This window comes from Balaenoptera borealis (genome assembly GCF_965194805.1).
Source record: "Balaenoptera borealis genome assembly, chromosome: 10".
In the NCBI taxonomy this organism is placed as follows: Eukaryota; Metazoa; Chordata; class Mammalia; order Artiodactyla; family Balaenopteridae; genus Balaenoptera; species Balaenoptera borealis.
Genome location: NC_138874.1, coordinates 111,431,365 through 111,503,015, shown reverse-complemented (window position 1 = coordinate 111,503,015; position 71,651 = coordinate 111,431,365). Strand labels below are relative to the sequence as shown.

Genomic DNA, 71,651 nt, shown 5'->3' with positions numbered 1-71,651 from the left:
TCTGAACTTTCTTCTTTTTTAGGTTCATCCAATTGGAAAAGTTCTGAAAGCATGTAATTGGCTGAAGCAATAATCTTACAAAAAGAAAAAAAATATAAGTAACTCATCAAAATTGAGCATTCTAAAGTGGAATGAATTTTACTACTGTACTAACAAATTTTAGGAGACCTACAGACAGGCTGTTTCCACCACAGACTGTTAATACACACTGAAATGTTCCTGATTCAAAGTACCAATACTCTGAACGTACTCTGTAAAATCCTCATGGGTTGATATGTTTATTTCCTAAAATTATTCCATTCCCAGCCCTCTCTCTTAAGAAAAAGTGGCAAATGTATTTCACGGGAGACAAGTTTTCATGTGTAAAGTGTCATAACTAAAATGTTAGCAACACATCACTCCTCATCAACCAAGAAACCAGAATTTTTCTTTACAAGCTATGAACTAATTAGTTTATCTCTTTACAAGCTATGAACTAATTAGTTTAACTAATTAGTTTATCTTTAATAGGCAACTAATATGGTTCCAGGGGGAAAACCTCCACTAGCTTAATGAGGAAAAAGTCCAGAAAATCTGGTTTCTCTTAAAATTAGCATTTATTCTACTCTACTGTTTAAGTAATTCTTAGTCTCAGACATGCAATAGTCTTAACACTATTTTTAACTTATTAACCACCATCACCTTAATCAGCAATTAGATATTTAAGCCAGAAATTGCTTTGCCATTTTTCTTCAAAAACAGTTTATCTTGGTTTGGTCTCTAGGATAATCTTTATCTCCAAACTGCATGTGGCCACAATTAAAATGAACTTGGATCTTTAAAAAAAAAAATCACAGATACTACGTATCTCTTCTGATTTAAACAGGACACAACAACTATCCTTACACTGAAACATACAGTTGTCAAATTCAGACACCTGAGGGTAATAAGGGTGGTGTAAAACCATGGGCACAGAACTGAGGTTGTTTTAAGAGATGCTTTTACATACTGAGGTACAGGATGTGGACCTTATTCATACTGACATTCATGTAAATGGATCTTTCAAGAGACCATAGTTTCCCACCTTCTAACAGTGATAATACAAAGGAAAAACAGCAGTACTTTATTAAAATCATGTGAATTCTAAACTTATAGAACAGTGCTATCCAAGAGAAATGTGAGCCAGACACAAAATTTAAAATTTTCTAGTGGCTACATTAAAAAAAGTAAAATCTGGTAAAATCAATTTTTAATATTACCTTTGATTCAATAAACAAAATATTTCATCATGTAATGTGTACACACATGCGCGCACACACACTCTTCAAGATTCAGTGTGTATTTTACATTGAAAGCACATCTCGATTCAGATGAAGCACATTTTAAGTGCTCAAGAGCCACACGCGGTACCTGGCTACCAAACTGGATCCACTGGGCAGTTACAGACTATGAATTAGGCAGCTTTAATGTCCAGGCAACAATTCGCTATCGGAATGCCAGAATTCTTTTAGAGAGCATACGTTAATCTTACTTGAGGATGCCTGCTTTTGTCCAGCAATTTAACACAATTCAGAAGCAGGGTTCTAACAGTCCCATAGTGTTTCTTATTTTGATTCTTCTTCATCATCATGTTGCAAGCAACCCTAAAAGAAGTTCATATCAACTTTACTCCCCATTCATCATTCTCTACAATACTCAAGTCTAGGCACGCTCTTCTTTCCTTCCAGTGGAATAAGGGCCATAAGAAACAACTAAATATTGTGTTTTATACACCTGCCCTCCCCCCTTCCCCATTTATTTTGGAACAGTATATAGGTGTATATATACATACATACATACACTTTTTTTAAACTATGAAAATCTAAAAGGTATTTAAAACCTTGGCGTAGATAATGTGGCTATACACTTAAAAATTGTAAGTAAGGCTAATTCTTCATCTTAACTTCTTAAAGCACTCACTTATATAAGAGAATAGCCACTGGCATTGTGAATGGATTTTGGTATTTGTCTTCAGTTTCTTCACAAAGAGTAGTGAGATCATAGAGCTTCACTATATCACTGCCACTTGCTGGGAAAAAACAAAAAAACCAAAAAAACCAGATAAACCTCACTTTACAGTTGTCACTCAAATCAATTACTATTCATTCAAGAATTAGCTTACCTTTAAATAGCCAATAGGTATGTCCTTCTTTGGTACAATTAGATTTCAAAAATGATAAAATATTCTGTGCAATATCTTTTATGACTTTAGTAGAAAAATTAGAGTTTTCCAAATTGGGAATCTCTTCTGTCTTTATCATTTCATACTTCTGTAAAACAGAGAGAAGATAGTTTAAGAGAAAACCTACACAGCAACACTTCTCTTATTAAAAAGTGACCAAATATACAAATCCCACAGCTAGAGACCTACGCAGCATGAGAGTTTAAGGCACTGGTTTTTGGTCTTTTTTCTGCCCTGATACTCCAAAGAAATCTGACCCATCCCTGCCAGCAATGTGGTGGTTTACCACAGGAATAATTCTCAAGGGGGAGTCATCACCAGATTTTGAAGCACACACTTAGGCAGGATCTCACTTCTGTCCTAACCATGGAACAAGTCACGCTGTACACTTTCTTCTATTCTACCCTAATGGTTTTCAACTGGGAAGGTGGTAAATGAAGGCAGACTTCGCCCAGTAAGCTTTCTCAAAATATGTATTTCTGGCTTTTTCTTTCCCCTGACACTATAGTCATCTGGGCGGTGTCTCCAGTATATCCTCTTTTCCCCTTGAGCTATGGACTCTATTCCTTTACAGAAATGGAGCATGGAGTGTGGAGGCAACAGTAAGAGTAAAGGCTGCAAGGCTATTACTATCACGATTTTTAAAGCGCCTCTGTAGCTTTAGCTTGTCTTCTGCTTACACTTCCCTAAAGGCCTCTTACCATATTTTCTGAAGTACTCTAAGACTAGAAACTACAAATTAGTTGGAAAACAGACCAGATCAAAACAGAAGTGATCTCACCGTTCTCCGATCATCCAGACTGCTGTGTGCACTACACTTTGAATCCTTCACCCACTGTCTCCAATTTTTCTCTTTGCGCATTCTTATTTCCCATTAGGTTAAACTGTTCTGAGTAGTGACCAAACCTTATTGTTTTTCCTCCAACATTTCTTTTTTTTTTTTTTTTAATTTTATTTATTTATTTATTTTTGGCTGTGTTGGGTCTTCGTTTCTGTGCGAGGGCTTTTTCTCTAGTTGTGGTAAGCGGGGCCCACTCTTCATCGCAGTGCACGGGCCTCTCACTATCGCAGCCTCTCTTGTTGCGGAGCACAGGCTCCAGACGCGCAGGCTCAGTAGTTGTGGCTCACGGGCCTAGTTGCTCCGCGGCATATGGGATCTTCCCAGACAAGGGCGCAAACCCGTGTGCCCTGCATTGGCAGGCAGATTCTCAACCACTGCGCCACCAGGGAAGCCTCCTCCAACATTTCTGATGGGGACAAAGTCCCTCATAAATAGAATATGCTCAATAACAATTTGCTATATAAACTATTTACTTTTATGCAATGCTGGGGCCTTTCCTTAAAACTTTGCATAAACTGAGTAGGTATTTGTATACTGACTAAACACCTCCACTGTTTAGACACTTTCAGGTAATTACTATGGGTGCCTGGCATTAAAATTACAGTTCTCTGGCTACAAATATAGCTTTTAGTACTGTATTATGACCTGCCCACAAATTACCTGTAAAATTAGACTCCTATAACATCTAGAATTCTGATATCACCAACTCAAACGTGAAAACACTCAAATTTGAGTTTATCCATAGCTATCTTCCTTGCCAAAATACACCTTAGTATTTAAGAGCCTTAAAAACTTTAGTGAGGTACTTTCTGCTCCAATCTGTATTTGAGACATTATTTCAAAAGTCACACTGTATCTATCTTACCTGTACAATTCCATTTACATGAAAACACATGACAAGCTCTGGTACATTGCATATCAAGTTGTCCAACCAATAGTCGATTCCAGTTAGCACATTAATTGGTTTGTTGTTATCCCTAAAAATACACATTTCTAGCGTTATTTGATTTAATTAAGCTGTTCCATAATCAATCATCTGAGACTTATCTCCCCCATTAAAATATTTTAATCTATTCTCCCTAGTTGGAGAATGCCATTTATGCTTTCTCTTCTGATGAGACACGCACATGTAGCTTATGTGGTGTGTTGTACTTAACATCCTTGCACAAGCTTTTCTTGGACTTCTAATGGGTGTCCGTAAGAGTTTTCAGCAAGAATAGGAGGAACTATGAGAGCGGATGACCGGGAGCCTACTGCACGCTCTTCACACAACCTGAAGTGAAAGACTGACCAGCGTGCACCACAGTGCCCAAGTCAGAATTCACATGGACTAGTACGAACACATACACCTGGAACATTAAACAAATGCTCACAATTAGTTAACAGAAAGCTGGGAGACCATCTCCTTGACTAGTTAAATAAACTACATTATATTCTCACAAGCTGTAGATTCAGACTTAAGACTAGGTCAGCACAGCAGATCTCTGACTCCACTCACTGAGGACTAGAATGAAAAGCCAGCCAGAGGGCTTTCAGCATTTGCCAAAACACTCCTTCCTTACTGCAGCCATTTCAACTGGTGGGGCAAGGAGGGAAGTGAAAAAAAACTAGAAAAGGAAACGATGCTGGAATGGAGAGGTGAAAGCAGATGGAAGGCTGATTCTAAAGGGACACAAGCCTGGTTACCTGAGACGTAGGCTGACTGCTGGATATCTGCCTCCTCCAAATATAGGCATGTTGGAGCCAACTAGCATATGTATGTCTTCAAACGTCCATAAAATATTCCGAGCAAAATCATTTTTAAGACCCTGTGATTTAAAATCAAATAGAAAGATTATATAATAAACAGGAGATCAGTAGTCTCCCCCCATGATCCACAGAAAGACTAGAAAAAGGAAAAGACAAGGGAGACAAGGTAAATTAAAGCCACAGAGCTATAAGATCACAGAGATGCTTAGAAAGAGATTCAGGATCAAGTGGATTTCTTCCCCTATGAATCCAATTTAGACTAGTTTTTAAGTGACGAAGTAGACTGGGGATTAGGTGTCTCACCTTGGACACCACGAAAAGCGTACCTGACTGTTCTCCCCGTCATTGAATAAAGTAGTCAGGGTTTGTTCTTTAGGTGCTGAGGCCACATGCCCCACTATGTATGAGGGTTCAAGAGGCTCACCTCCCTGTGAAAAGTGCAAGGATAAGGAGTGATTCTGCTGCCGTAATTACTTTAAAATGGCCTACTGTTACAGAGTATCACCTAAACATTCAAAGTGTACACCTCAAATCTACTCTTGTAAATCAGGGCTAATACAAATCATTAACTCTCATCACTGGGTGACATACTTCAGCTCCTAATTATCGGTTACTATAATAAGCTAATCACATTTAGATCTTATTCAAGTAACAATGAAAGATTATTTTAAGCTTTCCAAGCTTTTTTTCCTCTTTTTTTGGGTGAATCAGAATAGCACTGCTCTTTCAGCATACCCCATCCCTACTGGATTAAAAAATTCCTAAGAAACCTCAGCCATATTTTTGAGACACTGGTCATCAGAACAGCCTCCAGTTTCACATTTCCTAGTGTGTGTTTCACAGAAGTCTAGTCGCTGGGTGAAAAATTTCTAGAGTCAGGTTTGAAAAACACTGCTTACCAAGGATTTGCTTTTGGAGAGTAACAATTCTTATTACCATTAAAAAGCCCCTAAGAGGTCCTGCACTGGAAAACCTACTTCGCCTCTGTATAATCCAATGTCCTCACATTTATTTGATCTCATAACACTTTCTTATTCTTATTAGATTCTGTGGAATATATTTTGAAAACACATAGGAAGAGGAATCTTTGACATGGGTAAACGCAGTCCACCACTCAACTTTCCAACCATAGGGCAGTTGCCATTAAAAAACATTACTTTAAACCAAGATGAGCATGCATATGTGCATGCACACGTGAGCACGTGTGTGCGTTGCTTATTCCTATGTGTGTGCTAACAGGCCTAGCACCCGCCAGCAAAGTACGTATAACTGCAAGCATGGGGGGGAATCTCCAGTGCTTCTGCTATGTCTTGTCTTCCTCTCAAAGGGTCCTTAAAGGATTTCAAAGATTTATTATACTGTTTATTTACACAGACAAGTTATCAACCCCCAAAACTGTATTTGCCAGGCAGCTGCTTTAGTGGGAGTTCGGGCTCTAGGTTATAATGTCCTCGATAAAGGTCTGGCTCCACGGCAATACCCCAGAGACCTGCTTAAACTCTGTTACTGCCTAACACAGGCCTCAAACTAGCCGTTTCAGTGTTGGGAGCAAGAATTCGTGAGGTGATAGCTTACGAACAAAAATAAATCTCTAAATGTTGAAATTTAAAGTTTAAATATGTTATAAAAAGTATTCTGTAAAAGATTATTTTTAGGCAGGGTAGCTCTACTTAGGAATACACCATTGCTAAGACAACCCGACTGCTTACAGGGCCCTTCTAAATGTGTGGAATACATGGGCACACTGGAGTAATGCTGTGAGAACAGGCCTCTGAAGTCAGAAATATCAGGGTTCAAACCCTAGCTGGAACTTCATCAGCTCTGTGGCCACAAACAAACATCTACTTTTCATGAGCTTTATTTACTTATTTGTAAAATGATACCATCAACACAATACATATGCAGCTCCAAGGATGAAACAAATTTATACGCCACACGTGGAGTAAAGTACATGGCCTAAGAGGCATTAAGTAGATTCCAGTTCACTTCCTCCACATGCAGGCCTGCAGATTCTCAAAAGCCTCCAAGGTTTTTCATAGTAACCCTTAAAGGACAGATGATAAGGCTCATAAAGGAGGAAATGGGTGGTAGAACACTAGTATTTCTATTATGTGGTCTTTTTATAATGTGTGTGTTTTGAAGTCAAGGAATACTAAGTAATTTTTTAGAAACTCCTTTAGTGACGTACAATCACATATAGGAAAGTACATAAAACAAATAATACAGAATATAGTATAATGACTAATTAGAAAGCAAATTACCTATGTAACCACTACCCAAGTCATGACATGGGACCCTCCTAGCACCCAGCACCCACATCCCTTCTCATTTAGGTGACATACCCACCTCCTACAGTTATCACTATATGGACGTGCATGGTAATTACTCCCTTCCTTTTCCTTACAGTTTTCCCAACTTTGGAAAAAAATTAAGGTCACTACATAGTTTAATGACGCATCTCTATCTGAAAACCTACTAAAACTAAAATCAAGTTAAAGCTATTTGTCCCCTATAACCTTATAAGGTGTGACGATAGATAGTACCTGGACAAATGCTGAATGTTCAACGTGTGAGAATACACAGCAAGAGGAAAAACACAATTTACCAAGTTAAAGATCTTATTTTTACCTTCCTCAAGCTTGTCAATATATTTTCCTAAAAATAAACATGCACAATTTACATCTATGGAGTTATTTTATTCTTTGATAGACACAATAAGGACAAAAACAAATGAACAATAAGAACCAAGAATATAAGAGACAAAAGAGATAACAGTCTACTCTCTCTTCCTTTCTAAAAGCTTTATAACATTAATGTAGCTTAAGTCTTAACAACTTCATCTAGAAAATCTGCAGGGCTATTTCAGGCCTAACAATCTGACTAAAAGTTAAGGCAGAAGATCAGTATTTAAATTACAAACAGGCCTGTGAGTCTCAATATCTGATAGGCATTTAATATTTCTACAGTTTAAATATACCGTTATCTCCTTATGACTTTAAGGAGATAATCAGTATCGATAAACATATTGATAAGCTATCTTAAATGTGGTAAAAACTTTTAAATGCTTTTGAATTATTTCTTAAAAAACATCACATCTAGCCATTCACGACAGCCCTTGTAAACTCCATATTGAAAAACTAAAAAAAGTACTTTTTGTAACTGTGAAGACATAAATTGATGGAATATTTTTCACTCTGGTTCGTCTATTTTTATTAACAGAATAACTGATTTTGTCTCCTTAGATGAGCTTGCTGAATTAGCATCTAGGTACTAACTAACCTGGCTGGAAGCACCGGGGTCTTCAGAGACTGAAGAAGGCATTTCAAAGGGGGCGGGCCAAGAAGCCCCATCCGAATCGTTTGTCTGATCTGCGCTGGACGATTCCTGCTGTTCTGCGGCAGATGGGACAGGCTGAGCAGCTCCATCACCATTGATACTGGCCAAATCAGAAAGAAAAAATACCACACTGCTACTGAAGTTAACTTTATGTAACAGGCCACCGGTTTTTAAAAACCAGATTCTATAATCAAGCACAAATCTCGTTAAAAAAGCAATATAGGGCAAATGTCAACAATAATAGCGGCAAAACTTAAATTACTTTTGCTGGCTTCAAATTACGTTTTAGATCAGAATTTCATTTTTCCTCTTAAGATAAAAATAAACAAGTAGCCAAGTACCTGTAATATAAAAACTTCGAAAGAATAGCCTTCTGATACCAGTGTTCTTTGCTTTTTTTCTTCCTCTGCCACTTCTGATCAATAAGTCTTTGATAAAACTCTTTTAACCATGTCCAATCACCAGTCTGAATAACACAAGAAATTGATAAATAGAACAAACATAAGAAACTGATAAATTAACCAAGCTTGCAGTCAAAACAATTCGTTACCTATTGCCCTCTTATAGGAAATACCTTTTTTTAAATACCGCTTCATAAACCTACACTCGTAAAACATTTACCTTTCTAGACTCAGTCGCTATCACCTCTTTTTGGAAATCTCCCTGTCTTCCTCCTCTCCTTAAGCCAGACAAGGAGAGGTGACTCTTCTCTATAACATGTTCTTCAGTGCCTGGAATCAGTCCCACTATGCACACTGCATTAAAATTATCTGTGTGTTTGTAACCCCCAAATTATAAGCCGTTAGGAAGCAAGTACTGTGATTCTCAAGATCCTGCCCAGGGGCTAACATATACAGACTGAACTGATCTGTGGTCTTTTCAAATGGAAAAACATTTATTTAAAACGTCAATTTAAATCACTGTAACTTATTTTCCTCTATCAAAGCACTGCAGGAATATTCTTTAAAGAGTAGACTATGGGAGTGGCAAGACCATGAACTATTTGCAACCATGAACTATTGGTAATGACAAGGTAAATACAGAAGTACCGAGTAAGCTTTCAGAAATTGCAATATTATTACATTATTATACTTTACAAAATAACGGGGGTAATAGTCATTCACCACATACAGTTTGAGAAGCTCTACTTGAAGAGAACCAATTAATTCTAATATAACTATATATTCATAGGAATAATTTTTTAAACATTTTTCACATTTCCTGGCAGCCATGTTTCATGAAAATGTCTTTAATGGAGACATCAAAGGATTTTTCAAAAATTTAACCAGTCCCTTAAATTTCAGATTTTTCACAGCTTTCTTCATTCACTTCACCCTTTTCCTTGCAAGAATCCTGGCTGTTGGTTTCAATGAAGTAAGTTTCTTCACCGTTCTCTTTTCTATTTTTTCTTTATTAAAGCTTTTTTATCTTCAGCGAAACTTTTCACTTCTTGGTTGAAGTACTCAACCACGTTTCCACTTTGGCCTTTCTTTGAAACAAAATCACATTTCTAGTTCCCTTAAGTTGTTAAAATAGTGCTTTTCTTGTTATTTTTCAAGTATTACCTGAGATGATCTCATAAAGAGTTCTTGAATATCTAACTCGTCTAATAAGAGAGTCCTTCCTATGCGGTGCACTGCCATGCTCACGTGCGATTTGCTGTAGGGAATCTTCAGGAGCTTTTTTATGTTCTTGAAAAAAATCAAGAGGAAAAAACAATTTAGAAAGACCTTTGTAGTGTGATCTGGAATCTTGCAAATTTTAACTTCACTCAACTTTAAAGCATAATAAACCTTATTTCCTTAAGGTCATACAAACTGTATTTTACACAAAGAGCTACCTATAAACACATAGAAGACAGAGCTTTAGAACCAGAATCACCTACACTTTACTAGTCACCCTGTGTTAATGTAAATGACAGTCAAAGATTTATTTGTACACGATGGAATTTCATAAAGTATGTACAGGTCACACTCTTGCACTGACCCAGGCTTTTAGCATCTCAGATAAAATTGGCCAACTAAGGATCAATAGATTTTACCAGAAGTATCACATCTAATTCCCAACTAGTAACATTACATAACCCAGCGTTATAATTGCTATCATCAAAACTGCTATCATTAAAACACAACCATCAATACTAATATTAATTACCACTGCCACTATTTGGGGGGTTGTTCCCTCCTCTTTGAGGAAAGATGCAGTGAACAGTGTCACTTTAATAAAAAAGGTATTCAATAATCAGATAGTTGTAGCTTATTTCATCACTAATTTTCCAAGACTGCAGACAAAGCAGGCTATAAATCCCAAGCACAAACATCCCAACTACATTTGCAATAAGGACACTTACTTCAGAGTCAGAGACAACATCCACATCGTTTCCCACTGAATCAATAAAGTCGTATGCCATCCCAAAGCTGAAGGAGAAAACAAAGGCCACAAAAATCACGTTCGTGGTGGTGCAGGTATTGTTTATAATAGAATACTATATTTCATCTCTTCTTGGATACACATTTTTCACATTCTAACACCTCCGAAATCAGTATGCCTATCACCATTACAGTTGGCTAGTTTTTCCTTCTTAATGGTACATAAAATAATGGGGTCACTTAACAGACATAGAAAACAGACTTGTGGTTCCCATGGGGGAGGGGGGTGGGGGAGGAATAGATTGGGAGTTTGGGATTAGCAGATGCAAACTATTATATATAGAATGGATAAACAACAAGGTCCTACTGTAGAGCACAGGAACTATATTCAATATCCTGTGATAAACCACAATGAAAAAGAATATGTACATATGTGTGTGTATGTGTGTGTGTGTGTATATATATATATATAAAACTGAATCACTCTCCTGTACACCAGAAACTAACACAACATTGTAAATCAACTATAGTTCAAGAAAAAATAAATTAAAAAAAATTAAAATAATGGGGTGACTTAAAAATCAATGGCATCTTGGATTTTATAAAAGATAGTAATAACAGAATAGTAATAGAAGCAATTAATAGTAAATATTTAGAATAAAAACAATTAACAATTATTTTTATTTTTGTAGTCATGAAGTCTAAAAAATATCCAATAGAAAACAGTCAGTTCGAGTTAGTATTCTTTTTAGGTGGGGAGATGAGAAAAATAGCAACAGAAACATTTATCAGAATTTTAGTCTCTAGGATTATGTTCCCAGTGATAAACACTACTACCCTTTTAAAAAATATATGAGAAAAAAATGCACATGAAACCAATTCAACCAGAAAGAGAAAAAACAGCTAACCGAGCACCCAACTTGTGCCAGGTACCACATGAGGCACATCTATAATCTGCAAGCCTGAAAGGCAGCTGATGTCACCATTTTTCAGTTAGTAGGTGGCAGAGAGTCAAGATACTTAGGACTGCCTCACTTCAAAGCATGCTGATGATTTACCATGTGGTCTAGGCAAGTTACTTAACCTTTCCAAGCTTCAGTTTTCCGCAGGAAAGTTAGTTAACAGTACCAAACTCAAAGGGTTGTTGTGAGAATGAAATGAGATAAACATATAAAGTACTCAGCACAGTGTCTGTACACAATTATCATTTAAATCACTTTATAACATTTAATTCTCTTGCCCTATAATTTATTAAGCCATTTTTCTAAAAGAAGATATGCAGACTATTTCCAATTTTTTTTTGCTAGTATAAATAATGCTACAAACAAGCAACATTTTACAAATATAACTTTTACCTTCTGAGTCATTAGGATAATTTCCAAACTACTGGCACATAAGGTACTAATGTATTTATGGCTCTTGCTATATGTTATGCAGAAATATTTTAGGTTCAATCGCTGAGAGGAAAAAAGAGAACCCCATACATTAAACGGTCTACAAGAATATGGACATCAGTACATTTTTCTCTGTAAGACCCAGGCCACTCTCTCAACTTTAAATACCACCAGCAAGTGTCAAAGTCAAGGGTGTACATCACTGGACATGCTGTGTTTTTACATCACTGCTTTTTCAGCCCAGACAATCCACCATCATTTAATGAAAAATTCCACAGGACAGGTTAGGCAGTGTTAAGGGTTTTCCTCATCATGTGCCACCCTGATTCTCTGCATTCACATATTCAAAAGGTATGTAAATTGGCTAAAATTAAAACAGCTGATGGACTTTTAGTGGTCAAAACTCATCTTTGTTAATAACATGATGCAGACTTGAAAGAAGCATATGCGATTGATATCTTCATATTTTAACAGAGTCCTATTATCAGGGGGAAAAAGGACATTGAAAGTCAAATATAATCTTTTACCAAAGCGAAATCTTGGCACATTGATGAGCATTACAAATTAAACTGAACAGCAAGTATTAAGAGTTTTAAGGTGGAGGGTTGAGGGTCAGGTAAAAATGCCATCATTTAATATTTACCTTGAAAATGGCTTGCTTTTCCTACTGTTGCCAAGAATGGTAGTTCCTGCTGGTCCTAGTTTGGCACTCTCTCGTAACCAGTTGGCAGGTGGGAGTTTCAAGTCTGTTTTCTCTTGGAGGCGTGCAAATGCTGTCCGAGGAGGGGCAGAAGAGTATTTCACCACAGCGCGGCTCTTCACTTCATTGCCTCCAAGAAATAAAGCTGATCCCTGATTAAAATATTAAATGAAATTTTAACGTACACTACTAGGAATAAAAAAACCCCACCTTAATAATAATAATAAAAACCCTACCACATCAGGCTTACAAGAACATATACTACATGTTACTAACAGCAGTTAATAAATGTGAGCGTAAATGTGTACCATTTACTTAGCTCTTTTTCACATAATTTCAAAGAAAAAAAGGTGAGTCAAGGAGTGTGATGGGTACGGTTATTAGCTAGGAAACAGGCCAACCGAACTATCTTTTAAAACATTCATAAGAAAGTGTAGAAGCAGAAACCAAGGAGTCAAGAGTAGCACGTTAACTAAGTGCAAAATTTAATAAAACCTCTGTTCAATATTAAAGATGTAGTTCAATTTCAATAACACACGTTATTTAGAAAGTTTGTGGTGAGATATCTGGGCCTTTTTTGTTTTTAAGTAAGCGTTTAGAAACTGATTAGTCAGTTTACGACACACATACTCTGAATGTCTAACTTCATTGCAAGTCCCCGGGGGGTGCGCACAGATTTCACTTGCACACCCCCAAGAAAGCTCAGGGTCCAAGTTAACTCTTCCAACCTTCCTTCACGCAGCCCCGCTTCGGCCTGGCAAACACTTTGCGCCCTTCTAACATTAATTAGCTCAGTGCCATCTCGGTGAGCTCGCTCTCTTCTCCCTTCAGCTCTGCAAGGCAGTGCCGACTTGGGAACCACATATTTACACGTACGCTCCTTGAGAGCGGAGGTCGTGTCTAACTCACCTGTCGGTTATCATCGACTGGGAAGCCAGGACTGCTTTTGATACGAATGACCTGCAAGTACATGCCTGAGTACTCACCGACAGGCACACGGACTTCCACTCCGTTTGGGGGGCCGTCGGGTAGGCGTGGAGAAGGCGCCAGAAGCCGCCAGGAACCGTGACATCCCTCACGGGCCAAGCGGGCCCGCAGCCCACGGAGCCCTGCAGGTCCCGCCCCACCGCGGACTCACCTGTGCTGAAGGTTCCTCGGACTCTCCTTGGGACAAGAGGCTGAGCCCTCCCCGAGCAGCGGTCCCGGCCGGCGGAGCCTCGGTCCCGGCCTCCTTAGAGTCCCCCATCACCTCGGTCCAGGTGAGGCGAGGCGAGGCCAGGCGAGGCTCGACCCGAGAAGCCGTCGCAAATTGCCGGGCCCAGAGACGTCGCTGCCCAGCAGAGCAGGCGCCAGATACGCCCCGCACTTCCGGCCTCTGACAGGAAGAACTGGCGCGGACGCGTTCAAATCTCGCGACGTTTGCTCCAGAGGCCCGGCCCCGCCTCCCCCGGTAGAGACCAGCTTCGCGGCGGGGGCGGGAACTGTCGTGCGCCGATGAAAGAGGGAAACTACCTCTCGCGTTATCTGACTCCCAGGCTCCACCCCTTGCACGCCGGTCTTTGTTGGCCAACAGTCCTCGGGACTTGGGCTTTGGGCGGAGTCAAAGCCTTAGAGGTCCTCTCTGCGTGGGCGGGGAAGAGAGGCTGTAGGTGTAACCAGCGGCTCCCGGCACGTAAAGTAGTGAAGTGTCAGCACTCTTCCCGCCCCAGCTTTCAGTGCCCCCTCGGTTTGCAGTCGGGCTCACAGGCCCAGGAAGGGAAAGACATGCCCAGGTGAGGGGCCGTCCAGACTCAAGCCAGCCGGGCCTCGGCGTCCTGTCCGCTCATCGCAGTGCGTGCATGGGCCTCGCGGTCCCGAGTGTAGGAGCGGCGGGGCTCCGCGGGGAGAGGAGGCCCTCCGCCTTTGCTGAAGGGATGGATTTCAGAGGAGACGGCACCCCCAGAGGTGCAGAGTTTGCTGCTTAGTGACGCCTGGAGCATCTACGGAGAGCCCCGTATTTGTCGGGCCCCAGGGAACTAGCAGGGGGCATTCCGGTGGTCCAGGGACTTCTCGAGCGTTAAAGGGCTCAGGAAACACCTGGGGATCTAGTTGACATGCAGATTTTGATTCAGTTGGTCTGAGAGGGGCCTGAGATTCTGCATCTCTACCAGACCCCCAGGAGATGATGCCAGTGCTTTGAGTAGCAAAGAGGTAGCGAAATAGCCAAGGCCGCTTTAAAGCTTCGAAGGTGCTAGGCTCTCTTATCCTCTGAGCCGAAACCCAGTATCGTATCGTTCGACGCAGCCACAGCCTTCATAAAACTGTTTCGTTATGCAGTAAAATATTGAAAGTTTCTTGAAAAATTAGTTTTGCCTTTGCAATTATTTGGCTGTCTCAATTTGTAATTTACATCAGGTGCTGATAATACACTAATTATCTGCAGATTTAGAAGTCCTTGTAACTTAGCAAACTCAATTTACAAATTGTTTTCAATTGTAACAAAACATTTTTATGATTTATATTTAACAGTGAATTTAATACCATAGTATATTTTGTAGCACTTAAATCAACATGTATTGGTTTTGATATCTATAATTTAGTAGCAGTATGTCACATGTGACATTTGGGACAGACTTTCACTGGTCCAGGTAATTTTTACTCCAGAACCAGGTTGATGAAGCAACCTGCATCTGGAACTAGTAGGGGTGGTGGGGCAACAAAGAGATTGGTGAACCGTAAACTAGCTCCTAAAGCTCCTGCTCAGAAGTGACAAACACACTGCCTCTCACTTTTTTTGGCCAAAATGATACACATGGCCAAGCTTAGCATCCAGGTGGTGGTGAAGACTAATGGTCCCCTAAGGAAGGACATTGGGTGTCTGTGGACCATTATGCAGTCTACCACGGCATATGGTGGCTTGGGTGGGCCACCGAATGCCATCCACAGGGTAAAATATGATGACAAAACAGGACCTTTAGGGACTTCACTGGCAGTCCAGTGATTAAGACTTTGCCTTCCAATGCAGGGGGTGCAAGTTCGATACCTGGTTGGGGAGCTAAGATCCCATGTGCCTCACAGCCAAAAAAACCAAAAGGTAAGACAGAAGCAATATTGTAACAAATTCAATAAAGACTTAAAAAAAAAAAAAAGACCTTTAGAAGAATCTTTTCAGAGTTTTGTAATAAGATGAGGGGTGACCTTGAAAATCTCATGTACCACACAGATCACAGATCATCTTGTGACAAAGCATTTGAAAGAATTGTCAAGCTTAAAAAATGAGTTACTATATTTTGTTTTACAGAAAGTATTCCACATTTCCTCATCTTTTCTGTGATGACAAGTAGCTGTCATTAGGATGGTGTAGGAGAGAGTTTCACAAAAATAAACAGACTTAATCTGTTCCTTCATGATAACGGTGATGTTTTTAACAATGAGTGAGAAACTCATTGGTTTTCAAAAGAATTGAATCCTTCTCAGGAGGAGCATTTTTGAAAATAGAGGTTTGCAGATCTTTCCAGTGTTACATGATTTTGTTGCTAAAAATGACATGTATCGCTTATATAAAAAAAAAAGACAAATATCCACACAAAACTTAGAAACTGAAATTTCTCACCTCTTTTTAATTTATTTATTTATTTTTGGCTGCGTTGGGTCTTCGTTGCTGCGTGTGGGCTTTCTCTAGTTGCAGTGAGTGGGGGCTACTCTTCATTGGGGTGTGCAGGCTTCTCATTCTGCTGGCTTCTCTTGTTGTGGAGCACGGGCTTCAGTAGTTGTGACACGTGGGCTCTATGGCTCAGGCTCAGTAGTTGTGGCGCATGGGTTTAGTTGCTCCGCGGCATGTGGGGTCTTCCCAGGCCAGGGCTCGAACCCGTGTCCCCTGCATTGGCAGGCGGATTCTTAACCACTGCGCCACCAGGAGATCTCCCAGATGGAGAGTTTTTGGATCCACGTCATAATTGTTTTCTTTGATACTGCTAGTTGGCCTACTCAGAACGCCCAGACTGATCTCTTTGTCAGCCTCCAATTGATTTGTTTACCCCCAAAATGTGCGTGTAAGATTCACCATTCCCAGCTGCCAGCAGGGTTTTTCCTCTCCTCTATTTTATACATCCTGTTTTTAATTGTGTTCCATGACAACAGTCAATTGACCTTTCTTCCTCATGTACAAGTAAATGAATTGCATGTAAAACAACTAGCTAAGCATCTCTGAATTATTCCTTGACACCATTTAATTGGTTTGTAAAAGGAAGATTGGTGGACTTCAGAGGAGATGGAAATTTAGCCACATCTCATTTAAAACCTTTGCATGATTTGTGGAAACAATTGAAATGAGCAGTTTGACTTGGTAAGCGGTGTGATTCTTCCTAGTTAGTTTACTTATCTTTTGAGATATTTTAAGCAATGACAGCCATTAAAACCAAGTTTTAAAATAAACGGAACTTAGAAGCACACTTCAAATTGTTATATCGCAGAATTTTCAGCCAAGAGTTACAAAAATAAACCTATTTGACCACTTTACTCTCTTTAAAAAAATGCTAGTGAGAGCAGAACTAGTTTGCAATCAACAAATAAAATTAAAATATTTAAAATATTGTTTTAGACTTTAAACATTTTCTACTTTTGTGTTTTTATGCTAATGTATTACTGCTAGTATATTATTTACAAATAAATGAAGATGCATATATTGGGGCTACATGTTCAGAATTTTTTTCAGCTAATAATAGTATATGATAAGAGTTTATAGACCACTGCTTTTTAGAACCAAAAACCACATGCTGGCTACTCTTTAGGTCAAGAACAGTTAGTAAATTAATAATCTATATTTTCCTTTACACTTTAATTTGACCAGAGTAGAAAAATTTTGGAGTATAAGATAATGCAAACCTTGATGTGCAATTTACCAGTGTAATAGCAAGGAACACTCAGTTACAATTACAGGATACCTTACATAGTTATTCTTGATAATTATTTAATTGTTGTTCTGTAGACTAATAACATTTAAGCAAAATACTTGAAACTATTTGGAAATCATTTCGACTGCATTTGAACTCAATGCAGATACTTTTCTAGATACACGATGAACTCAAATTCTTTTGCAAGCTATTAGCCTTGACTTTAGAATCGAACACAGGTGATCGTAGGGGCAGGTTGTCTCTGCTGGGTGTTACTTTCCCAGCAGAAACGTCCTTAGTGTCTTTGTGAGTTTTATCCTCCGAAGCTGATTATTACTCTAAACGAATCTTAGCAACAGTTCCAAACTCACTAACGACTGCTCTCCAGGCACCTCACTGGTGGCTGGAGCACTAGTGGTGATTCATGCTGGGCACGCACCTTAGGCTGAGGGTGAGAAGGAAAGAATTCTCAAATGAACCTTCAAATCAATCCCTCAGGCAGGCCTCTGCCTTTCCAGTTAAGGGCTTGGCCTTTGCAGACCCTAATGAATCATTTAGCCATTAAGCATTTCCAAGGAAGCTTCCAGTGGAGAGAACAAAAGGAAGGCATCACTTAGTGCAAAAGTGTCCGGTGTCAGAACTGGACCTTTTCACTAAACATTTCTATATTTGTCTTCCTGTGGACATTGAAGAGATCTATTTTACCTTGTCAGTGTAATGCAGTCACAAGGCTGCACCCAGGAATGGAATCCACTGCAGGAGCATGTTGGACAGAATGGTAACTACTGGATGGACCACGAGTGTTATCCACATATGACAATTTTTTACATATTTATTTACATTTTGTTCTCTCCAGGAAATGAAGCCAGAATCCACAGATGTCATTATCCATCTGCACGCTTTTGTTTACTACCCAGAAGGCAAGAATATTGCATTTTAAAAGTGTTCGGACTTTTGTTCTTTCTTATCACAAATGACTTGAGAAGATCTGACCATTCACAGTTACCCTGAGTGGAAGTGCCAAAGACTTGCTTCTTGGAGCGCTTTGAGATTCAGGTACAAAAGGCATTTTATAAGCACAGAGTGAAAAAGCATCATTTATATTCATTTGCTGCTGTGGCATTTCTCTCTGGAATCTTCCTCGTGTCTGTCAACATTGTGCAAAAGGACTGGCCTCATCTACATTACAAATATCTCTCCTTTAATGGTCTGGAAGTAGGAAAGGGACTGCATAAGAGTGAGCTCTCATGTTGGAGGGTCTCCTGCTTCTTTATCCCTAAATCTGGTTGGACATGATGGCTGTGGATGTCATGAATTGTTTTGGAAAGACCTGAGTATGAAATCAATACAGTGCTTTGTGCATCTTGGCTGCAGTGAATGTGTATTATCTGACTTCAGTGACTCATGGGAGAATCACAGCCATAGGGAAGAGCTTCTGAGGGGTCATTTAGAATGGAGCCATTCTGGGTGGAGGGTGGTCAGTTCTCTACTAGCTTCCGGAGTGGAGAAATTTCCACCATGATGGCTCCTTTGACCCGTGGCAGATCCTTTCTTGCAGGGGCCCTGCTTGGTATGATTTAAGAAGCATCAAGGACTTTCTGACCCAGAAGATCTCAGTGTGTGACATCACACACATGGATGAGGGTTTGCCAACTGTATTAGTTAAAGTAGAGCCTGGCTTGGAGGGGCTCCCATGCCCCTCTGGGAATGTTCTAGAACATGGGGCATTACCCAAGAGACAGAACCTGGGATGGTGTTACTCAGGTCAAAGGTCTCAGCGTGGGGGGCCATATAAATGAGTGGTGGGGTGGTGTGTATAGATGCAGGAGGAGAGATGCTTGGAGAGCAGGAGTGCTGCTACCAGGAGAGATGGTTCCCAAAGGGAGAGACCCATATGCTAAGCCCTTTTTCCTCTGCCCAGGGTCCCTTCTGAATCTGCAAATCAGCTTCTGCTTCTCCTCCTTTGCTGCCTTCTTCAAATCTTTTCATCACAAAAATTTCAAATATATACCTAAGCAGAGAGAACAGTAAAATGAACCCCCATGTACCCATCACCATTATCCACCTTGAAAAATGACCAACACCATCCAATCTCCTTCCACACACCCTCCCCTTCCTCTGATGATTATTGAAATTAGCTCATACTTTTTTTTTTAAAATAAATTTATTTGTTTATTTTTGGCTGCGTTGGGTCGTCGTTGCTGTGCGCGGGCTTCCTCTAGTTGCGGTGAGCCGGACCTACTCTTCGTTGTGGTGTGCAGGCTTCTCATTGCGGTGGCTTCTCTTGTTGCAGAGCATGGGCTCTAGGTGCACAGGCTTCAGTAGTTGTGGCTCATGGTCTCTAGAGCCCAGGCTCAGTAGTCATGGCACACAGGCCTAGTTGCTCCGTGGCATGTGGGATCTTCCCGGACCAGGGCTCGAACCCATGTCCCCTGCATTGGCAGGCAGATTCTTAACCACTGCACCACCAGGGAAGCCTTCCTTAATTATTTTTAATTTAATGCTCCCTGTTGCATTTTTCTGGCCATTTTCTTCTGTCAATCACTGTCTTAAGTCAGTCTCCTGGATTGGCTATGAAAAGACACCTTTCTCAAGGGAGCCCTAGGCAGACACATTTCTCAAGGGAGAAATGTTGAGACTGGCCAAACGACGTAGGCTTAATTCAGTTCCACCCGACAGACAGGCGTCTAGTCCTAGGCACAGTGCTGGGTTAAGGATGTCGGCAGAACAGGGTTCCTAACCTCAAAGGCACATGATCTAGTTCTGGGAAGAGGACAAGGGCTGTAGCAAGTAGTCAGCAGTAGAAGGCGGATGTAACCACTGAGGAAGGGAAAAGACCAGGTGTGGGGGACATTCCAGGTTGAGATAGACACACTGGGCTGGGAGGGGTGAGGGTTCAGGGAGGTCAACAAGGGCCGTGGAGCCTGAGGTGTTGAGGAGGGACTTGGAGGGTTGAGTGTGGGGTGGGACAGTGAAGGAAAAACACTTGCCAAAACGTGGAGGTGGGAATAGCTGAGGGAGCTGTGGTAGTCCCCCAGTTGGCTGGAACACAAGGTGCAAGGGGCTTGGTGGGAGGAATGGGGGAAGGAGGGGTGGCGGGGGGAGGAGGGCAATTGGTTCTTCTTAGGTTAAGAACTAGATAATACTTATTTCTAAGTAAGGAAAACCAAAACTGGATTTTTAGGGCATGGCTATGAAAAACATACTGCAGACCACACTTAGGAAACCGGAAGAAATCAAGGTGGGCTTAATGGAAGTTAGGCAGCAGGGGTGGTATAAGAAAACTCAGGTAGCTGCCTGAAATAAAGTGGACCCAGCTTCCACTAGCCAGGCGATGCATTTTTTAAACCTATAAATGAGGCTTATTGTGATTCCCCACTACATAAAATGTAAGTATAACTGTAGTCTTTTGCTGCTGAGTTCTGAGAAAATATGGGGTTTTTTTGTCTCTGCCAGTGAAATAAATACATGGACAGAAAATTCCTAGCATTGCTTCCATGTAAGAGAGGGCAAAGAAGATGGTGAGCTTTGGCAAAACGTTCATGTTTTGTAAATGAAACAGAACAGTAACTTGATTTTTCAAAAGAATAAGGTTTTCATTACAAATGTGGGCCCGTTTATGTTGGAAAATTCAAACGTAGCAAAACGCAAAAAGGCAAGAAAATGCATCATCCCACTATCCAAAGAACATAATTTTTAATGTTTTTGTGTCATATGACGATTTTGGAACATGTTTTTGATACTGAATGACTTCAGTAATTCACCCCGCCCCCCCTCCCCACCCCATTCATTGTGCTTATCGAGTTTTGGCATTAATATTTCTATCTCTGTTGACTTTAAGAGTCAATCCTCCTTTGAGCTCAGATTGCAGATGGGGTACAGGGGATCATCTCGATACTGAATGAGAGAGAAAGTGTATTCTCAGATATGCATGAAACCAGCCCTGTGCTTGTTTTTTGATTTTTGTTTTGTTTTTCGTTTGTTTTGTTTGCTTTTTTTTTGCAGGGCCTGGGGAAGACTGTAAATGGAGTCTGCTGAGCATATGGCTAAATATCTAAGTTATATATTAAGCCAACAAATTATTAAATAAAATATGTCCTCTCCTCCTTGCTTGGCTAGTACACCTTCATCACAGCCACCCCTTGGAGACTATTAAAATGTTCTATCCTCTGACCCTTCTAACAGGTGCCCGCTGGCCACCCCTTGGGCATAGGGGTACAAACACCAGGTCCTCTGGGGGTCAGGCCTGGGAAGCACACTGTGTGGGCCCCGAAGCAGGCTTGGAGCCATTAGGGCAGGCTCTCAGGAGCTCCAGGTAGGCCTGTCTCCCTGTGTGTTGCAGGGGAGTTAGGGCAGGGGTGGCCAGAGGAAAGCCAGAGCAGGCGCCCCTCTGACTCTGATTTGAGTGAATTATTCCATGTTTCTATGTACAGGTGGTGTGCTGGGTGCTGGGAACACAAAGGTGAGTGAAAACAGTTTAGTGGGGGCATATGCAGAAGCTGTCAAGTAAGTTCCCTCTCCCAAATGTGAACTTGCAACTATGACTTGACCCAGTCAGTAAAGTCAGGGAGGAGGTAACTAGGCAAAAAGGGCAGAGAAGAGAATTCCAGGCAGAGGGAAAAGCATAGGTGAAGTCCTGGTATCAGCGGAGAGAGGCACAGCCATTGTGAGGCAGGGGAACACGGTGGTAAGGCTGGGACGGGAGCCGCAGGAGCTTGAGATGGGAGGCGGGGCTGGAGAGGCAGGTGCGCACTGACCAGGGGAGGTCTCCGTGACCTTGTTAAGGAATTTCTCAGGATCCTCAGTGAAAGGCTTTGAGCAAAGGGTCACAGGATCACGGTAAACAAGGCTACACCATCTTGAATTGGTCCTGGCTAGACATAATGGTTCTTTGGACCAGTGGGATAGTGATGGAGATGGCGAATTGCAGACAGGCTCCAGGGAGATTTAGAAAGTAAAATGGCCAGGACTTCGGGGGGATTGAATTAGGGGCAAGTGGGAAATACATATCAGGGGTAATTGGTCAGATAAATGGGGTGGACGATCTGGGAACACTGAAAGAAGGTGAGGTTGGAGGGATAGGTCATGAGTTGGCTCTGGGGCATATAGGTTTGAGGTACCTTTGGGGCACCTAGGACGGTCCTCAGCAGGCAGGAGGATATACCACTTGAGCAGTAAAAAGAGGTCAGGGCTGCAGATTTAGGTGTGGGAGTCATCTCTACAGAGGTGGTGAGCCAACCTTAACCTTAGGCTTAGGATTAGGGTCCACGGATGTGATGTCTGGGGAGAGACTGTCCACTCACCTGGTAGAAATTAAACAACCCAAGCTTTCTGATGCAGATGACAACCTTAAGAATGGAATCACACCAGCTGTGAACTAAAATGACAAAGAAAAACCTTCTAGCAACCTTGCTCATGACATTGGTCACTGTAAACAGGCTTGTCATGCACAAATCACCTGCAACAACGAAGAGGATTAGGGATGAGTTGGTCACAGTTGCATGGGGACTTTTTGTGCTTGTGAGTTTAAATCAGATTCCTGTTACATGCACACCATTTTGCCATGTGTATTTGTAAATATATCTTGCTGGCATATTTTATGCTTCAGTTAATTTAGTTGACATCTAATTTAATTGACATATAAAAATAAAATCAATTTTCAGACAAAATACCCATAAAATAAGTGGAATGCTATAATAAGTTTCAAGAAATTAAAATGTAATATATTTAGGCTTCTATTCTAAAGCAATTTCATCTAGAATGGTAGATATTGTACATGTAAATTTTTTCTGAATCTCTGTCAATTATACAATAATAAATGTGGCTACTATATATCCAGAAATTTATTTTTTTTAACATCTTTATTGGAGTATAACTGCTTTACAATGTTGTGGTAGTTTCTGCTGTATAACAAAGTGAATCAGCTATATGTATACATATATCCCCATATCTCCTCCCTCTTGGGTCTCCCTCCCACCCTCCCTATCCCACCCCTCTAGGTGGTCACAAAGCACCGAGCTGATCTCCCTGTGCTATACAGCTGCTTCCCACTAGCTATCAATTTTACATTTGGTAGTGTATGTAAGTTCATGCCACTCTCTCACTTCGTCCCAGCTTACCCTTCCCCATCCCCGTGTCCTCAAGTCCATTCTCTGCATCTGCGTCTTTATTCCTGTCCTGCCCATAGGTTCTTCAGAACCATTATTCTTTTAGATTCCATATATATGTGTTAGCATATGGTATTTGTTTTTCTCTTTCTGACTTACTTCACTCTGTATGACAGACTCTAGCTCCATCCACCTCACTACAAATAACTCAATTTCATTTCTTTTTACAGCTGAGTAATATTCCATTGTATATATGTGCCACATCTTCTTTATCCATTCATCTGTCGATCGACACTTAGGTTGCTTCCATGTCCTGGCTATTGTAAATAAAGCTGTGATGAACATTGTGGTACTTGCCTCTTTTTGAATTATGGTTTTCTCAGGGTATATGCCCAGTAGTGGGATTGCTGGGTCATATGGTAGTTCTATTTTTAGTTTTTTGAGGAACCTCCATACCGTTCTCCATAGTGGCTGTATCAGTATACATTCCCACCAACAGCGCAAGAGGGTTCCCTTTTCTCTACACCCTCTTCAGCATTTATTGTTTCTAGATTTTTTGATGATGGCCATTCTGACTGGTGTGAGGTGATACCTCATTGTAGTTTTGATTTGCATTTCTCTAATGATTAGTGATGTTGAGCATCCTTTCATGTGTTTGTTGGTAATCTGTATCTCTTCTTTGGAGGAATGTCTATTTAGGTCTTCTGACCATTTTTGGATTGGGTTGTTTGTTTTTTTGATATTGAGCTGCATGAGCTGCTTGTAAATTTTGGAGATTAATCCTTTGTCAGTTGCTTCATTTGCAAATATTTTCTCCCATTCTGAGGGTTGTATTTTCATCTTGTTTATGGTTTCCTTTGCTGTGCAATAGCTCTTAAGTTTCATTAGGTCCCATTTGTTTATTTTTGTTTTTATTTCCATTTCTCTAGGAGGTGGGTCAAAAAGGATCTTGCTGTGATTTATGTCATAGAGTGTTCTGCCTATGTTTTCCTCTAAGAGTTTAATAGTGTCTGGTCTTACAATTAGGTCTTTAATCCATTTTGAGTTTATTTCTGTATATGGTGCTAGGGAGTGTTCTAATTTCATTCTTTTCCATGTAGCTGTCCGGTTTTCCCAGCACCACTTATTGAAGAGGCTGTCTTTTCTCCATTGTATATTCTTGCCTCCTTTATCAAAAATAAGGTGACCATATGTGCATGGGTTTATCTCTGGGCTTTCTATCCTGTTCCATTGATAGATGTTTCTGTTTTTGTGCCAGTACCATACTGTCTTGATTACTGTAGCTTTGTAGTATAGTATGAAGTCAGGGAGTCTGATTCCTCCAGCTCTGTGTTTCTTTCTCAAGATTGCTTTGGCAATTTGGAGTCTTTTGTGTTTCCATACAAATTGTGAAATTTTTTGTTCTAGTTCTGTGAAAAATGCCATTGGTAGTTTGATAGGGATTGCATTGAATCTGTAGATTGCTTTGGGTAGTATAGTCACTTTCACAATGTTGATTCTTCCAACCCAAGAACGTGGTATATCTCTCCATCTGTTGGTATCATCTTTAATTTCCTTCATCAGTGTCTTATAGTTTTCTGCATACAGGTCTTTTGTCTCCTTAGGTAGGTTTATTCCTAGGTATTTTATTCTTTTTGTTGCAGTGGTAAATGGGAGTGTTTCCTTAATTTCTCTTTCAGATTTTTCATCATTAGTGTATAGGAATGCAAGAGATTTCTGTGCATTAATTTTGTATCTTGCTACTTTACCAAATTCATTGATTAGCTCTAGTAGTTTTCTGGCGGCAGTTTTAGGATTCTCTATGTATAGTATCATGTCATCTGCAAACAGTGACAGCTTTACATCTTCTTTTCCGATTTGGATTCCTTTTATTTCTTTTTCTTTTCTGATTACTGTGGCTAAAATTTCCAAAACTATGTTGAATAATACTGGTGAGAGTGGACAACCTTGTCTTGTTCCTGATCTTAGGGGAAATGGTTTCAGTTTTTCACCATTGAGAACGATGTTGGCTGTGGGTTTGTCATATATGGCCTTTTTTATGTTGAGGTAAGTTCCCTCTATGCCTACTTTCTGGAGGGTTTTTATCATAAATGGGTGTTGAATTATGTCGAAAGCTTTTTCTGCATCTATTGAGATAATCATGTGGTTTCTCTCCTCCATTTTGTTAATATGGTTTATCACATTGATTGATTTGTGTATATTGAAGAATCCTTGCATTCCTGGGATAAACCCCACTTGGTCATGGTGGATGATCCTTTTAATGTGCTGTTGGAATCTGTTTGCTAGTATTTTGCTGAGGATTTTTGCATCTATGTTCATTAGTGATATTGGCCTGTAGTTTTATTTCTTTGTGACATCCTTGTCTAGTTTTGGTATCAGGGCGATGGTGGCCTTGTAGAAAGAGTTTGGGAGTGTTCCTCCCTCTGCTATATTTTGGAAGAGTTTGAGAAGGATAACTGTTAGCTCTTCTCTAAGTGTTTGATAGAATTCTCCTGTGAAGCCATCTGGTCCTGGGCTTTTTTGTTTGTTGGAAGATTTTTAATCACAGTCTCAATTTCATTACTTGTGATTGGTCTGTTTATATTTTCTATTTCTTCCTGGTTCAGTCTCAGAGGTTGTGCTTTTCTAAGAATTTGTCCATTTCTTCCAGGTTGTCCATTTTATTGGCATAGAGTTGCTTGTAGCAATCTCTCATGATCCTTTGTATTTCTGCAGTGTCAGTTGTTACTTCTCCTTTTTCATCTCTAATTCTATTGATTTGAGTCTTCTCCCTTTTTTTCTTCATGAATCTGGCTAACGGTTTATCAATTTTATTTATCTTCTCAAAAAAACGCTTTTAGTTTTATTGATCTTTGCATTTGTTTTCCTCATTTCTTTTTCATTTATTTCTGATCTGATCTTTATGATTTCTTTCCTTCTGCTAACTTTGGGATTTTTTTGTTTTTCTTTCTCTAATTGCTTTAGGTGTAAAGTTAGGTTGTTTATTTGAGATGTTTCTTGGTTCTTGAGGTAGGATTGTATTGCTATAAACTTCCCTCTTGCAAATGCTTTTGCTGCAACCCATAGGTTTTGCATCATCATGTTTTCATTGTCATTTGTTTCTTCGTATTTTTTGATTTACTCTTTGATTTCTTCAGTGATCTCTTGATTATTTAGTAGTGTATTGTTTAGCCTGCATGTGTTTGTATTTTATACAGATTTTTTCCTGTAATTGATATCTAGTGTCATAGTGTTGTGGTCAGAAAAAATACTTGATACAATTTCAATTTTCTTAGATTTACCAAGGCTTGATTTGTGACCCCAAGATATGATCTATCCTGGAGAATGTTCCATGAGCACTTGAGAAAAAAGTGTATTCTGTTGTTTTTGGATGGAACGTCCTATAAATATCAATTAAGTCCATCTTATTTAATGCATCATTTAAAGCTTGTGTTTCCTTATTTATTTTCATTTTGGATGATCTGTCCATTGGTGAAAGTGGGATGTTAAAGTCCCCTACTATGATTGTGTTACTGTTGATTTCCCCTTTTATGGCTATTAGCATTTCCCTTACGTATTGAGGTGCTCCTATGTTGGGTGCATAATTATTTACAATTGTTATGTCTTCTTCTTGGATTGATCCCTTGATCATTAGGTAGTGTCCTTCTTTGTCTCTTGTAAGCGTTTTTATTTTAAAGTCTATTTTGTCTGATATGAGAATTGCTACTCCAGCTTTCTTTTGATTTCCATTTGCATGGAATATCTTTTTCCATCCCCTCACTTTCAGTCTGTATATATCCCTAGGTGTGAAGTGGGTCTCTTGTAGACAGCATATATACTGGTCTTGTTTTTGTATCCATTCAGCCAGTCTATGTCTTTTGGTTGGAGCATTCAATCCATTTACATTTAAGGTAATTATTGATATGTATGTTCCTATTCCCATTTTCTTAATTGTTTTGGGTTTGTTATTGTAGGTCTTTTCCTTCTCTTGTGTTTCCTGTCTAGAGAAGTTCCTTTAGCATTTGTTGTAAAGCTGGTTTGGTGATGCTGAATTCTCTTAGCTTTTGCTCATTTGTGAAGGTTTTAATTTCTCTGTCGAATCTGAGTGAGATCCATGCTGGGTAGAGTAATCTTGGTTGTAGGTTTTTCCCTTTCATCACTTTAAATATGTCCTGCCACTCCCTTCTGGCTTGCAGAGTTTCTGCTGAAAGATCAGCTGTTAACCTTATGGGGATTCCCTTGTATGTTATTTGTTGTTTTTCCCTTACTGCTTTTAATATTTTTTCTTTGTATTTAATTTTTGATAGTTTGATTAATATGTATCTTGGCGTGTTTCTCCTTGGATTTATCCTGTATGGGACTGTCTATGCTTCCTGGACTTGATTGACTATTTCCTTTCCCATATTAGGGAAGTTTTCAACTATAATCTCTTCAAATATTTTCTCAGACCCTTTCTTTTTCTCTTCTTCTTCTGCGACCTCTATAATTCAAATGTTGGTGCATTTAGTGTTGTCCCAGAGGTCTCTGATACTGTCCTCAATTCTTTTCATTCTTTTCTCTTTATTCTGCTCTGCAGTAGTTATTTCCACTATTTTATCTTCCAGGTCACTTATCTGTTCTTCTGCCTCAGTTATTCTGCTGTTGATTCCTTCTAGAGAATTTTTATTTTCATTTACTGTGTTGTTCATCATTGTTTGTTTGCTCTTTAGTTCTTCTAGGTCCTTGTTAAACGTTTCTTGTGTTTTCTCCATTCTATTTCCAAGATTTTAGATCATGTTTAGTTAGTATCATTACTGTGAATTCTTTTTCAGGTAGACTGCCTATTTCCTCTTCATTTGTTTGGTCTGGTGAGTTTTTACCTTGCTCCTTCATCTGCTGTGTGTTTCTCTGTTTTCTCATTTTGCTTAACTTACTGTGTTTGGGGTCTCCTTTTCCCAGGCTGCAGGTTTGTAGTTCCTGTTGTTTTTGGTGTCTGCCCCCCATGGCTAAGGTTGGTTCAGTGGGTTGTGTTGGCTTCCTGGTGGAGGGGACTAGTGCCTGTGTTCTGGTGGATGAGGCTGGATCTTGTCTTTCTGGTGGGAAGGACTGCATCCGGTGGTGTGTTTTGGGGTGTCTGTGACCTTATGATTTTAGGCAGCCTCTCTGCTAATGGGTGGGGTGTATTCCTGTCTTGCTAGTTGTTTGGCATAGGGTGTCCAGCACTATAGATTGCTGGTCGTTGAGTGGAGCTTGGTCTTAGCGTTGAGATGGAGATCTCTGGAAGAGCTTTTGCCGTTTGATATTACGTGGAGCCGGGAGGTCTCTGGTGGACCAATGTCCTGAACTCAGCTCTCCCACCTCAGAGACACAGGCCTGACTCCCAGCTGGAGCAGCAAGACCCTGTCAGCTACACGGCTCAGAAGAAAAGGGAGATAAAAAAGAAAGAAAGGGGGGGGGGAGAGAGAGAGAGAGGGAGAAAGAAAGAAAAGAAAGAATAAAATAAAGTTATTAAAATAAAAAAATTTTTTAATTATTACAAATTAAAAAAATTAAAAGTAATTAAAAAAAGAAAAAAAAGAAAGAAGAGAGCAACCAAACCAAAAAACAGATTCACTAATGATAACAAGTGCTAAAAACTATACTAAAAAAACCAAAAACAAACAAACAAAAAAAATGGACAGACAAAACCCTAGGACAAATGGTAAAAGCAAAGCTATACAGACAAAATGACACAAAGAAGCATACACATACACACTCACAAAAAGAGAAAAAGGTAAAAAACAAAGTATCTATATATATAAAATCAACCAAATCAATAAGCAAATGTATCAATGATAGTAAACTCTAAATACTAAACTGAGATAAACATAAAACCAGAAACAAATTAGATGCAGAAAGCAAACCCCAAGTCTACAGTTGCTCCCAAAGTCCACCGCCTCAATTTTGAGATGATTTGTTGTCTATTCAGGTATTCCTGAGATGCAGGAATCAAGTTGATTGTGGAGATTTAATCTGCTGCCCCTGAGGCTGCTGGGAGAGATTTTCCTTTCCCTTCTTTGTTCGCACAGCTCCCGGGGTTCAGCTTTGGATTTGGACCCACCTCTGCATGTAGGCCGCCTGAGGGCGTATGTTCCCTGCCCAGACAGGATGGGGTTAAAGCAGCAGCTGATTAGTGGGCTCTGGCTCACTCAGGCTGTGGGGAGGGAGGAGTACGGAATGCGGGGCGAGCCTGTGGCGGCAGAGGCCGATGTTACATTGCAACAGCCTGAGGTGTGCCGTGTGTTCTCCCGGGGAAGTTGACCCTGGATCACGGGACCCTGGCAGTGGCGGGCTGCACAGGTTCCCAGGAGGGGAGGTGTGGATAGTGCCCTGTGCTTGCACACAGGCTTCTTGGTGGCTGCAGCAGCAGCAGCCTTAGTGTCTTGTGTCCGTCTCTGGGGTCCGCGCTGATAGCCGCGGCTTGCGCCCCTCTCTGGAGCCTGTTTAGGCGGTGCTCTGATACCCTCTCCTCGCGCACCCTGAAACAATGGTCTCTTGCCTCTTAGGCAGGTCCAGACATTTTCCTGGACTCCCTCCTGGCCAGCTGCGGCACACTAGCCCCCTTCAGGCTGTGTCCATGCAGCCAACCCCAGTCCTCTCCCTGGGATCTGACCTCCGAAGCCTGAGCCTCAGCTCTCAGCCCCCGCCCGCCCCGGCGGGGGAGCAGACAAGCCTCTCGGGCTGGTGAGTGCTGGTCGGCATGAATCCTCTGTGCGGGAATCTCTCCGCTTTGCCCTCCACACCCCTGTTGCTGCACTCTCCTCCGTGGCTCCGAAGCTTCCCCCCTGCCACCCCCCATCTCTGCCAGTGAAGGGGATTCCTAGCGTGTGGAAACTTTTCCTCTTTCATGGCTCCCTCCCGGAGGTGCAGGTCCCGTCCCTATTCTTTTGTCTCTTTTTCTTTTTTCTTTTGACCTACCCAGGTACGTGGGGAGTTTCTTGCCTTTTGGGAAGTCTGAGGTCTTCTGCCAGCATTCAGTAGGTGTTCTTTAGGAGTTGTTCCACATGTAGATGCATTTCTGATGTATTTGTGGGGAGGAAGGTGATCTCCACATCTCCTCTGCCATCTTGAAATTCTCTCTGAGAAGTTTATTGCTTGGAGTAGTTTGTAATGAAACATGAAATTTTCTGTGGATGTTTCCTTTAAAATGTCAAAAAACCTAAATACAAATACTTTGTGTGTTGATGTTTGGCTGTATTTAAGCCATGACAATGATTATTACTTTGGGTATAAACACTATCAAATTTTCATTGGGTGAGTTATTTTTAAATTAATGTTGAGTTATGTTCTGTTTATTATCCTGTTTGCTTATGTTTCCTGCCATTTTCCATTTGTCTGTTTGAATCCTCTTTTTTAATAGTGAGTTAGCAACTGATAATGTGTATTGATTTCAGTTTTGCTTCTAATTTACATTTTTATCTCTTTGGTTGATGCATTTGGCTTAATCATTTCATTTTTATAAGCAGCTGTACAATCTGTTAATTTAGCTAGATGATTATATTTGGCTTTTAAAGAAAGTTTGTTTTAGAAAATGGTCCCTGAAGTAAATTAGCATTTGGTATTTCCAGCATGTCAAAGGGGCTGATCTCTTTAAGATAACTAGACATGTAACTCTAAAATTTAAAAGTGGTTTTATAATTTTGAAACCTCTGAATATATAGATCTGTATATTCCAGTAGGTGGTGCAAATCGACTCCATTTCAAGTGGAAATGTAATTTTAAATTGTGATGTAACTATTTTCACTGTAAAAATAATATTTCAACATGTTTTCTAACTGAAAAATTGCTTTCCTCTATTTGTAAAAGAAGCTTGATTTACTGTCTCAGTGCTCATTTTTCTTGTGTTTTATTCCACAGGTACCATTATGGTGATGATCACTGTGACAGGGGAGCGGAGAGGGAAAATTGGGGGGGCTGCAAAAACCAGGGAGACCTGTTAAAAATTATAATACAAGAGAAATTAGGGAAACACTCCTATTTACCACTGCAACAAAAAGAATAAAATACCTATGAATAAACCTACCTAAGGAGACAAAAGACCTAGAAAACTATAAAACACTGATGAAAGAAATTAAAGATGATACAAACAGATGGAGAGATATACCACGTTCTTGGATTGGAAGAATCAACATTGTGAAAGTGACTATACTATCCAAAGCAATCTACAGATTCAGTGCAATCCCTATCAAACTACCAATGGCATTTTTCACAGAATTAGAACAAAAAATTTTACAATTCATATGGAAACACAAAAGACCCCGAATAGCCAAAGCAATCTTGAGAAAGAAACACAGAGCTGGAGGAATCAGGCTCCCTGACTTCAGACTATACTACAAAGCTACAGTAATTAAGACAGTATGGTACTGGCACAAAAACAGAAATATCTATCAGTGGAACAGGATAGAAAGCCCAGAGATAAACCCACGCCCATATGGTCACCTTATTTTTGCTAAAGGAGGCAAGAATATACAATGGAGAAAAGACAGCCTCTTCAATAAGTGGTGCTGGGAAAACTGGACAGCTACATGGAAAAGAATGAAATTAGAACACTCCCTAACACCATATACAAAAATAAACTCAAAATGGATTAAAGACCTAAATGTAAGGCCAGACACTATAAAACTCTTAGAGGACAGCATAGGCAGAACACTCTTATGACATAAATCACAGCAAGATCCTTTTTGACCCACCTCCTAGAGAAATGGAAATAAAAACAAAAATAAACAAATGGGACCTAATGAAACTTAAGAGCTATTGCACAGCAAAGGAAACCATAAACAAGATGAAAATACAACCCTCAGAATGGGAGAAAATATTTGCAAATGAAGCAACTGACAAAGGATTAATCTCCAAAATTTACAAGCAGCTCATGCAGCTCAATATCAAAAAAACAAACAACCCAATCCAAAAATGGTCAGAAGACCTAAATAGACATTTCTCCAAAGAAGAGGTACAGATTGCCAGCAAACGCATGAAAGGATGCTCAACATCACTAATCATTAGAGAAATGCAAATCAAAACTACAATGAGGTATCACCTCACACCAGTCAGAATGGCCATCATCAAAAGATCTAGAAACAATGCTGGAGAGGGTGTGGAGAAAAGGGAACCCTCTTGCACTGTTGGTGGGAATGTAAATTGATACAGCCACTATGGAGAACAGTATGGAGGTTCCTCAAAAAACTAAAAACAGAACCACCATATGACCCAGCAATCCCACTACTGGTCATATACCCTGAGAAAACCATAATTCAAAAAGAGTCATGTACCACAATGTTCATTGCAGCTCTCTTTACAGTAGCCAGGACATGGAAGCAACCTAAATGTCAATCAACAGATGAATGGATATAGAAGATGTGACACATATATACAATGGAATATTACTCAGCCATAAAAAGAAATGAAATTGAGCTATTTGTAGTGAGGTGGATGGAACTAGAGTCTGTCATACAGAGTGAAGTAAGTCAGAAAGAGAAAAACAAATACCATATGCTAAAACATATATATGGAATCTAAAAGAATAATGGTTCTGAAGAACCTATGGGCAGGACAGGAATTAAGATGCAGACATAGAGAATGGACTTGAGGACACGGGGATGGGGAAGGGTAAGCTGGGACGAAGTGAGAGAGTGGCATGGACATATATACACTACCAAATGTAGATAGATAGCTAGTGGAAAGCAGCCGCATAGAGCAGGGAGATTAGCTTGGTGCTTTGTGACCACCTAGAGGGATGGGATAGGGAGGGTGGGAGGGAGACACAAGAGTGAGGAGATATGGGAATATATGTATATGTATAGCTGATTCACTTTGTTATAAAGCAGAAACTAACACACCTTTTTAAAGCAATTATACTCCAATAAAGATGTTAAAAAAAATTATAATACAAAGACAAGTCATTTGCTTCTGTGCTTCAGTTCCATAATAAAATGAGCATAATGTCAGTATCAGTGTTATTCCAGTAGCTTTTATGCCCACATGATGAACTGAATGCCATGTTTCATCTTTTATAGAAATTGGGGGTGTTCCACTCCCAGGAATCTGATAATCTTACACTAGCGCATAAAATATGTATACAAGCATATTTTTAAAATTAATATTTTACTTGTATCACAGTAATACACATGCATTAAAGGCAGCAAAGTAGAATAATTGAGAGCAGGGATTCTGGAGTCAGCCTGCCCAGGCTGGAGCCCTCTCCACCTCCCTCGATCTGTTTTCTTTCTCCAAAATGTGGAACAGACACCTACCTCATAGTGATACGAGAATTAAATGAGCATATACATAAAGTATTTAAAGCAGGCCTGTAGGAATGTGAACACTGTACTTTTAAAAGTCAAACTGTGCAGAAAGGACTGTAATAAAAAGGAGCAGTTTCTGGCCACGTTCCTCCCGTCTCCCCATGTCACTTCCAGGTGGTGAGTGCTCACAACTCCTGACTGTTGCTCCTGTTGGTTCCCACTGTAACTCCAAATATTATTCGTATACAAGTATTTCTTTTAATCCATTTAATCCATTTTTAAGTGTGCAGTTCGGTGGCATTAAGCACATCCACAATGTTGTGGGACCATCACCACCATCCAACTCCACAGCTTTTTTACCTTCCCAAACAGAAACTCTGTGCCCATTAAGCAATAGCTCTCCACTCCCCCATCCCCTCAGCCCCTCATAACCTCTATTTTCTGTCTCTATGAATTTGCCTATTCTAGGTACCTCATAGAAGTGGAATCACAATATTTGTCTTTTTGTGACCGGCTTATCTCACCGAGCATAAAGTCTTCAAAACTCAGCCATGCTGCAGCAGGTGTCAGAACTTCCTTCCTTCTTAAGGTTGAGTAATATTCCATTATATGTATATGCCACATTTTGGTTATGCATTCATCTGCCTGTGAATTTAGGTTGTTTCCACCTTTTGGCTGCTGCAAATGCTGCTATGAACATGGATATCCAAATATCCATCTGAGCCTCTGCTTTCAGTTGTTTTGGATGGCTATTTCTTGATTAATCATTTTTTAACATTATCTTTTTTTTAAAAAAAATTTATTTATTTATTTATTTTTGACTGCATTGGGTCTTCGTTGCTATGCACGGGCTTCCTCTAGTTGCGGCGAGCGGGGGTTACTCTTCATTGCAGTGCGCTGGTTTCTCATTGCGGTGGCTTCTCTTGTTGTGGAGCACAGGCTCTAGGCGCGTGGGCTTCAGTAGTTGTGGCACGCGGGCTCTAGAGCGCAGGCTCAGTAGTTGTGGTGCACGGGCTTAGTTGCTCTGCAGCATGTGGGATCTTCCCGGACCAGGGCTCGAACCCGTGTCCCCTGCATTGGCAGGCGGATTCTTAACCACTGCGCCACCAGGGAAGCCCTTAACATTATCTTTTAATTTCCAGACATGTTAAATCAGACATGTGAGGACTTAATTACAACAACTCCCTACTTTTCTACACACTCCCCACCCCCACCCTCGCATAGTTTTGGTTAAATAATAAATCAGTGTTTTGTCTATTGTAACTTTACAAATGTTGTCAGCTGCTGAGCCAGACGTGCTCTAGCCCCTTGTCTATTTTCCGGAATACTCTTTTTTTTCTGGAGTTAACAGTGACATCAACTTTACATTTGCTCAGTTTTGTATGTACTATCATCACTACATTTTCCTTAATGCCCTGCTACATGTTTACTGATAGCAAGTTCCACTGGGGCAGGCACAAGAGTTCTTTTTTGTTTTGTTTTGTTTTTCGTCTTTTTGCAGAAGCCCAGTATCCTCCTGCTCCAGTCTGGAGTGGATGTTTCTTTGCACCACTGCATCCTGTGTCTTCCCTGCTTTCTCCTGTTGTTTCCCGCATCCCATCTGTGTTGTTCGAAGCACATATTTCAATAGTTTCCTGAGAAAATTTACATGGGATATAAAAATATTGAGTTCTTGCATGTGTTAAAAATATATTTGTTTTACCCTTACTATTTGGGAAGATAGTTTGGCTGGGAATAGAAACCTGAACTGAAAAATCATTCAGTATAAGGCACCCTTGTTATTGGTTTTAGCTTTCAGTGCTGCTGCTGAGAAATGGTTATGCTACTTGGATTCTTTTTTTTTTTTTTCTGTTTTATTTTGAAAAGTTTCAAGCCTACTATTAAAAAAACCTAAAGAACAGAACAACAAACACCTGAATACTCCACACCTAGCCTCATTATTGTTAACATTTTGCCACATCAGCTTCCTCTGATTTTGTCTTTTTCTCTCCTGGTCAGTTGGTCTATCATCCATCCATCCACCCACTTATATTTCTATCTCTCTATACATATATTCACATGTATATCTATATGAGTATAATTTCCTTTGTTGAATATTTGGAAGGTACAGGTATTGTGATGCCTCCATCCTAAATACTTCAGCGTAGCTCTTCTCAGAACAAGGACATTCACCTATATTTGCATAATACTATTATCATAAAATAAAATCCAATATAGAGTCTGTATTTGAATTCCCCAATGGTCTCATGTCATCCTTTATAGCTGCCTTTCTTCTTTTGCTGATCCAGGATCAAATTGCGGCTGTCACATCACATGTGTTCATTGTAATGGACTCTATCTCTGCCCTGCCCCTGTCTGGAGACCATTCAGTGTGCTCTGGCCAACTTGTGGCTGCCAGAAGCTGTGTCCCTGTGCCTAAGGGCTTTTCTCCAGATTAACTGTGATTATTAGCCTTTCACTGAATTGCCCATTTTTAGTCCTGTGCTCCTTCACCTCCATGTCTCATGTCTCACCTGTGGAGGCTCTCAGGTTCATTTTATCTGGAGGATAAGCCTCTGCTAGCCTGCTGGTGATGTCAGAGTGGAGATGGGAGGAATAGTTGCTTGGCTACATAGGGTGGGAAAGGAGTGAGGGTTTAACCCTTCTGTCTACAAATTTTCAACCAATCCTCTGTTTTCAGCCCCCGACTTGCCCTGCCCCCACTTTCCACACTATCTGTGTCTCCCAGTTCTGTGTGTGTCACCTGGCTAACTTCCTAGTGGCACCTGAGATGTAGCTGCTGCTCTTTGCTGCATCTGCTACTGTTTCTCCACCTGCTTTGTATATTCCAAAAAAATCTGCTGAATCTTTCTTTCCTTATTGTCTCTTCTTTAGTTCTCTTCGTTCTTGTGGGTCTACACCTTTGAAAAATTCCTTTATTGGAGGGATTCCAGAAGGAGAGGAAATAGAAGCATGTGGTAAGTTGGCCATGTTGACCCAGAAATTTGTCTGTAGCATATTTTTAATAGAAAAAAACCTATCATTTATTCAAGAGTATTAAGCATCTGCCGTGTACCAGGATGTGGGGGTGAGAGCAAAACCAAAGGTAATTCCTGGGTTTATGAAGCTAGTAGAACACATGACGTATTACAAACTGTGATGGGAGCTTTGAAGGAAGGTTCAGGTTTCTACACTTACCTGGGCGAACCGACTTGGTCTAGAGGACGTGATGTTTAAGATCTGAAGGATGAATAGGAGTCAGGGAGATAAAGGGGTAAGGTGGGCATGGGGCAGAGCAGTGTACTAAGGTCAATGGGAGCAGATTGAGGTCTGTGGAGGGAATGCAGAAAGGGAGGGGAAGATGGTGCGAGACGCAGCCGGAGGCAAGGGCAGGGGCCAGAGCGGCCAGGGGTCTATGGACCCAGGAAAGACTGTCTTTGTGCTCAGCGTAATGGAGACCTCTGAAGGGGTTTTAAGAGTTGACATGGTTTGATTTACAGTTTCAAAGCCTACGGGGTACAGGATGGCTTGGTGAGGAGGGCAGTGTGGATGTGGGGATTCCTGGAAGGAGGCAGCCACCCAGTTGAGAAATAGTGTCACTTAAACCAGGGTGTTGGAAGCAGAGTTCAAGAGAGGTGGGTTCATTAGAGAGATATGCCAAGACTTGGGGATGGCTTGGATTTGGGGAGTGGAGGAAAGAACGGTACGAGGATGACACCCAAGTCTTTGGTGTGTGGAACTGGATGGATGGTGGTGCCATTCACAGAGGCCAGAAGCTCTGCAATATAACTAGATGTTAGAACTATCAGAAACAACTGAATTGTCCAGCAATAGAACAAGCAAATGGATTGTCACAGAGGCAGAGTTGGAGCAGCTATGGCTTCAACCAACGGGAAGCCAGAAAGTTGAGCAGACTAAGGAGAAAGAACGCGGGTGGTGATTATAGAAGATAGGGTCAGGGTCAAGGTCAAGGAACTGGTGATCAATGAAAGATCCTCTCATACAATCCCAATCCCAGTTTTAAGAAGACAGGATTAGAGAAGGGGGCTCAGAAGGAAAATTCAAGGATGTTGGGTAAGTCGCTCCTTTTATCTTTTTATTTTTTTTTATTGGGGTAGTCGCTTTACAATGTTGTGTTAGTTTCTGCTGTACAATGAAGTGAATCAGCTATATGTATACATATATCCCCTCCCCCTTGGACCTGCCTCCCCCCTACCCCCATCTCACTCATCTAGGTTATCACAGAGCACCCAGCTGAGCTCCCTGTGCTATACAGCAGGTTCCCACTAGCTATTTATTTTACACACAGCAGTGTATATATGTCAACCCCAATTTCACAATTCATCCCACCCTCCCTTCCCCTCTGCCCTGTGTCCACACATCCGTTCTCTACGTCTGCGTCTCTATTCCTGCCCTGAAAATAGTTTCATCTGTACCATTTTTCTAGATTCCACATGTAAGTCTCTCCTTTTAAAATGTGATGTCTCCATTTCCAAGGGAAGTTGGTCATCCCAGATGATCACAAGGAAGAGTTGGCCTCCAACACTGAATTATTCAGATGGGTTGTACCTGACGGCACTTGTCTGGAATGGGGGGCAGGCTAGGCAGAGCCAAGCGGCCTCTACACAAAAAGGGGCAGTGGGCTTCAGTCAGATCTAGGGAGGGGCTGTGCTCTGAGCAGGTATTGAGATGCCTCTCTGCTTCAGCCCTCCCAGGCTCTCAGCTCCAGCTCCAACTTCAGCCCCATCCTGTACCACCCTCTGTCCGCCAGGGTTCAGCGGGAAACAGAGCTCACTCCAGACGGTTTAGTGAAAATGCATTAATGAAGGCATCACTCATGGACACACGTGGGACTACAAGGCTTTGTCCCTACCACCAGGGGACCAAAGGCATAAGGGAGGGAGTGGTGTTCTGGAGCTCAGTGAAGACTGGAACTGGGGCAGAGGTGGAAGGAAAATAGAGGTTACCAGAGAAATTATGCCAGAAGAGGAAGGAAGTAGGGAAGAGATATCCCAGGTTTTCCCTCCTTTCTCTTCTCCCGCGTCCTATCACTCAAACCTGCCAGAAAGCCAGAAGGCAAAGGAGCCCAGGTGATGCTGTTGGCAGGGTCAGCCCTCTGGACAAGTCAGACAAGGATGGAGAATGGACCAGGGAAGGGGGGCAGGTGGAGAACCCCTACCCACATCCCATCCTGACCGGCCGGCAAAGCCGCCCGTGCTCTGCAGTGACCAGAGTCCACACAACTGCTGCTGGGAGATGCCTCCCTCTGAGGGTAGCCTCAGCTTGGGACCTGCCCAGACCCCAACATGCACCCCAGATCTGGCGGGGAGGCTCGCATACACCCACACTCAGAATGAGCACGGAAACTTCTCCCAAGGCCAAATGGAAATGGCTTTTGGATTGCACACCGTTTGGCTGGATTATCTGCACCATTGCCTCCGTCCATTACTGAGGAGAGCCAGGAGGGTCTGGACTGTCCTTGGAGTTCCAGGATGACCTTGTGGAGAGCTGATTACAGTCTGTGTGCGGAAAAAGAAGATGTTTGACTGTCATTTCTTCCCTCTCTCTGGTTCAGCGAAGCTTGATCTTTGGCCTGTGGCTAGATCCCATATTGAAGAGCCTGTCACTGCTGGCGATTTTTCTTGGAAGACCTCAATTCAGACCGAAGCAAGCCTTTCCATTAGCAAAGCTGTGCAGAATCCGTATTTGCCTTTGAGACTTCCAGGCTCCCCGTGTGGTGCTCGGGGGGCCCCTTCTGCACAGCACTCCTCCTCGCCCTCAACCCACTCACATGCCACCTGGCTGCACCCCCCTACCTCCAAGTCATAAGAAGAACAGATGCCAACACAGCTGCATGGGGTCTCATGTCTGAACCAGGAAGAGAATGAAAGGCAGAATCCAAGGTCAGGGCCTGGGAGAATCCTGGAGAAGCCATCTTTGAGAATTAGAATGTCTTCTTGGTGGGCTTTTCTGGTTGGCCCGGAGAGCATCTGCCTCTGCCACAGCCTCCTTTACATCCCAAAGCCCCGACTGTATGGAGAGACCTCCAGAGCCTCAAAACGGGTCCTTAGCTCTGGTTCTGCCCATCTCTGATTTCCTAGGCCCCCTCCTCCTTCTGCCCTCACCACCACTGAGTTCCCATGGGCCTCTTGACAAAATTCATGCACTTCGGGGGACCACTAACATATAGTCAAAAGAGCTAACATTTATTTCCACCTAACTATGTGTCAGGCACTTTTTTGTGTGCATTTGACCTGTATCAATAGCTTCAATCCTTACAATAACCCAAAGTGGTAGGTACTAGTTTTTTATTTCCATTTTACAGGTGATAAAACTGATGCACAAAGAGATTAAGTAACTTGCTCAAGATCACACACCAAGTAAGTAGCGGTGCTGGGGTGCAAGCACCCCATGCTGTGTTCTCACCCACCGGCCAACGCTGCCTCCAGACGCCATCCCTGCCACTGCTTATACATTTCTAAATGTTGGAATTTTTGTCCTGCAGAGAAATATTGAGAATATTGAGAAATACAGAGAAATATTGAGGTATTAGCATTCAGGTGGCTTTTGCTTTACTGTACAACTTAGAGAACACACAACAGATAATTCAAGACACACTTTTAAAAACTCTGTTTTACTCCACTGGATTGGGTTAGAACAGAGGTTGGCAATATTTTCAGACCAAAGAGTCCAACTGCACTAAAATCCAGAAAACATGGTCAACAAAGATGCAGGATGAAAATGCCTATTTTGTTTAACAGAAAAATATGTTACTTTATGTTAATGATATTGATAGGGTGATTAATAATGGAATAAATCAAATATGGAAGTTATCAACTCTGGTCCTTAGGACTGAGCCTTGGCCTTGATCACTTGGCCAGTGCCCTTGGGGCCTGCCTTAACCCCCTGTCAGGTGGAAGTCTGTCAGGTGATCTATTAACTATAAAAATTAACGCTTGTATCGAAGAAATCATGGCAAAAGCTTTTCAGTAGTGGAGAGGAGAGGTATCCCAAATTGACCTGATCTACCTTTTTGGGGTCTGATTCCTGAGGATGCGAAGCACTGAAAGTTTCAGATTGTGTTCAGAAGAGCCCGTGAAGACGTTTGAGCATGTCTTAGCATTCCTGCTTAAAGATCTCAGCAGCTAGAGAGCTTCCAGAGCTACTGCTGGAACTTGAAACTGCATTATTCCTCGTTGTTTGACTTCAAGGTCTTACTCTTAAAAGTCTGGGTTAAGGCCAAGGGTCATGCTGCTGCTGACTTTAAGCTTTATATGATTTTACTTTCCATAATGCAAAGCTTATTAAGGTGGATTCCACTAGAGCTGATGGGGGAACTTTGCCTGCCACCAGGGTGGAATGAAATGCTTCTTTGGAAGTGTGGACGCATTCCTCATTCAGGCCGTGGGCCCTCTAGAGTATGAACCACTGATAATTGACCGTGGTACCTTCAGCACCTAATGCAATGTGGAGGATTGCCTGTAAAACACTTTCCTGGAACACATGTAAATTCATGATTTGACCATAGTCAGTCTAGCCCTCTCTGCTCTAAGCAGACATCACGGATTCTGTATACTTTATAGCTTAATTTACATGCCCTTCTCCTTGTCCGGGCCTGAACTGTTGCAAGACATTGATCGTGCATTACTTGCTTTGCTATACCTTCTTTTTAAATTCTTTTAGCTTTGTTTCCTACCACGATAGCAAGACATGCTCATTATGGAAATTTGGAGAAGCTCAATGAAGAAAAAAAAGAAATTCAATTAATTCTAAAATTTTAGTGTAACTTTCCACTTTCCATGAATACGTATGCACATTTTTACAAAAGAGGATCATCCTGTAGAAGTATTTACCTTTCTTTTTGACTGTACAATGCAATGTAAACATTTTTCTGTTGTCATTCTTCTATGTTTTTCATGACTGCATTGGGTTCAACTTTATGTTTCGATTTTTTTTTTTTCTCTAACAAATAGTATAATGAGCATACTTCGGGATACATCTTTGTGCAAACATGTGGGTATTGTGGTAAATTTTCAGAAGTAAAATTACTGGATCACAAACATGGATATTTTTAAGGCTTTTGGAGAGCTATTGCAACCAAATCACTCTTTGCTGCCAATAGTAATTTCTTAATTCTTGGTCCTGATGTCAGTGCTGGCAGCATCACTGGACAGTGTCTGAAGTGCTCCTGGCTGCCCAGTGGGGCATGTGTTGCCAAGAGCTGACCTTTGTAGATGCGACTTTCTGCTTCAGTGGTCCTTTGTTCCTTACAGATGAACTGGTCTTTAAGGGTTCGATGCTTCCCATGGCTTTCTGTTCAAATGTCTCTTTTAAAATTGATGTTGAATGCAACCTCCAACTGGAGATCATGTACTGTCTGTTGCTCGATCACTCAGCTTCCATTCTTGTGGATTTCCCACTGAACCAACCTCATTGATTTCTCCTCAAGGATGGCCTGTAGGTAAGGGCTCTCTTACCTGAGAGTAAGACCTTCTCTCTAGAGGCCAACTTTGTGAGGGCTTTGCCATTTGGAACTATTCTACCCACAGGGATTATTTTGCCTTAGACAATGCCCTGCTCTCCAGGGATGGCCATGGGGATCTTATTGGGAAGGGAGTTGAGGTGTTTCAGCAAGGCAGTTTTTTAAAACTGGGGTCTGACTGTTCTCTGCGGCTTTTTCGGATGCCAGCAACAGTTGGCCACAGTAGGAGATGCTCACTGGAATGTTCCCGGGCTGTCCGTGCACAAGTCCCAGCTGCTCTGGCCAATGGGAAATGAGAGCTAATTTGCTCTAAGGGCCCTAATTGGCTGATGGTGCAGTTCCGTGCCTACTATTTTAAGGCTGTGTTTCTGGCCCCAGCTTGGCAGGCTTGCTTGAGACATCTGGCAACAATGATCAGAATGCCTCTTTTTTTCAAGGAGGCTCACCATCGATTCATCTATGGACTCACAAGGAAAGTCTCATTTAGTAGAGCCAACATGTTTCAAAGAAAAGTATATTTTCATTAACTAGCCTCAAAGCAGTAATTACATGTTCAGAGAACTCAGTAAAAATTTATTTCTAAATATTTGGCAGTGAAATGTTGAAGGCAGCGCGTGAGTACGTGTGAGTGCGTGTGTGTGCGTGCACACACGTGCCTAACGTGTTGCATGTGTTTTAAATAAACCCAGCATCTAAAAGGAAGCAGGAAATACAATTGTAGCCTTTGAAATTTAATTTTTAGCAACGGATGTGTTTCTAGATACTGCTAATATATCAAAAGGAAAATGTGCGTTTAAAGGCTTTAAAATTGTTATCAAAGCAATTGTAAAGCAAATGAGGTGGCTTTTATTTTTTATTTTTTTACAATGGTGGCGTCTGAACACTGGAAACCAAATTTCAGCCGAGGATCAAAAGCAACGGTGACGTCTTTGCCTGAGATGCAGCTGAACTTCGATGCTCCCACAACCTGATTCACAGTTTATAATCACAGTTATCACAGAACCATTAAAAGCCTCTTAACTTGAATTCCCACAATTCCTTGAGGGCAAGGGCAAAGAGAGAGCAACGTAACTTTGAATGTAAATGTAACACAAGGTTCGAACGGAGAGAATCTCTTTTAATTGTGCCAGCGGAAGAAGATGTCGTATGGATGCATCTACCCTAGCAGATGGCTGATGTAAGAATACAACATGAAGTCTTAGGAGGCTCGGGATGTTATGAAAATGATTTCTCTGTGAAGCGACTGGTAAAGTGTCCGCCCGTTCCAGACCTCTTTCTGGGAGGAGGAAGAGGAGGTGACTTGTTAAAATGTGTTAACTGCGCGGTGGGTTGGCTGGACAAACGCTATGCGGTGTCTGATCAAATCAGCCTGAAAAGAATCCTCGGCCCCATTCAGTGGGAGCCAAAGCCCAGCAACTGTCCAAGCCCTCGTCATGTGAGAAATCTGATTTCATGTTTTTCCACCCTTCAGTGCCTTTGCTGACATTTCCCCTAACAATGCTGTTATGTGCTGTACAGCTAGACAGTGCAGTCAATAAGCTGTCCTGAGACTTTGGATAAAACGGAGGGTTCTTATCTCACTGCAAAACAATTAGAGACCTCGTGCAGCCGTGAGCTGTGTGCATACCAACATACCAACGACGGTCTGTTCCCAAATTTCTGAGCCCTCCCTGGAGAGATACACGCCTGCACATTAGGATGCTTGCTCTAAATGGTCCACATGCGTGTGCCCCTGGCGAGCTGGATGTGGTCCTTGTCTCACCTTTGTGAAGGAGGATTGGAATCACCCGAGGAAGGAAAGCGCTCTCTCTCTGCCATCTCCAGCACTGGTTCTGAAATAACTAATAACTAATTCCAATCAGTCCGTCCTCACCTCATATGAGTTCCTGCATGAACTGCCCACATTCACTGCCCAGTTTGATCTTGTTCCCACAATAGAGAAAGCAAATGGCTTGGTCCAGAGGGAGTGGGTTATTGACTAAGTACTTAATTAGGCACACAGCCCTGATGGGGTCATTCTCCCACCGTCAAAACGACTGGACCGTGGCATGGCGGAACCATGAATTTGGTTTACTATCATTTGCCTGAGCCACTGTTGAATCAGTGGGGTAGGAATCTAAATGAAACGTTAAGACAACCACACTGCAGCCTGTTTATATAACTGTGCAAAGAAACAGCATGTGTCTCAGGGTCCTCTGGGGGAAAACCTTCTCTACTTCCCTACTTCCATATCAGGCACACTGAGGTCGGTGTTATGCCTTCTAGAAAGGTTTTAAGCGCCGAAGGGAAAACCTCCTAGGTAAATAGGATGTGAACTCTTTTAGCCTCCTACTTGAGTTTCCAGATCTTTAAAAGTCTAAAAGGACAGTGAACCTTGTCCAAGAATTAGGCTGCAATTCTTCTCTGTAGGTACAAGGTCAAATGGGCCCACGGGTGCCCTGAATCCTCTGTCTTTTCACAGAAAGACCGAGAAAGTCTCAAGCACCGACCAGGGCCTTGAGATTCTCCAGGGTGGTGCTTCTCAAACTTTATGTGCACACAGATCACCCGGGCGTCTTGTTAAAATGCAGATTCGGATTCACTAGGTCTGGGCATGGGCCTGAGACTCTGCATTTCTAATAAACTCCCAAGTGGTGCTTGGGTTGCTGGTCCAAGGACCACACCTGGAGCAGTGAGGCCTTGGTGGTGGGAAGGTTCCTTACCTCACAGCCAACTTAGAAGGAAGTAGGGAAAAAAAGACCTTGCGAAGGCAACATCGCAAGCCTTGATGCTGTGTACATTTCCTATTTGCCTTTTCAAGGCACCCCCGGTGGGCAGAAATACCCTGGAATGTGAAGAAAGAGCAAGCAAAAAAGGACAAATTGGTGGTCATCCACACGATTAACTGAATTGATGAACATCGGATCCCGGTCGAGCTGGAGAAATTGGGGTCTAACGTCAGGACTCAGCCCACGTCTGTCATTTATGACTTTGTCTTCTTATTGTCTTTGTAACAAGGCTCTTTTATTAGCTCACAGTTTGCTGCCAAGTTGATGAAATCGCCGTTATGTTTTATGGTACACGGTAAGAGGAGAGAGGAGATTTTAAAAGACCTGCAGATCTCTTCTTCGTTGAGGGACCTCGCCTCCTCTCTCTTCTCCCCGCGTGGGATGGAGATGAACTTACCATCACGTTCCAAGGCACTGTCCGTTTCCTCTTCAGCTGAAAAATATATATTTATTTGGCTGTTTTGCTTTACGATTGTGGAGGCTGGCATTTTCCATTCCAGTGCTCTCCGTTCTGAACCACACTTGTAATTACTGCTGTCTTTTATTCTGTGTCTTCGGAGGACTGTCCCATTCAAACTGTGAGAGGACAAAAGCTGCTGTCTTTCCAGGGGGTGGAAACAATAGCATCGAGTCTTCACATAAACCTCAACAAACACGGAAACACAGAAGTGAAAATAGGAATAACAAATGCATCCAGTGGAGAAATGGAAATCAAACTAAACATTTCTGCCTGTCTTTTTCAGAATTTGGAGAAAGAATAAACTCGGCACGCCTGCTGCATCCTAAGGGTGAGTCTTATTTCTAAGGTGATTTTTCTAAAAAGGCCAAAGTTCTCAACTGGTGTGTTGTTGTTACCTGTTCCTCAAGTCTCTGTCTGCTACCGACATTGGCCAGCTGGTCAAGGTCACAAAGGGCAAGGTGCCTGTCCACAGCTCTCGGATGGCCTGGAGGCCCTGAGTGGCCCGCCTTCTGCTTTTTCCTCTATCATCTCCACCCTGCGTGGTCCTCTGACCTCCTTTTGGTTCCTGAGTGAGTCAAGCTCCACCCAATATCAGGGCCTCTGACGGGCTCTCCATCCACCTGGCACGTGCTCCCCATCACCTTCCTGGTCACCCTTCAGATTCATGCAGGTCCCACTGTCACATGATCTTGAGCACCCAGTACCTCTCATAACTATAACCAATTATCTGGGTGGTACGTCTGTCTCCCCACAAGAGAGCCAGCTTCGTGAGGACAGCGACAGTATCTACTGTGACCTTCACTGTGTCCAGTACAATTTGCTAGATTGCAGCAATTTTTCGAGCGACCAATTCTCCAAGTTATCAATGAACCGAAAGCTTCTCTAGACACGATTTGAAAAGTTTATAGCAATTCACGTTTCAGCAAGGTTATCAAAAATTGTCATTACCTGGGCAATGTCTCACATCCTTACCAACTCATGCGTGTCAGCAGAGTCAAGCGTTTTTATAAATGTTACTGTTTCTACCTTTCAACTGAACAAACTTCCAGGTTGGTCAAGTTCTCCTTCTTGTCTTTCAATTCGTCTTACTTGTCTTGATCCAGGAATTGTTTTCTTGAGTGGAAGGGAGAGAGATGCAGTTAATTTTCCAGATAGTTTGCAATGTAGGGTAAAACAAACAAACAAAAAATGTGCTTCACGTGACAGATGCCTGAGTACTTTTCAAGATGATGTGCAAATGGGTTGTGCATCCATTGTAATTTCCACGAGTTCCATACGAATCATGAACCATAATAAAAACGTACAATTGAGTCACCTCAATTCTGTTGCTATTTGCAGAAAGAATCCAGATAGTTTACCTTGCAGGGTGAAAAGAAAATGTGTTTTATGATTCAGATGCCTGAGAATTTCTCAGATGCTCAACACTTTATGTGCAGATGGCTCGGCTTTTCCCATATGCAAGTTAAGTCGTCCGGGATTTGTGGACATGAAGGTGGAGGTGAAACTTTTGGTGGCATGATGAACTGCAGCATGCCTGTGTGTGCAGGTCTGAGAGTTGTGCGGGCAGCACACGTGGGCACGTGGCCGATGCGTGTGTGAAAACACACCCGTGGTTCCACCACTTTCTCTCCCACCAAAGACGGCAAATTGCTAATTAAAACAAGGAATGGCACAGTGCACTGAAAACACATGGAAGAGATAGGCACAGCTGCTTTTCATAAGGCCCTTAACACTTCAGATGTAAAAGATCTAAAAGTCAAAGTACACAACAGCTGTCATTTCGAAAAATACATTGGGTGGAACAATTAGATACAAATGTTGTAGATAGCTCACTGAAAATAATTTTTGGTTAATCAATAATTGGGGGTCCTAGTCATCTGATGTATTGGCAAATCCATGATTTACTACTTACGAAAAACTGATTTTGGTGATTGTCTTACCGCTGTTTGAACACAGCGCTGACCCAGAGTGGGTGTTCCGTCAGTATTTGTTGAACGGACACGCCCACGTCTCAGCACTGCGTTCACAGCTACCTTTAACAGGCGGTGTCGCAACACTGCATTCCGACCAGGGCCCAGCTCGTGCAGAGACCCAACGCAGGATGGAGCGCGACCCTCCGGTGTTCTCAGCCCCAGGGATCGTAGTGCCCTGAGTGCTACAGAACTGGTTTTCAGAATGGGTCTCCAAGTTCAGCTCAGTAATTCAAACCTCTGAAAAGAATAACATCAACAATGAACAACCGCACCCCAATCTGCAGCTAGGAAATCCTAGCTGAAGAAAAATTGAATTTCATTTTTCCTGGCCGGGTTTTCCTTATTTGCTTTTGATTTTCTTGGACAAATTTTTTAGAATTTTAAACAATCGTTCAAAAGGGGAAAATTGGAATACACCTTGACCGGTGATTGTATACCTTGTTTAATAGAGCATAAGACAATACAGAGGAGATGCAGAATATATTTAGAAACGAGATTTTAGATCTAAAGGATTTTCCGCTCCATTGGTGGAGACAAAGGGAATGTCTGTGAAATACTATGGTTTGGAAATGGCACTGTTTCTGGGTTTTTAGTCTCAGTCTTCGGCTCCCTGCCTCCTTATTGCTTTACTTTCAGCCTCTTGATGTGGGAGAAGCAGCATTCTGCACTCATCCTTCCCCTCCATTTGTGCAGAGCTCCCTGGCATGACATCTACTGGGGAGGGAGGGCCACCGGAGGAGCACATGATGGCAGTCATTTGACCCCTGGCCTGCCAGAGCTCACAGTGGGGAGGGATCATGGCTAAGAGGCCCAGTTTCATGCAGATTAAAGAAAGGGAGTTAAAAGCAATCCTAGAAAATCCACTGCCCAATAATTTAATGTGGTCAGGGAAGTGCAGTGAAACGAATCCTGTTTGATGCTGGCATTGAAATTGGCCTCAGTACATCTGGGTTCTAGTTTAGACTTTGCTACAAATTAGCTATGTGACTATGGGTGAGTCCCTCCACCTCTCTGAGACTCCCTTTTCTCATCTGTAAGTGGAGATGTTTACTAACACCTGCTCAGTTTCAGTCCGTGTTCCACCTCAGGCATCTCATCCAGGAACACACCTCTCTGGGCCGTCGGTGGTGGCCAGAGGAGAGGTCCCATATCACTAACCCGGCAACTCTTGTTAGGACACCCTCGCCGATGATTAGGGGAAGAGGGGCTTGAGGACACAATTTCTTAGCAAAAAAAAGAGAGTTGGACAGATTCTTCCATTGGTGTTTACTCTTATTTTCACATGGAGTAGCCAAGAGAATTGTCAAGACACAGAATTTATAAAAGGAAGGAAGGAAAGAAATGAAGGAAGGGAGGAAGGAAGGAAAGAAGGAAGGAAGGAAAGGAGGTAGGGAGGGAGGGAGGAGGGGAAAGAAAAGCAGAAATCACGTGACTGAGTAGAAGTGAGGCAGGACTTGAGGGTCCGGGCCCCAAGAGGAAGGCCAGCTCTCTGGAGCCACCTCTGCAACTTGGGAGACGCCAGATGGCCCTCGAAAGGCTTGCGAGCCTTGGAGCTGTCCTGTGACCCGGCGCCCCCTCCACTGGGTACGTGGCTCTGTTTCCTCATTTGTAAACCCCAAAGGTTCATGGAGAAAAAGTAAAACACGTGAAAGCGCTCAGCACAGCACCTGGTATTTAATAACTACTCACGATTGCTGCTTCGTCATGGCCTCAGCAGTGGGCAGTAAGGGGAGTCACAGTGAGTGAGCTGGGACATGCAGGCAGCCAGGAAAGGAGCACGTGGGGAGGCCTGAGGCCTGGCTGGGTGTAGACAAGGCAGAGTCAACTCACTTCTCTGAAAACTAAGAGGTTGGAATAGATGGTTACCATGAGGATATTCAACTCAGAAGTCATCAGAGGATTTGGAGGGTACAGAGTTCGCCATTGTCTCAAGACTGTCTGGTCCACACCTGTGTGACCTGTGTGTATGGCTTCCTCACCTGGGACCTGGAGGCTTACACACTGGGGAGCGACAGCTGCAAGGGACCCGAGGCAGGAGCCCTTGGGGGGCTTGGAAGACCCGCACTCCTCCCCCATTGTGATGGGTGGGCTCTGATGCTATGACAACAGGGACCACTCCCGGACTTCCCCTCCTGGTAGAGGCTGAGAATTAAAGATCAGGAACAAGGAGGAGTGGTTTCCCAGGTGTAGAATTCATGAGGCGATGGAGGGATAAGAGAGCCAACCTCAGCCCCCTTCAGCTTCCTGTAGAATATGGCCAAAGGGAGACGCTTCAACCCACCTTTAGACAAGGATGGAAGATGGGTAAGAAGGATGGTGCCCTCTCTCATCTTTCTCAGGTCACGTGGGTGTGGTCAGGACACAGAACTGAGTTCAGATCCCACTTCTGCTACTTACTATAGTATGACGTCTGACAAATCACTTCACCCAGCCTCAGTTCCTTCATCTGTGAAATGGGAATCTCATAGTATCCTTGGGAGGACCAAATGAAATTAATCTGAGTATAAAACGCTCAGCAGGCTGGCAACTTGTGACTGTTCACTAAGCAGTAATTGGTATGTGCCCTGCTTTTTCTCTTTTCTATAACATCTATCTTCTGACATACTATATAATTTATTATATAAACTCCATGAGGCTGGTTATCTTTGTCTTTTTTTTTCCCCACTGGTTGTATCAGAGAAAATTGTGGTACTAGCCTCTTCTAGAGCAATAATACATAGAAAATTTTTAAAAAAATTTGTTTGTTTAAAAGGAAAAAGAAAAATGGAAAACATCTTGGAAAATTTGCGCCTGAAGGCTTTAAAAACCCTAAGCAACTTAGTCTTTCTAAATCTCAGTCTCTTTGTCAAATGGGAGCATAATATACTAAGGTTAGAGGCCATGGTGGGGATTAATGAGATAATTCGTACAAAGGTGCTTAGTATAATGCGTGGAAACATAGTAACCACTCAATACTTGCTAACTATTATATAGATAATATATAATATATGTAATATATATATATGTATATATGTCCACCATGCAGAACCCACAGATACTGAAGGGAAACTAAGGGACCTGAGCATCCTTGGATTTTGGTACCCACAGGGTGGGATGGGGTGAACCAATCCCCCACAGATTCCAAGGGGTATATATTTATACTGATATTCTTTCTTGTATACCCTGCTCCATTTCACAGATTTAAAGTAATGAATGGAAAATATTCACAATAAAGTAGTAAAGTATATAAAAATAAGAATTCAGAACCAGTTTAAATATACTTTAAGAGGCTGAGACTGGGAAAGTATGTAACATAGATATGCAGGCCATATGGCCTAAACAGTAGCTATTTGGACATCAAATTTGACTCTGAGTTTCCTGGAAGCCAAAGTAAAATGGGAAATAACGTGAACTACATACACTAATTGGTTAGGAAGAGACAACGTAAGCTTCTCAGACTAAATAGCTTGGCCTCTTTTTATCACCTACAGTATCAGTTAGGGCTGTGTTTGAATATTATAAAAAGCTGACTACAGTACCTTATCCAGACAGGGGTCTGTGTTTCTCAAGTAACAATCAGTCCAGAGGGAGGCAGTTCAGGGCTGGTACAGATGCCCCAGGGCGTTGTCAAAGGCCCAGGTTCTTTTCAGCCTCCTGTCCTGTCATCCTTAGTGCAGTGTGTCAACTCAGGCAGGTAAATGAGAGGAAAGTCAACGGATAAATAGATGGAAGGCACCTGTCAGCTAAGTCGGCCCCTTTTTCTGGGGGAAACAATCTCTTTCCCATGAACCCCACCCACAGACCTCTGCTTTCATTTCAACTGGTCACATGGCCAATTTAGCTGCAAGGGAGTTTGGGGGGGTATTTTTTAACCAACCACGTTGCCACCCCAAACAAAGTCAGGGTTCTGTTATAAGGCAGAAATCGAGGAAGAACATTGCATCTCCCACTGGTGTCCCAGGAAAGTACCTGGGCCCAGTTTAAGTGGGGAGCCTTTGGTGTGGGTCCTTTCTGCTGCCGGCACCTAAGAGCGTAAAGAGAATAGTGCTGACGTGAAGTTTCCCAAAGTAACTTGTTGGGAAAATTAAAGAAATTGTTGGCTTTGCGTCAGCAGCAGCCCCTTTGGGAGACTAATTGCCACATTGGAGGTGACAGTCATTTCGCAGTTGACCTTGCTGGTGGTAACCTGGCTGTTGCTAGGTAGAAAAGGCTCTCTGCACACACTTTCACCTTCCCATTTAATATTTCAGTCACTGAGTGATTGAATGCAGCAAAAATTTCACTGCCAACTAGTTAAAAAGCTGTATTTCACGGTTACAATATCTAACAGAAGGGTTTATTTCACAGCTATCATGTTATAGCCATTAAATATATATTTTAAAAGAGTGAAATTAAAATGCTAGAGCCATTTATTTTTTTACAGTGATTTAGTCCACAGACTTGCAGAATACAAATGAACTCAAGTCAGTTGTCATTTAGCTGGTGAGAGGGATCCTTCGTGATGTAGAAAAACTCTCCACCTTGGCCTGATTTTCCATAACTTGGAAAATCAGATTGGAGGAGGGGAAAAGGGAAAGGTTCTGAGTCTGGAGGCCCTCTGTATTATTTATATTTACTTAAAAATTGTTTAAAAACATTAAAAAATATATAATACAGGATGAATTAGAAATGTATAGGTTGATTTTGAAAAATTTCTGGGGTATATTGTTAAGTGAGAAAAGCAAGGTGTAAAATAGTATGTATCATATGGTCCAATTTTTATAAAGCAGTGTAAGTCCCTTTTGTAGGTACGGGTGTTTGTAAAGGATCATACGAGAGCTATTGTCATTACTATTGTTATCACTGTTATCTGGGGTGTTGGTGGGGGTGACAAGAAGGGGAAGGAAACAGAAACCAAAAGTTACTATTAAATTATAAAAAGGCATTTATTGCAAATCAAAACCACAATGAGGGATCACCTCACACCGGTCAGAATGGGCATCATCAGAAAATCTACAAACAACAAATGCTGGAGAGGGTGTAGAGAAAAGGGAACCCTCCTGTGCTGTTGGTGGGAATGGAAATAGGTGCAGCCACTATGGAGGTTCCTTAAAAAACTAAAAATAGAATTACCATATGACCCAGCAATCCCACTACTGGGCATATACCCTGAGAAAACCATAATTCAAAAAGACACATGCACCCCAATGTTCATTGCAGCACCAGTTACAATAGCCAGGACATGGAAGCAACCTAAATGCCCATCAACAGATGAATGGTTAAAGAAGATGTGGCACATACATACAATGGAATATTACTCAGCCGTAAAAAGAAACGAAATTGGGTCATTTGTAGAGACGTGGATGGACCTAGAGACTGTCATACAGAGTGAAGTAAGTCAGAAAGAGAAAAACAAATATCATATATTAACCCATATATGTGGAATCTAGAAAAGTGGTACAGATGGACCGGTTGGCCGGGTAGAAGTTGAGACATAGATGTAGAGAACAAACGTATGGACACCAAGGGGGGAAAGCGGGGTTGGGGGGGATGGTGGGATGAATTGGGAGATTGGGATTGACATATACACACTAATATGTATAAAATAGGTAACTAATAAGAACCTGCTGTATAAAAAATAGATAAATAAAATTCAAATAAAAAAATAAAACAGAAGATCAGAAAAATAAATAAAAAGGTCACATTTATAATTTTATAAATTTATAATTTTTGAAGCCACATTTATAATACGATCCTATATATGCAAATTATGCATATATATGGGTGTACAGTTGCACAAGGATGCATGACAAAGTTGGTCACCAGAGAGTTAAGGGGAGGACTTCCCTGGTGGCGCAGTGGTTAAGAATCCACCTGCCAATGCAGGGGACACGGGTTCGAGCCCTGGTCCGGGAAGATCCCACATGCCGCGGAGCAACTAAGCCCGTGAACCACAGCTGCTGAGCCCGCATGCTACAACTGCTGAAGCCTGCGTGCCTGGAGCCTGTGCTCCGCAACAAGAGAGGCTGCGACAGTAAGAGGCCCGCGCACCGCGATGAAGAGTGGCCCCCGCTTGCCGCAACTAGAGAAAGCCCTCGCACAGAAACGAAGACCCAAAACAGCCAAAAATTAATAAATAAATTAATTAATTTTAAAAAAAAAAGAAAAGAAAAGTAAAATAGATTAAAAAAAAAAGGGGAAAGAGTGATGGGATTTCAAGGGAATTCTACTTCCTTCCTTATGTTTTTCTTTATTGTTTGAACTTTTAAAAACCATAAGCATGTATTACAACTCTAATCAGAAACAAATACAATTATTTTCGTTGGAAAAACGAGACAATTAATAGATGCGCTTCATTAAGAAACATATAAACTACGGCAAAAAAAGTGTTCTTCCTTCCCTGGTGCCCTCCTCCGAGGTGACCCTGTCGCTCGGCCGTGGAAGAGCCCGTCCACGTGATGGTGTGTTGGTTTGTGTGGTTGTCTCCTTGCCCTTGATCCCGGTTCCTGCTCTGCTCGCCCCACAGGCAGCTATTCACACGTGTTTAATGGGAGTTCTTTTACTGAGATGTGTTCTTGTAAATTATGTATTGTTGTTTTGTGTGCATGGATTATTTATTTACATAAATGGTGTTGGGTTATAGATCTCATTTTGTTTCTTCTTTCCACTCGGCACTGAGTTTACAGGATCTCTCTGAGGCTGTGTGTCATCTGGACGATTGGTTCTCCTTTTCTCTGCCAACAATGCCCCACCAAGTATACCACATAGATGACATAATCTCTCTACCTTTTGACATAAATAGTAGCATACTAAATGCATTCTTGTGCAGAAATTAAACAAAAACCATACTTATATGTGCAGTTATATCATGACTTGAGAAGGAATGGGAGAGAATGGCAGTGTTAGCCAATACCATTATAATCCCAAAGAGAAGGAAAGACTGGCTTTGGGTGTGACAATGGGTTTGTTGACAAGGGAGGGGACAGCTGTGAGCAAAAATAGAACCTGCCTACAGCTATTGTACACTCTCTGGGTGCGTGCATTTTCTCCTTTAATCACATCTACCCTATCAAGTAAGTATTGTTATTTCCATTTTACAGATGAAGAAACTGGGGCCTGGAAAAATTGTCTCTTGCGGAAGGCTGACCTCGTGGGAGAGCGAGCTGGGATTGGTCTCAGGGCGTTTGGATCTACTCTCTGTGGCCCACCACCACATTATGCTTCCTCCCTTTTCAGGAATTTTCGCTAAGAGTCAGGGTCTTGCCTTCTGTTTGTATTGTAGTTTCCATTCATATTCCTCTCCTTGAGATCCCTGCTTCAAAGTCCACTTTGTTGGGGTGGCTTTTAAGAGGTGCTGTTTATATAAAATTGAGGTGAGCTACAGTGGCTGTCAAGCACCACTCGCATCCCTCTTCAGGGGGAATTCGGGAATGGACTACTTGCGCTGCTGCTGAAAGTGTGGCCTGGGAGGCCCACCCCTAGATATTCCTTGGCTGAAAAGAGCTGCTGCCCCAAGGTCACTTCCTGGGTCCCCACCGTCCTCTTCTACCCAGTGACTGATTGACAAAGGCTCACAAAGGCCCAGTCCTCTCACTCCATCAGGCTGACTCTGAGAAGGCATCCCATGTCTAGAGCTCCCTGTGGGGTTGGTCCAGGCCTTTGTTGGGACTGCCTCCCTAGGCCCAGTCCTGTTTCCTTCCCTTCTGTTCATAGAGAGATACTAAAGCCCACCCCCAGCCATCCAAATAATCTTCCCACCCTCTACCATTCTACATTCTCCGTGGAGACTCAACGCGACCCTTCTCTCCTCCCCTTCCCCGTGTCCTAAGGTCCACTTCATACCTGCAGGAGGTTGGCTCACCCCTGTGAACATGGGCTGAATCCTTGGCCCCAAGTGCAGAGAGCTCCCTTACCACAAGGAAGATCTCAAATAATACATTGTCTCCTCAGAGTCCATCAACCCCCTCTCACGGGGCCACACCCTCCTCACCAGGCCTCGGAAACATTTCCAGGCTCCGAGCAGTAGGGTGGCCCCTGTAACTTGAAACAACCGGCAGTGGTGGCCTCGGGCCATGACAATATTTTTTGTCTTGGAAAGAATACTTGAAAATTACAAAAATTATGCCATTTCCATCGCATGCCAGAAGCACCCAAATTGCATTTTAATCCCTTTACAGAGGAAGCCCTGATACTTGGCTTAGAGATTCAGATGTGTCTGGTTTTAATCAAGGCGTGTGCTGTTTTTCCAGTTCCCTCACATTGGACTAATGCAAAAGACACCAGAATCCATCACACGTACGATGTTAAAAGAGTCCAATAGTCCACGTTTATCTCGGCAAGTGGAGGAGAAGCTACCGCCAATCTACAAAGTGCGGGAGAAGGTGAGTCCTGAGAGCTGGCCACGTGCCCCCCTGGCTCTTCAAGGGGGTGGCACCGCTGCCACCAGACAACTCTTTCTCGGAGGGAACTGCTCACTTGCCCTCCCTGGACCCCTAAATTCTGGTAGCATCCTACCTCATACACTGTTCACTACGATACCTCAAATAGTCTTTAGAGGGAACTACCTCTGGTCCAGACAATAAAGTTAGGCTCCTCTATGGACAGAGTTCTTTTCTTTTCTTTTTAAAGATTTTGTTTTTTTGGATGTAGACCATTTTTAAAGTCTTTATTGAATTTGTTACAATATTGCTTCTGTTTTATGTTTTTGGTTTTTTTTGGCCATGAGGCATGTGGGATCTTAGCTCTCTGACCAGGGACTGAACTTTTACCCTCTGCATTGAAAGGCGAAGTCTTAACCACTGGACCGCCAGGGAAGTCCCTATGGACAGAGTTCTTAACATGCACATTCTTCCTTGCTGGCCAGTTCATGAGCAACTTTAGGGACATGAAGTGGCCGGAGGGAGAAACAGGGTTAACTTCACATTTAGCCGCCCTGAACCAGAGAGCTCTGGTCTACTAGGATCCTGATTGGGCAGAAGAAGAAGATGGTCTCAAAATTCTTTTCCAGCTTTCAATTCCATGCCTACAGACTTTCCCTTCCTTGTCTCTCAATAAGATGTTTTAAAGAGAATTTTTTATGATTTTCAGCAAGCTGGCAATAAGGTTGAGTTTCAAAGCCTTGAGCTGATGCACACACCCAAGACCTCACCCTGTGCCGTGTGTGCCATCGCTGTCGATGGATTTAATTCTTCTTTTTTTTAATAAATTTATTTATTTTATTTATTTATTTTTGGCTGCGTTGGGTCTTTGTTGCTGTGCGCGAGCTTTCTCTAGTTGCGGCAAGCGGGGGCTACTCTTCGTTGTGGTGCGCGGCCTTCTCATTGCAGTGGCTTCTCTTGCTGCGGAGCATGGGCTCTAGGCACACGGGCTTCAATAGTTGTGGCACGTGGGCTCAGTAGTTGTGGCGCACAGGCTTAGTTGCTCTGAGGCATGTGGGATCTCCCCGGACCAGGGCTTGAACCCATGTCCCCTGCATTGGCAGGTGGATTCTTAACCACTGTGCCACCAGGGAAGCCCTGATGGGTTTAATTCTTACTTAGAGGTCACTTTGCCTCCTCCGTCTTCCTTCCATGCCACTATAGGTGGGTTCTGGAAGCATACTGGGGTTCTGATGTGTGCCTTTTTATCTCTTCCCTTGCTCTTTTCCAGCAAGCAGTAAATAACAACTTCCCCTTCTCTGTACACGACAATCGTCACAGCTTTCAGAACTCTGGATTCTGCCTTGACTCTGTGAGTATTTCTCTCCAAGTTGCTAATAAAATGAGCGACATTAGGGCTCTTGATTTTCTGAGACATGTTGAAGATAGAGGACTGACCTCAAAATTGGAACAAGATTAAAGCCTCATAACAGGTTACCAGGGGGGAAAAAAGCATAAAATTCTCGGAGTCCCACGTAGCTTTCAAAATCTGCACCAGCCTTCCTTCTGCCTAGGTTTTTGTGAATTTCATGCTCATCAATGTGCTTTCCCATAAACTGTCTCATTTGTGAGCTTTCTTGTGAAGATCTGTCATGGGAAGGACGGATTGCCTATGTGTGTCTCTGAATGGCAGAGCCAGGATCTGTGAGGAGTCAAAGGAATGGATGGGGAGCTTACATGATATAAAGAAGGACGTCCTAATAACTGCAGTTGTCTTTTCTCCGGAGGTGGTGTTTCCCCATCACTGAAGAAAATAAAGTCTGATAGCACTGGTTAGTGGTGGTTAACAAAGCACCGGGCAACGAAAAGAGATTGCAAGCGCATATGTAATTTAAAATTTTCTAATGGCCAGTTTAGTAAGAGTTGATGAGGAAACCTGTGATCAGAGACCCAAAGGTGCTGCTTTCTTCATTGGGAATCCTTTGGGATGGGAAAGAATCTTCGGATCTCTCGGTGTAAGAACCATCCCACTGAGTGCTGGAGATGCAGCCTGGGGTGGATATGCTGAGGAGCCACCTGGGTGCAGAGAACCTACTTGGGGTCCCAGGGAGTCCAGGCTGTGGTCTCTCCGGTCCTGCCCTCCATGTCTCTAGAAGTCCAGTCCTCTTGGTGGGAGTGGAAGGCTGCGAGAACCAGGATGTTGTGAGTGTCAATTTATAGCCTTCAACAGGTTGATAAAGGATGTCTCTTGTAAGAGTGGTCATGCTGTGCATTTAGAGATAGGGTGTCACGAAGGTGGTTTTACTAAAGACATCTGAACTGTGTGACCTTGAATATTTTTCTCCTAACCTTCTTGTGATTCTTCTCCAGGGCCTGGGATGTAAGAAGATCTCCCCAGAAAAAAGGCAACACATTTCAAGAAATTTCAATCTTTGGGCATGTGACTATGTTCCATCTTGTCTCGATGGCTTTTCAAATAACCAAATATCATATGTCTGTCAGGAAGCTGTGGTGGTCCCAATTTTCAGACGCTTTCCAAGACATTATAATGAGTTATGGAACACTTTTAAATTTATTCCCCAGCAAAGCTATACAGAGTATCTGAAAAAGAATCCAAAAGTAAGGTTCATGATTAACAAAAAGGCTGGTTCTCCACTGGAGCCCTAACCCTTCCAGAAGATTCTTGATGAGTTTTGCAATATTGTTATTTCATCGCACATTCTAAAAGTATGTATTTTCTGATCCAGCACTGAGGTTTGACATAAGATTTGTTTAGGATTAGAGAATATAGACTGTATGTGCCTCAATGCTGAGGTGAAGTTTTCTTACAGTGATAACATAAAGAAACATAAAGTCCTTATATAGAGAAACCAGAAAGGCAACAGGTAATGTTGCCACTCCCCCACCTTTAAAGTATTTTTATGGTTTTAATAAGGTTGAAAAATATTCAGGTCCTTATAAAATAAAGATACGTGATGACATACACATTTTAAATGAATGTGTTTTAAACAAAAATGTGCTTAAATTTTGAAATTGCCACATTAACTTTTGGGAGAGGTTTTAAATTACATAATTAATATAGGCTTACATTTTCATCTTGAAATTGCAAACAAACAGAGAAAGCAGGAGTCCCCTTTGATTTCACCACATCTCTAATCCTTGTCCTGTCCCCAGAAGTAAGCTAACCATTTGTTTTGTTTTGTTTTGTTTTAATTTGTTTATTTAATTTATTTATTTTTGTCTGTGTTGGGTCTTCGTTGCTGCACGCGGGCTTTCTCTAGTTGCGGCGAGCGGGGGCTACTCTTCCTTGCAGTGCGCAGGCTTCTCATTGCGGTGGCTTCTCTTGTTGTGGAACATGGGCTCTAGGCATGCAGGCTTCAGTAGTTGTGGCACGCGGGCTCAGTAGTTGTGGCTCACGGGCTCTAGAACACAGGCTCAGTAGTTGTGGCGCACAGGCTTAGCTGCTCCGTGGCATGTGGGATCTTCCCGGACCAGGGCTCAAACCCGTGTCCCCTGCATTGGCAGGCAGATTCTTAACCACCACGCCACCAGGGAAGTCCCTAACCATTTGTTTTTATTCTGTGTTTTTACAATCAGATGCATGTGCGTAACTATTAATACATACAAATTTTGAACATAAACTGTATTACACAGTACATATGTTCTTGGAGTACATAACTGATCTTGAAGTTCTTGCAGTGTCAGTATGAATAAACTACTGCACTGTATCCCCTAATATGGATGTACCATGTTTTAAAAAACTATCTGACTAATGAGCCTTTGAATTATGTCTAATTTTTGGCTGCCAGACGTGGTGCTACTTGAACATGCTTTATCGGGCTCTTTGGGTGCATGTTTAAATGTGCTCTGTAGTCATCTCTGAAAGTTACCTTCTTAGTGCCAAGTTGGCCCATATGCACAGAGTATTAATAAACACTGCCAAACCACCTTCAAAAAAGACTGGACCGATTAAACTTCCATCAACAGTATCTGTGAGTTTCTGTTTCTCTCCCCCCTCAAATTATCTTTTAGATATTTAAGGATATTTAAGGACAAAAAAATGGTATCTTGTATTTTCTTATTTTGCATTTCTCTGATTATTAGTGAAGTTGGCCATCTTTTCCCACTCAGGGGCCATTTATATTGCCCTTTAAATGAGCAATGTCACCATCATTCTATATCAAAATTTTCTTGTTTCTATTTAAATATTTTTCTTATAGATGAATTTTAGAATAAGCTTGTCAAGTAAATCCACTGGCAATTTGATAGGAATTTCCCTGAATTTAGATATTAATTTATAGGAGAATCGACATCTTTATACCATGGTGTATCTCCCCATTTATTCAAATCTTATTTTCTGTTCTTTGGTAAAGCTTTATAACTGTTTTTACATAAGTATGGTATGTTTCTTTTCTGTGTTTAGTCCTGTATATTTTGAAATGTGGCTCTCTTGAATGTGTGTGTGTGTGTGTGTGTGTGTGTGTGTGTTTAAGTTACACTTTTAGGTTGGTTTTGTCTGATGCATAAAAAAGCTACTGATTTCTGTATGTGAATCTTATATTTATTTGACTACCTGGATAAACTTCTTACAATAAATAAAAAATATTCTAATAAAATTTAAAAGTTTGAATAATTTTTCAGTTGATTCTTTTGGATTTTCTATGTGGATAATTATACCATTTGTGAAAGTGATAATTTTTATCATTTCTAGCATTTATACCTCCCCCTCATCTTATTGCATCAGGTAAAATTTGAATATTAGCACAAATAGTACATATCCTTATTTTATGTCTGAATTTAATGGGACTGATTCTAATGTGTCACTCTGATGTCTGACTGTTGTTGTGGGTTTGAGATAGATAACCTTTAACTAATTAAGAATATTCTCTTATATTCATAGTTTCCTGGTTTTTTTCCCCCTAAGATATATATTTTTAAGTATATGTACATGGGAAAATTTCAAAGAAAATAAAAATAAACAGTGAAAAATAATTTCCTCACATCCCTGACTTTCAGTCCCCATTTTCTCTCCCAGCACTGGTTCTGTGGACTTTTTTTTTTAAGTTATTATTTTTTTAAATTGAAGTATAGTTGATTTACAGTGTTGTGTTAGTTTCTGGTGTACAGCAAAGTGATTCAGTCATATGTAAATTTATATGTATATGTATATTCTTTTTCATATTCTTTTCTATTATAGTTTATTACAAGATATTGAATACAGTTCCCTGTGCTATATAGTAGGACCTTGTCATTTAGCTTTTTATATATGGTAGTTTGTATCTGCTAATCCTAAACTCCTAATTTATCCCTCCCTCACTATGATAACCATAAGTTTGTTTTCCATGTCTGTGAGTATGTTTCTGTTTTGTAAATAAGTTCATTTGTATCATTTTTTTAGATTCCACATATTAGGGATATTATATGGTATTTGTCTTTGTATGACTTACTTAATTTAGTATGATAATCTCTAGGTCCATCTGTGTTGCTGCAAACCACATTATTTCATTCTTTTTTATGTTGAGTAATATTCCATTGTATATATGAACCACATCTTCTTTATCTGTTCATCTGCCTGTTGACATTTTTTTATGTGCATCCTTCTCTAGGTAGGCTCTGCATGGATTCTCTACGTCTCTGTCTCTGTCTCTGTCTCTCTCTCACACACACACCCTTAACAAACACCAGTGGTTCCATTGCCACTGTTGCTTTCTGCCACAGCACTACCAACTACACTTTTGAATATGTCATTCCATATCAGTGCTTATAAATCTACTTCTTTTTCAAAAACATGACTGCCTGGTATTTCATTTCCTGGGTATGTCATAGTCCCTATAATCTTCTGATGGCCATTTAGGCAGTTTTCAGTCTCTTCCTGCTATAAACAATCTGGAATAAACACATTTATAGGTAAACATTTGTATTCATCTATGAGTACTTCTATATGTTAACTCATAAAAATAAACTTGTTCGACTAAAGAGCATGTGGATTTTTAATTTTAATTCAAAGTTTCTAAAAGAGGCCATGCTTCAGCTTACAATTTCACTAACAAAACATGAGATAGATGCGTTACAAGTGTTTTCTGTAGTTTGTTGTTGTTTGTTCCTCTTTGTTGATATATGTACATAAACATACATATACATATATATTTTATGTTAATAGACTTTATTTCTTAGAACACTTTTAGGTTTATAAAAAATTGAACAGAAAGCAGACAGTTCTCATATACCCACTCTCCCCCCTATTCCCACCGCCCACAGTTTCTCCTGTTATTAACATCTTGCATTGGTGTGGTGTATACCATATTTTAGCCCAGCATATAGTATAATGCAGTGAAATGTATGAGTCTCCTATTTAATGGCTTCTGGATATCATGCCTTACTTAGGACCTCCTTTTTTTGAGATTATTAAATAATTTGAAGAGTTTTGTTGTAGTTCTTATTGTTCATGTATCAGGTGACATTATAGCAAATGGTATTTTGGCATTTATTGAGATGATTATATAAATTTTCTATATTAATCTGTTAATGTAATAACATATATTAATAGATTTTCTAATGTTGAGCCCTTTTAGCATTCTTAAGACAAACTCTAGTTGCTTATGATGTGATGTTCTTTTGATAAATTCAGGACTTCATATGCAAATATTTTATTTAGGATTTTAAAATGTATTTTTACTATGCTCTGACACTGCTTATATAAATTGCAAATGTCCATAGAATTTGCCATTGCCATGAAATCTCTTGGACCTGTTGTTGTTTACAGATGCAGATCTTTTTTTTTTTTAATTTATTTTATTTAATTTATTTTATTTTTGGCTGCGTTGGGTCTTCCTTGCTGCACGCGAGCTTTCTCTAGCTGCAGCGAGCAGAGGCTACTCTTCGTTGTGGTGCACGGGCTTCTCATTGCGCTGGCTTCTCTTGTTGTGGAACATGGGTTCTAGGTGCGTGGGCTTCAGTAGTTGTGGCACGCGGGCTCCATAGTTGTGGCACGCGGTCTCTAGAGCGCAGGCTCGGTAGTTGTGGCGCACGGGCTTAGTTGCTCCGCAGCATGTGGCATCTTCCTGGACCAGGGCTCGAACCCACATCCCCTGCGTTGGCAGGCGGATTCTTAACCACTGCGCCACCAGGGAAGCCCCAGGTGTGGATCTTTGAAAATATTTTCAATATACTTTATGGAGATTGGTCTGTATGGTGTTTCTATTTCTTTTTTCCCTAATTTTGGACATTTTTAGTTTTTGAGGAAGTCATCTGTTTTATATGGATTTTAAAATTTTGATGTTTTAATATAGTCTTTTTAATGCTTTAAAGTTACATCCTGTCCTTTAACATGCTGTATGTTGCTCACATATCTTTGCTCTGTTCACCAAAACTACATTTTTGTTGCTGTTGTTTGCTTTTGATCTTGATAATTTATGCTTTCATGTTTACTAATTCTGTTATTGGGCTTATTTTGATTTTTTTCTAGCTTCTCAAGGTGAAAGCATAACTCAATTCTTTGCAGACTTTCCTATTTTCTTGTAAATGCAGGTAAGGCTATTTCTTTCAAATGCCACTGTGTAGCTACATCATGGGCCTCTCATGATTGTTTAAGTAGCTTGTAATTGTTTTCTTTCTTAATCCAAGAATTATTGAGAAGGGTGTTTTCTAATTTATTTTTTCTTGTTATTTTTCATTGCCCATATTTTATTAACTGATTGATTTTTGCATTGTGGTCAGTGATTAAGACCTGTATGATTTCTGCTTACTGAAAAATTTTAAATGTTCTTGTGGCTTAACACATGGTCAATTTTTGTAACTGTTCTACATGTATTTGAAAAGAATGTGCAATCTTCCATTTTAAAACTTTTTTATTTGAAATAATTATAGATTCATAGAAAATTGTAAAAAAAATAGTATAGAGACATTCTGTGTCTCTTTCACCCACTTTTCCCTGATGATAATATCTGGCATAAGTATAGTAAATGGGTGTATTAATTTTCTATTGCTGCACAGCAAATTACCATAAACTTAGTGGCTTAAAACAACACCCATTTACTAGTTCCCTGTTCTGTAGGTCAGAAGTCTGGGCACTTGTGGCTGGTTTCTCTGCTCAGTCTCACAAGCTAAAACCAAGGGTTGACTGTATTGCACTTTCACCAGTGCTCCAGGGTCCTAATTCCACCTACGTGGTTGTGGGAGAATTCAGTTCCTTGTGGTTGTAGGACTGAGATCCCTGCTCCCTTGCTAGCTATCAGCCAGTGGCCATTCTTAGCTCCTAGAAGTTGCTGCTTTCCTTGCTACATGGCCTCCTCCAGCTCCAAAGCCAGTGATGGAGTTCAAATCCCTCTCACATTTTGTGACCTCTCTCACCAGGAAGAGTCCAGTCCGTTTTTAAGGGATCATATGACTAGATCTGACCCACCCAGGATGATCTCCATATCTTTTTTTGTTTGTTTGCTTATTAACAATAAACATTTATTTCTCACAATTCTGGAGGTTGGGAAGTCCAAGATCATGGCGGGGCAGGTTCAGTGTTTGGTGAGTGTTTGTGCTCTCTGTAACCTCACGTGGCAGAAATGCAAACTCCATGCCTTAAGGTCAATGGACTTGGGGCCTTAATTATGTATGGAAAATCCCTTTGGCCTTAATTATATATGGAAAATCCCTTTTTCTATATAACTTAAGTATGGGAATTATATTGCATTATATTCACAGGTTCTGCCCACACTCACATCCAGGGGATTACAGAAAAATGAGGGTCAACAGGGTCATCTTAGAATCCTACCTACCACAAATATCACAGCCAGGAGATTGATGTTGGTACAATCCGCAGACCTTATTCAAATTTTACCAGCTTTACATGCGTGTGCACATGTGTGTGTGTGTGTGTTTATATTTTTATGTGTGTAGCCTCCTTTTCTGGCTACAAAATTATATATAGATTATACTTAGCTTGTTGATTGGCTAATCAAGTCTAACATTTACATGATATATATACTTGGAAACTGGGTGGGATATTTCACTTTTAGTATCCTCGGGTTTTTATTTTTAATTTTATGATTTTGAGGGGGTTTCTTTTAGTTGTAGAAAATTTTCTTCAATTATTTCTTTTTTTCTTGCTTCCATTTTCTCCTTTTTATTCTAGAATGCTTCTTAGATGGATATTGAAATATCTGGATCTCTCTTCCTTGACTCTCCAGTATTCCTTTATATTTTCTATCTGCTTGTCTATTTGCACTGAATTCTGGAAGAGCCTCTAAACTTTGTCTTCCAGTTCACTAATTGGCTCTTCAGTGACCCATTCTGCTATTTAGCCAGTGTACTAAGATTGTCCTATAACCAAACAACAGTTTAATCTTCAAGGTCTCTATTTGGCTCTTATTTATGGATGCAATGTTTACTTCTGTCTGATAACAATTTTACTTATTCTAATATCTTATTTTTCTCCATTTTGTTGCCTCGGGTATTGCTATGTCTGTTTGCCTTTCTAGTGTGGTGCAAACATTTAGTGATTTTTGGTTTTATGTGAACAGTGTGTATGTTCTTCTCACACTGTTGGCATGAGGATGGGTGAGAGATAGGACATACTGCCTGGGGTGTGGCCACCAGCTCTGCTTCTGGGAGAGGGTTCCCAGTTCATCTATTGCCCTCTTCCTAGCGCACTGCCCTGACCCCCAGCCCAGGTAAACATGCACTCTCAATCCTTTTGCTTTGGCACAGACTCAGATTCGACTCACTGCTTGATACAGAGAATGTGATGAGGACCAACTCTGACAGATGATCTCTATAAGTAACCCCACCAAGTGCCCTGGGTGCTGCCTCTTCCCAAATCCGCTACCACCACACTGGTACCCTTGGAGCAGTTACCAAGTCTGGAGCATCCCTGACGTGCACACTTCACTCCTCCCTTCCATCTCATAGAAAATCAAGACCACGTGTCATAAATAGAAAGTAACCTAAAAGTAAATGCAGTGGGGGAAAAAAAAAACTAATCCAAAGTGATTAAATTCCACCCAAACATCATTGCTTCTTCAAGACTTCTTGTCTGAGGCCTGCCCATGGATTTTTGAAAAGGGATGTTAGTAAGTGTTAAGAGGTTTAGACACGCTATCACCAAGCCCAGGGCTTTCTCCCCAGCTCAAACATAAGGTTTAGAATGGAATAGAAAAAGAAAAAAATTTCTTAATGTGTAAGCCAATATTATTGAGTGCTGCATCAGTCAGCCACCTAAACGTGTCTCCTACACTTCAGGAAAGGGTTGGGAATGGATGTCCTCAAAGTTGTCTTCTGACACTGAAAGACTAGGTCTCTGTCCGTACCGGTCATGTCCCTCCCCTTGAAGGTGCTCCCTGCTCTCAGTTACACTTCAGGACACCCCCATCCTTGTGGCACACAGGTGACACATGCAGGGCAGGCTCAGTGGATGTTAATCACAATTTGCTGGGAGTAATTTTTAAACCCTTAAACGTTGGTTTCTTTTCTGTAATATATGATTTCACATCTGGACAATCGAGTGAATAACAGTTTTTTACCCTGAAAACTACATAATGTTTAGCAAACCAAATATTTTAGACTCTTTGTGTTGACTTTGAAGTTACAGTGGTGACTTCCCATCTAAGAAGGAGGGTTGGGCTCACCTCGGCCCCACCTCTGGTAGAATTCACTGTTGAAGAACTTCCAATCTTAGGAGAAAAATAGAAATGAGACAGTGGAATCATAGTCAACCCTGTCACAGCCTTTACAAAGTGTTTTTATATTCACTAAATAAAATTTTTTAAATGACACACTAAAATAAAGAGACTATCCAGTGACACATTATACATCTTAAATCATGGGCATTTCCATTTACTGTTCCTTTTTTGAGGAAAACTGTAGGTGATCCCTGTTGCCCCCAGTTTCAAAGAGATGCTTTGTTTTTGTTTTGTTTTGGTTTAATAGAATGCCAGATTCTATTAACAGGCAGATTTTATGATACCTGAGCTGCTTCTGATGTCCAGTGCTGCTTCTTGGATCCCTGATCCAGATAGTCAAAATAATTGAATGCTTGAACATTTTGGGGGGATTGCACTGTACCTGACTCTCAAGTCCATATCCCCACGCACAGGGTTACATGACGTTAGCTCTGTCTGGGGTAGGTTCTCTGCTAGTCACCGTCTGACTCCCTGACATTCAGGACTGCTGTTCTTCACCAGGTACATTTCTTTCTATTTCGTTTTCTTTTCCCAAGGTCTCCTCACAAACCCTCACTGACTGAACCCCTGCCTTGCCTCACCTTTCTCTGCTCAAATGCCAACAATCTCCAACAAGAGTGACCCCAAATTCAACGTACGGGAGATGAAATTCAAAAAATTACCAAAAAGGTATATAGAACCAAATCTGCAAGTATGTGAAGCAGGGATGTGAGGATGGGGAAGATCAGTCTCTACTCTTTGGGATTAAAGAGTATATTTACTGTCTCTAGAAACACAAATTAGATAATTTGCCCTTAAAACTAGTCTTTTTCCACTTAATTGTTTTCTATGTAAAAAAATAAATGACACTGTCCAATGACCTCACAGGTCTCAGTCCAATGAACCAAGAACAAAAGGATACAGCACTTTAATGAAGGGGTTGGTCTTAGGGGCTCCGGGGTTGATGCCCCAAATACAATAACCCACTTTGCAAAAATAAGTCTTTAATAGCTTGGCAAAATGTCAGAGAATGGACTTGAGGACACGGGGAAGGGGAAGGGGAAGCTGGGACGAAGTGAGAGAGTGGCATGGACATATATACACTACCAAATGTAAAATAGATAGCTAGTGGGAAGCAGCCACATAGCACAGGGAGATCAGCTCGGTGCTTTGTGTCCACCTAGAGGGGTGGGATAGGGAGGGTGGGAGGGAGACGCAAGAGGGAGGGGATATGGGGATATATGTTTATGTATAGCTGATTCACTTTGTTATACAGCGGAAACTAACACACCATTGTACAACAATTATACTCCAATAAAGATGTTCAAAAAAAAAAAAGGAAGAAACTTGGCAAAATGTCAATGACTTGCCATCATTGGTTCTTTGTTTTAGTGTGTTGTTTTGAACAGAGGAATAAACAACCAGTTAAAGAAACCCCAACTTACTAATCAGTTACATGCAGGTGTTTATAGATTTCTTCTGTTTTAATGAATTAGACTTGGACTTGTGCCATCCTAGAAATGACTTAGACACTAAAAGAATGGCTGATGGCTTAGCAATAACGTTTTGGAGTGATGCTGCCTTGTATCCATTCTAGACCCAAACCAGGAAGCTTCAGTTAATTACTGTGCATATTGTAGGCATGTGCATAACTATTTTTCTTTCTAATTTATACTTGCAAAAATCAGATCTAAAGACCCTTAGACACGATAGTTTAAAGAGCAGAGTGATGATTTCCTGTATGAGACCAACTCTTAAACTCTGTTTTTAGGCAGAGAAGCACACTCTCATTTGGTCTGTTTTGACTTTTATGACTAATTTTAAAGATTGCTCTGTGCCCTCTCTTTGTTTTGCATATTTTGTGGCTGTCTTTGGCCACGGCCGTCTCTGTTCTGATGGCTCCACACTTGAGTCAGATGTGGTGGCTGTGTTTCCCTTCCACGGCTGATACGACAACCATTGTGTGAACAATTTCCTCTTTGCAGGTTAGTGATCAATTGTAACTCCGGTCAAAGCTCAGGACACATCACTGCTGGCCCATGGGTCAAGGGGAACAGACATTTCACTCAATTCAACATTTTTTTTTTTTTTACCTACAGAACTGGTACCATATTGAGGCCTCTGAGGGGGGAGATAGGTGTGGGGGAGGAAGAGTTTGAAATGATAAGCTAAGTATAGGTTTCCCATATGTTCCGCTGAGTTCAGGGAAGAATCCATGCTGTTATGGTAACACCCTAAGAACCATAAAACAAGCAAGAAGAATAAATTTCCTCATCTGAGCTCTTTGCTGCCGCCCACAATCCTTGGTCCCAGCGTAGTGTCTTGAGCCAGCAATGGGGGAAGACCCCCTTCAGCTCAGCTCTGGGCTTTGGGATTTGACAGCACTGCTCAATCCTTGCTTTCCTCTGGGTGAAACGAGGCTGGCACTTCCCAAACACACAGGGTAGTTTTTGTGGGAATCCTGGTGCCACGTTGCGGACTCGGAAGGGCTGTGTAAGTGTGAAATGCTGTACATTGCCTTTATAAGTACCTATCAAAACAAATGAAAACATCTCATTTAACACACAGTATTTAAGTAAACACATTACGGCTACACCAAAATAATCCTCCCAAATATTAAACAACAAATCAACCCCCTGTCAGAGCCTGACTCACTGAATAAATGGAATGAATAAAATTGTAACTCATGCGTTTGACTACGGCTCTATGAAATTGTTGAATTTGTTAGGTGTAGCGTGTGATTTCTGCACACAGTTACCAAAATATCTTCAAATGCTTTATTCTCTCTCCCAATCGAAATCAAACAGATCTGCAAGTTCCCAAATCGGGTAATACAGGCACAGGAGCGCAAATCACATTTTCTTCTCTTCTACCCCTCCTCCTGCCCAAATAGGAGCTAGCAGCACAACGTTCAGATGCAAGGACCATTATTTCTACTCTACCTGATCACCGGTTGGGCTGCATCGTTTGCAGTGGGCAATCCTAGTTCCCAGAAGAAAGAACAACTCCGCCCATTACCCACGTGCCATGCAGTTGTTCACAGGGTTATAAGTGACCATAGCGGAACACAGCCTTCTCTGCCCGAGAACACATTGCTATCTATTCCTTAGGCCTGAAAGAGAAACACTGAACCTGTCTTAAATATTCTCCCGCTGTTTATAACCTTCATCTAAGCTTCTGTGACTGTTACCAGCCATGAGTGGTATATCCAATCCTTCGCCAACAAATGTCATTGCGGTTCCAAAAGAGGATGGGAAAATCTCAACATAATCCCACGCGAGAAATCTTATTGTTCCTCCAAAGCATATTTTGTATCGAAACCAATGCCTAATATCTGTGACATTCTAGAGCTTGAAAGGAAGGATTTGGCTCTGCCGGTACACAGCCGTCTGAGCCTCCAGCGTCTTCAGTCAGTCAGAATAGTTCTGGTTAAAGCAGATATGTTGGCCAACAGAATCAGGGCTGATTTCCAGCTCATTCCTAATATGGCCCTGCCCCAAACCCTCTCTCAATTGCCCCACTCCTTTTGGGCCACGTTCTCATGGGTACCAGTGTGGATACACGTAAGACATGCCCGAACACCCCATGTATTTACTTATCATTCAGTGACTATTTTTCAAGCCCCTGCTTTGGCCATTGAACTACAAGGGTGAGCAGCAACAGATGCGTCCTTGCTCAAAATGTGTGCAATCTAGACTGTCTGTCAGAGGACAAAACGCTGCAGCCCCCTTGCGATAGCCAAGATTTCAAGCCAAGAATGCCAATTAAATGTCGATCAGGTGATAACGCTTTGAAAGGTCATAATTATAATTTTATTAACCTGTGATCAGGGAGATAAGATAAATGTCGTAGAAATGTGTCTAATATTGGTTACATATTACATTACAGAACAATTAGGAATTTGTGTATCTTGTGTACATTAAAATTTGGATATGTTTAAGGGCAAAAGCCAAGTCTTTTTTTTTTTTTTTTTTAATCTGCTGGATGAGGAATTGATTTTAATTCTTTCTCTGCTAATTAAAGGAGAATTAGAGGGACTCCCTTGGTGGTGCAGTGATTAAGACTCTGTGCTCCCAATGCAGGGGGCCTGGGTTCGATCCCTGGTCAGGGAACTAGATCCCACATGCATGCTGCAACTAAGAGCTCGCATGCCACAACTAAGGAGCCCGTGGCTGCAACTAAGGAGACCAAGTGCCACAACTAAAGAGCCCACGAGCCACAACTAAGACCTGGTGCAACCAAATAAATAATGAAATAAATAAAATAATAATAATAAAAATCCTTAAAAAGGAGAATTAGAAAAACAAACTGCTAAAGCACTAAATACATTTTGATTACTTATGGATATAAGCAGTTATTTGGGTTTCATTCCTTTGCTTACTGAAAGCATAATGATAGGTGAAATTAAGAGTTAATAGTGTAATAGTGAGGGTTTATTTGGCAGATGGAATGAGGTCTGCTGTTTTCCCTCCTTATAGCTGGGAATGTGAAGTTACAGGGTTTGCTCTTGGGTAAAGTCACGCAGCATTTAGCCACTGTTCAAATAAATCGAGCTATTCAGAAATGGAAAAAGGCTCCAGCTGGGGGAGCAGGTGATGAGTGTGATTGCAGCTGGGTTCCATTTAAGGTGCCTGGGGGAGCCAGGGAGAGCCCTCCAGCAGACAGCTGGGCAGGGAGGGTCAGCTCAGGATGGGGACCGGATATGAGGGAGGAGATGGGATGATAGCTTGATGGAGGAATGTTCAGCAGAAGGATTTTTTTTTTGGCTTAAAACAACACGAATTTATTATCTTACAGTTTTGGAGGTCAGAGTCCAAAATCGGTCTCAATGGGCAAAAATCAAGGTGGAGGCAGGGCTGTACTCCTTTCTGGAGGCCCTAGGGGAGAACCCATTTCCTTTCCCTTTCCAGCTTCCAGAACCTTGGTTTGTGGCCTCTTCCTCCTACCTCAAGGCCAGCAGTGTTTGTCTGAGTCCTTCCCACACGACCATCTCTCTGGTTCTGTATTCAGATTCCCCCTCCAACCCCCCTATTTTTCTTTTTTAGGATTTTTTTAAACATAGTAAAGAGTGGTGCTTACAGACCAAGGCAAAGGAGAGAATGGAAGTGGACACACTAGGCTGCCTAAGGATGAAGGAGGAGTAGGTGAGGCTGGTGCATATTGGGTGGGATGTGCTCCTGGAAGGGGGACCCGCTTCTGGGTGAGGGGCACATGGCATGA

At 41.5% G+C, this 71,651-nt stretch overlaps 2 protein-coding genes across 19 annotated transcripts in view; one reads left to right on the top strand and one right to left on the bottom strand.

The window, feature by feature from the left end:
- Positions 1 to 13,957, bottom strand: part of EDRF1 (erythroid differentiation regulatory factor 1) — a 36,655-nt gene extending 22,698 nt beyond the window's left edge. For 7 of the 11 annotated variants that reach the window (XM_082406607.1, XM_082406610.1, XM_082406617.1 and 4 more), the window contains exons 1-13: positions 13,728 to 13,957; positions 12,533 to 12,741; positions 10,477 to 10,543; positions 9,692 to 9,817; positions 8,468 to 8,592; positions 8,070 to 8,226; positions 5,117 to 5,218; positions 4,728 to 4,849; positions 3,907 to 4,018; positions 2,141 to 2,288; positions 1,939 to 2,047; positions 1,511 to 1,622; positions 1 to 74 (exon numbers count right to left, since the gene is read on the bottom strand). The exon at positions 1 to 74 is cut by the window's left edge and continues 187 nt beyond it. In XM_082406607.1, the coding sequence (XP_082262733.1) occupies positions 1 to 74; positions 1,511 to 1,622; positions 1,939 to 2,047; positions 2,141 to 2,288; positions 3,907 to 4,018; positions 4,728 to 4,849; positions 5,117 to 5,218; positions 8,070 to 8,226; positions 8,468 to 8,592; positions 9,692 to 9,817; positions 10,477 to 10,543; positions 12,533 to 12,741; positions 13,728 to 13,835 (1,571 nt within the window). In that variant the 5' untranslated portion in view covers positions 13,836 to 13,957. The other 4 variants (XM_082406612.1, XM_082406613.1, XM_082406616.1 and 1 more) reach the window with 3 other exon arrangements.
- Positions 13,958 to 15,168: 1,211 nt separating this feature from the next.
- On the top strand, positions 15,169 to 58,765 carry TEX36 (testis expressed 36). 8 transcript variants are annotated; one of them, XM_082406650.1, is made up of 11 exons: positions 15,169 to 15,662; positions 18,317 to 18,516; positions 31,422 to 33,023; positions 34,274 to 34,394; positions 36,680 to 36,762; positions 38,232 to 40,164; positions 40,290 to 40,330; positions 45,778 to 45,822; positions 55,675 to 55,806; positions 57,074 to 57,154; positions 58,153 to 58,765. In XM_082406650.1, the coding sequence occupies exons 9-11, from the start codon at positions 55,693 to 55,695 to the stop codon at positions 58,447 to 58,449; spliced, it is 492 nt and encodes a 163-aa protein (XP_082262776.1). In that variant the 5' UTR covers positions 15,169 to 15,662; positions 18,317 to 18,516; positions 31,422 to 33,023; positions 34,274 to 34,394; positions 36,680 to 36,762; positions 38,232 to 40,164; positions 40,290 to 40,330; positions 45,778 to 45,822; positions 55,675 to 55,692; the 3' UTR covers positions 58,450 to 58,765. The 8 variants fall into 8 exon arrangements, 7 of the variants coding, with proteins under 7 accessions (XP_082262776.1, XP_082262775.1, XP_082262773.1 ...); XM_082406649.1 differs by lacking the exon at positions 40,290 to 40,330; XM_082406647.1 differs by adding an exon at positions 54,526 to 54,676 and having other exon boundaries at positions 38,232 to 45,822.
- Positions 58,766 to 71,651: the final 12,886 nt, after the last annotated feature.

Coding starts and splice junctions, on each gene's coding strand:
- TEX36 (XM_082406651.1), top strand. CDS start 49,721: ATGGCCAAAGGGAGACGCTTCAACCCACCTTTAGACAAGGATGGAAGA. Junction 49,772..55,674: donor TAGACAAGGATGGAAGATGG/GTAAGAAGGATG, acceptor CTGTTTTTCCAG/TTCCCTCACATTGGACTAAT. Junction 55,807..57,073: donor TCTACAAAGTGCGGGAGAAG/GTGAGTCCTGAG, acceptor GCTCTTTTCCAG/CAAGCAGTAAATAACAACTT.